At 36.0% G+C, this 54983-nt stretch overlaps 1 protein-coding gene across 2 annotated transcripts; it reads left to right on the top strand.

Annotated features, from left to right (window-relative positions):
* The first annotated feature begins 5655 nt into the window (after nucleotides 1-5655).
* DSC1 (desmocollin 1) lies at nucleotides 5656-34940 on the top strand. 2 transcript variants are annotated; one of them, XM_010335471.3, is made up of 17 exons: nucleotides 5656-5966; nucleotides 8939-9023; nucleotides 10563-10765; nucleotides 11960-12079; nucleotides 13183-13338; nucleotides 17562-17706; nucleotides 18717-18883; nucleotides 20037-20171; nucleotides 21179-21364; nucleotides 23031-23290; nucleotides 23441-23583; nucleotides 28532-28744; nucleotides 29168-29407; nucleotides 30591-30712; nucleotides 31438-31686; nucleotides 32441-32486; nucleotides 32568-32630. In XM_010335471.3, the coding sequence occupies exons 1-16, from the start codon at nucleotides 5904-5906 to the stop codon at nucleotides 32474-32476; spliced, it is 2523 nt and encodes an 840-aa protein (XP_010333773.1). In that variant the 5' UTR covers nucleotides 5656-5903; the 3' UTR covers nucleotides 32477-32486; nucleotides 32568-32630. The 2 variants fall into 2 exon arrangements, with proteins under 2 accessions (XP_010333773.1, XP_074239750.1); XM_074383649.1 differs by lacking the exon at nucleotides 32441-32486 and having other exon boundaries at nucleotides 32568-34940.
* Nucleotides 34941-54983: the final 20043 nt, after the last annotated feature.

Below are 54983 nucleotides of genomic sequence, written 5' to 3' on the forward strand. Positions count from 1 at the left end.
AAGATTAGATTTTCAACCAACTTATAAAACATAAATACTATTTCACTGTCATTAGAGTCAATCACAAACATATAATAAAAAGCTAAGTATTAAAAAGAGTAACAACTTTCTCATCTAAAAGAAAGCCCCATTTAAGAGAGAGATTTACTTATTAACTTCTTTGGTTTATTTTAAATGTGATAATTTTCTCACAGTTTCAAATACCTGCTGAGATATTAAAAGTGCATATAGACCGGGTGCAGTGGCTCACGCCTGTAATCCTAACACTGTGGGATGCTGAAGCGAGTGGATCACCTTGAGGTCAGGAGCTTAAAACCAGCCTGGTCAACATGGTAAAACCCTATCTCCACTAAAAATTCAAAAATTAGCTGGACATGGTGGAGGGTGCCTGTAATCTCAGCTACTCACGAGTTTGAGGCATGAGAAACGCTTAAAGTGTTGGGGGTGGTCGGAGGTTACAGTGAACTGAGATCCCACCACTTCACTCCAGCCTGGGTGAAAGAGAGAAACTATGTCAAAAAAAAAAAAAAAAAAAAGTACATATGCATCATAAGAGAAAATGAAACCGCTTGGAGTCATGGAAAAGTACTCAACATTATGAATAGGCAAATAATTTAAATCCAAATCATGTCTATAATTTCTTTCTCATTAACACAGCAGGATTTTTAAAAATGAAATGATAATATTCAGTTCTTACTAAGTCATTTATTGTTGTATTCATTGACAGTAAGAAGGTATATTGGTACTCTGCTTTTGTGATTCAAGTTTGATTTATATACCAAAAACCATTACATTTCTTGTATTTTGTGGGACTCCATCTTAATAGATAATCCTGAGCTCAGAAAAAAAAGCTTTATGTATTAGGCTAGTCTTTATAGTAATGAAAAATTAGAAATAACTTAAATGCTCAGTATTATGAATTGGTTAAATCAGTTGTGATATAGTTATTTGAAGGAATTGATTAGTCATTAACATGGTATCTATATAGAGTTGTCATGACATGGGACAGATTTTATATTATAACTAGGAGAAAGCATCCTACAAACTTAACATTCACATTGCAAGTATAACGATGTTAAAAATTCTATCTGCAGAAACCAGATTGGAAACACGTATATAAAAAGATTATCTTTAGTGAGTATATATTACCATACTTAAAATCAACATTTAATAACCATCATAGAAACTACTTTAACTAGTTGTTAAAACATATAGTAAAGTGTAAGCTCCATGAGGGCAGATATCATGTGTTCTTCAGCTTTGTATCATCAGCAGCACTGGTAGTACTCAGCATAGAGACGGTGTTAATAAATGCTGGACAACTAACTAGTATTACTGAAATAACAATCTGAAACAGTAAGTTTAGTGGACATCTGTTGATCTGCTTGTCTAGTTACATTTTTTCTGTCTAGCCTCACATTATCTTTGGGCAATTACTTCTCCACTATTTTTTGCCCATGTGGTCAGGTCCACCCCTTGAATTTAGGTTTATATGTAAGATTCAGGCCAGAAGGATTGTGGGTTTTTTCACACTATTGGGGGAAATACATGTTCTTTCAACAACAACTTGCTAAACCAGTCATTGTTGAAATCCTGGAGCTTCTGGTGGTCATCTTTGCCTCCACACTGGGAAAACTTAAATAATGAAACCAACACAAAGAAAGGTAGAGCTGAGAGATGGAGAGAATTTATGCCTAAACCCTAGGCTATCCTTGGCCTTCCAGTTACATGACCTAGCAAATCCTTCTGTGCTCAACAACTTTGTTTTGTTTTCTCTTAAGCCAGTTTGAGTTACGTGTGTGGGCTGAATAGAAAGAGTTCTGAACTACCCAGAGATGTGTGCTAATATTTCTTTTCATAGGTTTGTCAACAGTTTTGCTAATAATGGGGAGTGATCATTTTATATAAAATTAATCCCTATTCTATACAAACAGCCTTGAGAAATCATCATTAGTAATTATCAGTGCACGTGAGTTATTTCTAATTTTTAATAATCCAGGTAAAAGACTGCGAGTCTAGTGAGATTGAGGGAGTTTCCACTGCAGTACACTGAACTCATGGGAGCCAAGTTTTTATTTTTTAATAGCTAATGCTTCTTTTTCTTTGTTCATACACTTCGCCCATACGAAACTCACAAACCTTGTTTTTACACCTGGTTTTATCCTGGTTTTACACCTGGTTTCTAGTTATTTAGTCATTTGTATTTAACCCAAAGTGACTTGTTATGGCTTCATCACTGTGTACAGCATTCCTACCAGTCTAGGATTCTTTTAGAATAAATTGAATCGTCTTACAGAGATAATTATTCTATCTGTAAATGGTTTTCTTGAGGCCCTGAATTTATTCATAATGAGCCCCTTTCTGAAAGTTGGTCATATATAAGCATCTCTAAAACTTGTCACTGTGATTCTATAAAATACATTATTTAAATTTATAAAAAAGGTATATTTCCTTGATGTACCTTCAACCAAAAAGAGAAAAAACTAAATAAATGCGAGAGTCATGAAAGATTTACATTTAAATCTTTCTCTGTATGACCATAAATGTGTGGCAGAAAACAGATTATGCAGTATTTACATATTTAAAATAAAATTTATTTTTTTCTAGAGGGGTTTCTTGACATTTAATCATTGTTCTTAATCATTGTTCTTGACATTTAATCATTGTTCTCTTCTACAGTGCCTCTTTTCATCCTGTCTTTTGAACTGGAAACAGAACTGTATGTTCTTTACCATAAGGTGTCCCGGTAGTTTAACATCATAATATTTCTGTCTTCTTTTTTTCTCTCTATGTGATGCTTCTCTCTAGCAAAGGCCAGACCCCAATATATAAACCCTTAGCTATGTGTTCAATGAGTAAACCTATTCATGTATCTTTAGGTAGACTTTACATAAGCAACCTTGAATTTGCAATAATTTTGTGTTTGTTTCATTTGAAGTTCAGTCCCTTCAATTTTTTATTGCATGCCTAGGCAATTATGTAGTGTAAAATATTAGTGCTTGCTCTGAGCCAGACATTGTTGGAAGTATTTTCTTTATAATATCACATTTAATCTTCATAATAACCTATGAATTAGCAGCTATTACTGTCTCCATGTTATAGATAAAGAGACTGAGGCACAGAAGAATTAACTGACTTGCCTAGGGGTTTAATTGCTAATAAGTAGTAAAGCCAGGATTTTGAACCCAGGCATTCTAGCTTCTAAGTCCAAGTTCTTAACCACCACACAACATTAACAATCTTTTACTTAAACCTATTAATTTAGACATAGATTAAAACAAACAAACGTACAGGTAGAACTAAAAATAAAATAGATCTTATAGTGGTTTGAATGTTCCTGCCAAAACTCATATTGAAATTTGGCTGCCATTATAATGATGTTAAGAGGTGAGATCTTTAAAAGTTGATTATGCCATGAAGTCTCCACCCTCAGGAATGGGTTAGTTATCATGAGAGTGGACTTCTGATAACTGGTAAGTTAGGCCACTTCCCTGTCTTGTCTTGTGCATTGGCTCTGTCTTCTGCCTTCTATCATGGGACTACCCTCATCAGATGCCCATGCCATGCTCTTGGACTTTGCAGTGTCCTGAACCATGAGCCAAACAAACTTCTCTCTCTCTCTCTCTCTCTCTGTGTGTGTGTGTGTGTGTGTGTGTGTGTGTGTGTGTGTGTGTTTTAAATTACCCAGTCTGCAGTGTTTCTTGATGGCAATAGAAAACAGATTAAGAGTTCTTACTGAATAATCTGATGGCAGAAAATTAGAAGAAATAAATCTTGTTTTCATTTAATTTTAAGGCAGAGTCAATTTTAAGTAAGTCGATAATTTGTAATAATGAATTTTTCCCTATAAGGTGCTTATATTTTATTTTTAGAAAAATTTTGTGTGCAAATACAAAATATGGGAGCAATATTAATGTAAGAGATTTGCAAACAAATGATTTAGCGACAGCTTTTACACAAGCTTTTCTATTACCTTTGAGAATGATAGATAATGGGAAAAGAGCATGCAGAAGGTAGGCTACGAGAACTAGGATCAGGACATCAATTTTGCAGAACTGTGGAGAGTATTCTGGATGCACTTGAATTTAGCAGTGCCTGGAATCTCTTCATCCAACAAATATACGCCATTTTTTTTCAGTAACACCAATTTAATTTTGCTTTTTAATATTTTCCTAGTTCGGTGGAGAATATCGTATTATAGAAAGAGGTAATGATAACTTCATTAGCTGAAAAATGTCTTTCTACTTTGTAGGGTCAGAGAATTTGTCTTTGAATCATTTAAGCTATGTGACTATCTATTTATCTATATGACTATCTATATATCTGTATATCTATCTATCTAAATATATACTTAGATGATTATGCTTAAACATGCACAGAATTACACTTGGCTCCATACATACACATCTAAGTAATTTTTCTATTTCTATATTCCCACTCTTTTCTCCGAAAACGCTAGATGTAAAAATATTCCATTAAAGTGAATGTATTTTCTGATTGAGAAATCAAATTCCAATGCAATCACAAAATATGTTTATTACTGGGTAGACCACTAGCAATAAAATACTACAAGATATCTTCTGAATTTTTTCTCATGGGTTATTATTTTCCAAATCTTCCTAGCTTCTAATTCTAATGAAGCAGTTACATCATTATTTGTCTCAACATAAAGAAGCAACTATTCCCATTGTCAAATAAGCTGAAGAAAATCTGTCATTCCTCCTTTCTCAGCACCCTGGGTGTTGGGCTCTATCTTAACATCTGAAAATATGTATCTTCCTCTCCTAACTTCCATCACTGCCATTGAGTGCAATTGATATCACTGAACTCACTAAGTTGCGATAGGAATAATGATGCTAAAGCTCTTATTAGAATAATCATTAGGGTTTAAAAACACCTACATTTGATAGCCTTATTGTACCATTAGGCTAGGATATCCTATATGTAATGTACAAATAATTAGGGTGAATGGAGTGATTTTAGAGAGACTTGGTCTCAAAGATGGTAGTTGTCCTTGAAAAATTATAAGGGTAAAAAGCAATGGCTTCATGTATAACAAAAGGAAAGCTGGAAGAAAGATTATATGCTAGGTATTTCTTTATTCTCTTACTTTCATGAAGTCTTTACACTCTTGATAAGTTCCTTGTGACATCTAGAGGACCAACCAGAGTGAATAGTCGATAACAGGAAGTACACACAATGCCTTTATGAAGTCGCTGCTTTAAACTGGAATGCCAGCTCTCTGGCAGAACTACAATGCTCTACAGGACCGACAACACCTAAATGCTTAGATGGGAGATATCTTCTGATAAGTGTGATTACACATGCTTAGGTCCTCCGATTTGCCAGTGGCAGTCGAGGAGGCATCACTTCCTTGCATGGCGTTTGTGCACAATTTATGTTTATACCCAGGGGCAAGACAGGTTAATAAGGCCAAGAAGGAGGGGAGGCTTTGGGAGTGGGTAATAACTGGGGAGGACTTCACAGCATCAACCTGGCGGGGGAAAGGGAGGAGGGCTGAGGACGAAGGGTGTTCCCTCCTGCCTCTGTCTATATGTTAAGTGGCAAGAGAAATTTTGAAAGCTGCTGTGAGGAGGAGCTACTGACTGGGTTTTGGGGTGTTTTGTACCCCACCCTCCTCACTTGTGGGAAAACCTCTTTGCATTTAGAGGTAATTGAACTGGAAGGAAGGAGACTGGCCAGGGAATAGGGGGAAAGCAATTCTTCGGTTGCTCCTCCTCCTGTTTATCACTTACCTCCTGACTCTCTTCCAAACCAAGCTCAGCTGCATCAAGGTGGCGGCAGAATATCCTGCCGAAGTGCCAGCGTCTGCTTAGCTGCCCTGTGCATCCCAGGCTGCCTTGTTATCTGGCCATTGTCCCTGGCCATTGGGACTGCTTCTGATGGCTGTGGCCTCCGCTGCCCCAGGGAGCATCTTCTGTAAGCAGCTCCTTTTCTCTCTCCTGGTGAGTAACAACCAAAGGATTAGAGAATTCAAACACGTTACTACCTGCTTCCTCTCTGCAATTTGCGCTTGAAAGAGACTAGGAGTGGGGATGGGAGGCAGAGAAGAGAGATTGGGGAAAACAAAAACAGATCTGAGGACGATTCAGGGAAGAGTGGACAGACTTGGGATCCAGGATGAAAAGTGTTTCTCTTACTTCTCAAGCACCCACTGCCAGGGTATTAAAATTTTTCAAGGGAATCCCTCTTACATCTTGCTGTGGTGTTTTTCTAAGCAGTGGAGAAATGAATTCATTCCTTAGGCACTTGGCTCAGAAGGTTCTGAGGTTTACTTTTGCTACCAGTGATTACTTAAACTCATGTTATCTAACATGCTGCGTTCTACTGAGCTACAAAAAAGGAGAAAGGATTCTGGTGACCATGGAAATTATCCAGGACTTTTTGAATTTTACCCATGAAGCAGTTTAAGCAAAGAATAGTTTAAGAAAAATAACAAAAATGTGACAGCCATTGAAAATATCCTTAACTTGGCTTCCACTTGGTTTTTAATAGCTTTGTAACTGTGTATAAGGTGCTATTTCTTTTTTGGTGGTGAGGGAAGAGAGGGGGTTTATTTCACACATCCATCCATCATTTCTGAGCTGTGAATTTCCTTTTTGTTTATTTTAGCAAAATATTTTAGTTTCAAATTATATTTTTAGAAATGGCATGTATGGGGACAAACATTTCCTCCATGTAAATAATATACAATGCAGGATTGTTGGTCACCTTCTCATTCTGGAACTGCTTGAGAAGATAACTCAGATACCATCTTGAGTTAATACAAGTTTGGTAAAATGTAAAAATTTTCCAAAGGATTCTACCCACATTTCTTTTGCTTCTGATCCCTGTACTATCTGATGTCTCTTGGATAATTCATCTCCTGTTCATTTATTTCTGACCCTGAAACTGTCTAAAAGGGTGTCACTAAGACACTTAGTCATTGATTTAACCTGAAGACTGGAATAGTATTTAATGAATGGAAACCCTCAGTGGCTCTGCCTGCAGAGGGAGGACCATCAGCATGGACTCCTAGGACTGGAAGAAAAGAAGATGGCGGTGGGAGTAGAAGTGTGGATATAACCTATGAGAATGTCTCATATATTTATATATCTGCATGTACACCTGGATATATACGCACACATACATATACAGTCATATGCTGCATAACAATGCTTCAGTCAATGATGGACTACGTATATGACTGGTCCCATAGATTATCCTGGAGCTGCCTTGTATAGGTGAACCATTTATTACCTTTTATGTTATATTTTAATATTCTGTTTCTGTATCTAAAAATGTTTAGTTACACAAATGCTTATAATTGCCTACAGTATTCAGTAGAGGAACATGCTGTACAGGTTTGTAGCTTAGGAACAACAGACTGGACTATATGCTATACACCTAGGCTGTACCATGATGTATACCATGGGTTATGCATGTATATACCATGGCATATACCATGTAGGTAAAGCCTGGGTGTGTAGTAGACTATATATTCTAGGTGTATGTAAATATACTCTATGATGTCTGCAAAATGATGAAATCACTTAATGCTGCATTTCTTAGAATGTAAGAAATATGTGACTGTGTGTATATTTACACACATACACACATATACTTATATAGGTATATGTGTATATATATGTTTATGTGTTTATATGTATGTACACATGTATACCCTAATTACAAAATGCTCTTTCAACATTATATATTTAGACCACTACTAATAGTATGGTCTATGCTCAGAAAGTTATTTGAGTATAATTTAGTATGTTCCTTGGCATTAGGGATGAACATATTAAAAAAATTAAATACATATGAATGCCTCATGTTTTAAAAAGTAGTTTTTAAATTAGAACTAAATAAAATGTGGTCTTTTAAATTTTAGATTTCTGCCTAACAGAGATTAATAAAATTACAAACTATTTAATTAGACTGCTACAATCTATCTTATAGACTTGATCTGAGCTGGAAAAAAAGTGCACATCCTTAATATGGATGTTAATCCATTCTCTTTCCTCCTCACAAATAATGGGTTCCATCATTCTAGAAATATATCTTCAGAGAAAAGCTGCTCATAAAATTGACCTACATGTTTCTGGGAAATCTAGCTCTACTCTGTCTTCTATTTAAATAATAAAAAAGCAGTTATTTTGATAATGAGAAACAAATGGAAAATGCCAAGAAAAGGAAACAAAATATGTTGTGAACTTGTAGACATTTTTGAAATGATAGTTTTTCTTTTGTTTTTCCGACAGCATCTTTGTCTTTGAACTGCCTAGCTTTTAAAAACAATAGCTAGGTCTTTAATTTCATTAAAAATCTTTACCTATTTGAAAGATACTCTCCATATTTTGACCTATATTTGTTTTTAGACTAGTCATGTGATCTGAGATCATTTAGACTTTCAAGTTTTGGCCAAGTCTGTCTGAAAATTGATTTGAGAACAATAATTTTAGTGGGGGTGGCATTTTTCTGTGAGGTAAAAAAATTCTTAACTATTTTCTAGACTCTATCAACTATACTTTCAAACTAGAAATAATGATTGGAGAATTCGTACAGATACATAATTATGCATTTCAGAGTTAAGTATGTTCTTCACGCTAAAAATCAGACAGGCATTTATGAATGGTCTTAGAGATGTGTAACTTCTATATAAAGTAAATGGTTTGTGAAATATTTTCTTGCATTGATACAAGTTAGGTTCTAAGAACTACTATTCTCTTATGTTTTTCATTGATACTAAATGACAGCGTTATCCCTAAAGCTATTCTCTTTGCTGGTTTCTTTTAAAGTGAATATTAAAAATTTAAATCATTAAATGATTAATTTGTTTCCAAAATTGGCAATAGTTTTATTCATAAGAAAAAGCTGTAACGTGAAAATTTGTGATCAAATGTAATTCCTGATTTTTTTCTTTTTTTTTTTTGAGGTTTTAATATTACTTTGTGATGCTTGTCAGAAAATTTCTCTTCGAGTTCCTTCTCATCTTCAGGCTGAAACACTTGTAGGCAAAGGTGAGAAACTCTACTAAAAATTTCATAGTTGTAACTTGCCACATTTAGATTCAGGCTGCCCTTATAAAGTTTGGGATAAAAGCCATGTAGTAGCTACTTGATGTTAAAATTGGACATACAATAAATGATAGGCTACTTGTTTTTTGGTAGTGGTTAGAAATAATTAAAATACCAAAGTTAGTTGTATACTTCTCTTGCCAAAAAATTAGCAAACATCAGAAGGCTAAATTATCTTGGATTACGTTAAACAAAGCAAGGCACCAAAACCAGGAGCATATTCTAATTTGTAGAAATGAATCTGCTGCCAAAATTTCAAAGCCAAGATTCTTTTAATTGATTAGACATGAAATGGATGTCTCAAAATTTAAATGCCTCCAATAAATTTGTACTCAAGACTGATTACAATGAACAAGTATCCATCAAGAATAAATAGTGACATATTTCACAGAATAGCTTGTAAAAATCAAAGTTTTGGTGGGTCTTGGTACCATAGACATCTCTGAAGTATAAACTGATTGTTCTTGAGTACAAAGGCAACATTTTTTCATCAAGGTTTTTCACTGGCTTTGAGTTCACATGTAAAAAATTACAAACTGAATAGAGAAATGGTACCCTTTTCAAGCCAGATGCTGTTTTTCTCAGTGTTTTTAATGTTTTAAATTATTAAATACACTGAATGTGTTAAATATGAATCTGTAAAGGAAGTAATTTGATAATGACCACAGTGCATTGAGCTTACTAAACCTCAAAAGGTATTACAGAAAGATTATTTGCAATTTTACTAGGAAATATTACTTAAGAATAGACTATTTTTCTTCTTACTTATATATTTACTTTTTTTGAGACAAAGTCTTGCTCTGTTGTCCAGGCTGGAATGCCGTGATGCTATCTCTGCTCACTGCAACCTCCACCTCCCATGTTCAAGCAATTCTCCTGATTCAGCCTCTCGAGTAGCTGGGATTGCAGGTGCCCACCACCATGCTCAGCTAATTTTTGTATTTTTAGTAGAGACGGAGTTTCATCATGTTGGCCAGGCTAGTCTTGAACTCCTGACCTCAGGTGATCCACCTCCCTAAGCCTCCCATAATGCTGGGATTATAGGTGTGAGCCACCTAGTTTTCTTATTTTTGGCAAGGTAGTTTTAACTATTAAACTATTTCAAAAAGTTCAAATCTACTGACATCATACAGTTATACCACTTATTACATAAAAAGTCAAGTTTGTGTACAGAGATACAAGTTTACACACACACACAAGATGATTAAGAATTCAAAGAAAAGAGAATAAAACCAGTGACACCAGGAAAATATTTTACTTCTTAAATTAACTTATGGTGAAAGTAATGGAAAATGTGACTCCATTAATTTAATTATTCAATCTTCATGGCCCCCACACTTTAGAATAGCAGGTGCTGAGCACATTCCAAATGTAACCTCCCTTTCTCTGCTTCTCATGCACTAACTCATGGTTGTCATTCCTGTAAAACTTGTTCTACTCCTTTTTCATCTGACAAATTGCTGTGACATTTCTTCCCCGCAGTGAATCTGGAGGAGTGTCTCAGGTCGGCCAGCCTAATCCTGTCCAGTGACCCTACCTTCAGAATTCTAGAAGATGGCTCCATTTATACAACACATGACCTCATTTTGTCTTCTGAAAGGAAAAGTTTTTCCATTTTCCTTTCAGACCATCAGAGACAGGAACAAAAAACAATAGAAGTCATACTGTCAGCAAGAGAAAACAAGGTATAAGGCAAGGGCATAAGCAACCTTGCACAGTAATCTGCTTATGGGCGTCCTTCGTGTTATATACTCCTTCCACATTAAAACCCGTGCTACTGAATGATAAATTTGTCTTTTCCATTACAATTAATGTAAATAAAAACTAGACTTTTAAGGAGTGGCAGAACTATTTACAAACTTGTATAAAGATAAATGACTCTGTAGACAGGAAGCAAAGTAAGAATATCAAAGTTTTCTGATAGTAATTTCAGGTTTGGCAATAAGAACAAACCAACCTGAGGAGCAAGGGCAAGACAGCGGTGGGTCTAAAACTCAGTGAAATGTGATTCAGGCTGGAGATGTGGGCTCCACCCTGAGCGGCTCTCTTCCCACTGATTGCAGGTTTGAGTCTCTCTTTAAAGAGGAGAAGAGATTGTCTAAAGCTTACTTCCATCTTACTCAAAAATTCTATGAAGGAGTCCCTCTCTTCAGAGAGTGGAAGTGTAGCCAGCCCACAGGATGGGTTTGAACGTTTGACTGTAGGCTCATTTTCTTGCAGTGAGTGGTAGAGCTCAGTTCAGTAAGCAGGAAGGAAAAAGATGCTGGAATTCCCATCCCATTTTTAGGAAACTCACCCTAATGAATTTCATCTTATAAAATCATTTGTTAATAACTGATTCCGTTTATGAGCAGATTTCCCAACTAAATTCCATTTGATTACAAGAACTCCTCTTAATATGCCTAAGGCTTACAAAATGTTACTATATATCCACATTATAGAGTCCCCACATTGCATAAAATCAAATATACTTGAGCAAATGCCGACTCTTTACAGAGATGTATAAATGATTGTACTATAGCAAGGGTTTTAACAGATTTTGGTTGTACCATTCCTAGTGGAACAAAGTGATTCCTCAATATGTATTAATTATCTACTTGGGGTGGGGGGTGGGGAGTCTATACATTCTCAAAGTGACATCTTTCCAGATGCTCTATACAGTTCCTGGTGGTTAACTGCGTAAACAGAGAAACAAGTAGAACAGTGGAACATAACGCAGTCTGAGGTGTGTGTGCCTGTTATCAATAGAAATACCTTGACGACTATCCATGATACTCTAATGTATAATCCTTACATCTGCTTGTTGATGTACGTGTCAAAAATCACAGTTCCAAAAATGATAAGCAATACTACATTCCTTTGTTTCTTGTCAAATGTAGGTTCCTAAGAAGAGACATGCCAAAGACACAGCCCTCAAGCGCAGCAAGAGACGATGGGGTCCTATTCCATGTTCATTGATGGAGAACTCATTGGGGCCATTTCCACAACACATTCAGCAGGTGCATTTCACCTTATTTGCTTTTATATACATCAGAGTTTTTCGTTGTTAAACTTTTCATTTGAATTGCGCAGCATAGTGAATCAGAGCCTTAAACTAATGGTACAAATCATGATCATCCATTCACCAGGACTAGGATCCCATAGAAGTGACCCAGTATATCTTATCACTTTCTTACAGATATATTTAGAAATTTAGAAATAAGTTTTGTATTTGGAGTTTCTGATCTCTTAAGTCTACATGTAAATTCACCCAAATATTATGCTAGACTTGTTAACACTAATGTACAGAAGGCACACCTACATGTTTTGCATAGTTCAACTCTCGCTTAAACTAACACTTGTTTTTTATAAATATGGCCTGTATTTCTGCTTGCTAAGTAAGCCTCACTGCCACATAGCTGGAATGCAAACATAGAACAGTTTTGAAATTTTAGAGTGCAGTGGCATGAACTCGGCTCACTGCAACCTTCACCTCCTTGGTTCAAGCAGTTCTCTTGCTCACCCTCCCAAGTAGCTGGGATTACAGGCACCCACCACCATGCCCGACTAATTTTTGCATGTTTGGTAGAGATGGGGTTGCATCATGTTGGCTAGACTGGTCTTGAACTCCTGACCTCAGGTGATTTGCCTGCCTAGGCCTCCCAAAGTGTTGGGATTACAAGCGTGAGCCACTGCGCCCAGCCAAAATTTTGTAATTTTTGAAGAATTAATTGTGGAAGAAACGTTGCATTATTTCTAGTTTTATTTATCACATAATATTTATTTCCAAAGAATTTAAAATCACTGAAACTGTTACTGTTATTTACATGAAGATAAGAATAAGTAAATAAGAATTGAAAAGGTGTATTACTCTACAGATGTCATAGATATGCAAATGATAAAAACCTTGAGATCAAATAAGTGGCACAATTTGTGACTTTGCACAATGCAAAATGCAAATAAAAATTTGGAAAACATGGGAGATAATGGACACATAAGCAGAAGAAAGAAAGAATAGGAGAGTAGGAAAGAGGACTAGTGATCAAGAATGAATCATCACAAGAGGTTAGGTTGAAAATATTTATCATGACATATTTGTTCTATTCCTGAATTATTACTGCAGATCCAATCTGACACTGCGCAGAATTACACCATCTTTTATTCCATAAGTGGACCAGGCGTGGACAAAGAACCGTACAACTTGTTTTACATAGAGAGAGACACTGGGGATATCTTTTGTACGAGAAGCATTGACCGTGAGCAATATCAACAGTTTGCGGTAGGATTATTAAAATATTTCTTCAGAATTATACCTTTATTACTGGCTTATTAACATTTTCAATTATGCTTGTTCACATATTATAATAAATTATTTGATTTAATATTTAAGATATTAATACACAATATAAACTTTAAATTTCTGTTTATCATTGATGAGGAAAAACAGTAGATATAATAAGAGAAGTAGAGTGGGAGGAGGTATAGAAAATATAATGATAGAATTTTAAAGGACATATTTCAGTCTGTAATCCCAGAGAAATGACAAAGAGTTTCACTGAGTTTAAAGTTATCTATAATGAAAGAGCTTAATTATTCTCAAGCCTGGCTGTACATTTTAAGTCACGTGAGAACTTGAGAAAAAATACTGATGCTTGGACGCATGCCCAGATATTCTGATTTAATTGGTCTGGGATGGGACCCAGTCATCCAAGGTGATCTTAAATGTGTAAGTGTTGCATCCACTTCTTTAGCCCCTTACATAGCTTTGTGTGTATGTGTGTGTGTGTGTGTGTGTGTGTGTGTGTGTGTTCTTCTTTTCTTTCACTATTCTTCAGCACTGAGATCCCTTAGTACCCATTTTACTTTGTTGGTAACCCAGAACAAATTTACCTGCTCATTTGATTCTATCTTATCCTACCCAAAGACAAGACAATTCTAATTCTTCTGATAATTAAATTATTTTGTTTCTGTTAATTTTATATAATTCTTTGGTGTTCTTGTGTTTCATCTGATGAAACATGAAATTTATAGTGGGCTTTTGGAATGGTGGTGAATAAAATTAATTAAACACTCACTGTCTTGAATTGTAAAAGAATATAACAAAGTTCTTTGCTAAAGGAGCATATTAAAAAAAAAAACAAACCTTATCTCATACCTGTGCAGTTCAGAGAGTAATATCTTAGCAGACATCTGGAGAATGAGTAGTAGCTGGTGGCCACCTCAAGGCAGCTATGAAAGAAGTTAACAATTGTGGGGAGGGGAAGTGGTAGATGCGTGTTCCAGGCGGATTCATCAGCAATGGAAATATTTACTAGTTAAAAAGAAATCAAAAACAACATCAAACCCTGGTTGGAGTGTAGTTTGAAGCTAAGGAAGAATGTGAAATATGAAGCTAGGGATGTAAATAAAAACCAGAGAGGGAAAGACCTTAGAATTCATCCTAAAGAGATTAGATTCCAGTCTAAGGACATTCTCCAAGCACTCTATAAGATAGTCAAAATTTTGAAACTATATATATATATATATATATATATATGTATATACACACACATACATATGTACATATTGTATATATATATACACGTGTGTGTGTGTATATATATATATACATATACATATATATATATATATATAAATGTTCCACTTTAGATGTTTCATTATTAAATACAAAATTAATTAATGGTGGGATTATAATGGCATATTTTCTTTATAATTTTATGTTATCTTCCAATTTCTCTAGAATAAACATACTTCACTTATAATAATGTGACACATTTTTACTTTTAAAAATAGTGTATGCAAGTTCTTACAAGAGCAGTAAGCTAAGCATCATTGCAGTCATTTTGAACTTTCTACTCATTAACAAATGAATAATTGATAGAAAGTATCTAAGTTCTCTGCCATTTTTGCAGTTTCTTATTAGAGAAAAGATCTTACACTAGAAGTCACTCTTGAGGAGAAATAAAAAGCTACCTACTCTGTATGTTGCAATGTCCACTTCATTTTCAATTTTGCTGAGGAATTATTTGATAGGATTCTGTTTGCCAACCTGCTTTCTATCTTTGCTTCTTACTGTGGTCATTGCCAGAGGAAAAAGGAGAGCATAGTTTATAATTAAAAATAAGTTACAACTTTATAGTTTTATCCAGCCAATATCACAAAATGGCAGCATTTTAAGGAATAAAAATTCACATCATCTATATGAAGAGAAAGGAAAGGATTGTTAGGAAGGGTGAGTAGTGTTGACATCTGGATGTGCTGGTTGTGATGATGATGATGGTGGTGATAATAGTGGTAGTGGTAGTGCTGATGATGGTAGTGGTGATGGCAGTGGTGGTGATGATGATGGCAGTGGTGGTTATGTTGATGTGGTGGTAATGGTGATGGTGGTGGTGGTAATGGTGATAGTGGTAGTGGTGATGATGGTGCTGGTGGTGGTGATGGTGGTGGTAGTGGTAGTGGTGATGATAATGATGATGATGGTGATGGTAGCAGGAGTGGTGATGATGATGGTGGTGGTGATGATAATAATGGTAATAGTGGCAGTGGTGATGATGGTGGTGGTGGTGATGGTGGTGGTGGTGGTGGTAGTAGTGATAATGATGATGGTAATGATGGTAGTGTGGTGATGGTATTGTTGCTGCTTATGGTGGTGGTCATGGTGGTGGTGGTGGTGATGGTAGTAACAGTGACAATGATGGTGGTGATGGTAATAGTAGTGATGACGATGGTGGTGGTGGTAGTGGTGAGGATCATGATAATGGTGGGAACGGTGGTGATGGTAGTGTGGTGATGATGATGGTGATGATGGTGGTGGTAGTGGTAGTGGTGATAATGATGATGATGGTGGTGGGGTAGTGAAGGTAGTGTGGTGATGATGTTGCTGCTTCTGATGGTGGTAGTAATGATGGTAGTGGTGGTGGTGGTGGTGATGGTAATAGTATTGATAATGATGATGGTGGTGGTGGTGGCGGTGGTGGCAGTGGTAGTGGTGATGATCATGATGATAATGGTGGCGATGGTAGTGTGGTGATGATGGTGGTGCTTGTGGTGGTGGTGGTGCTTGTGGTGGTGGTAGTAGTGGTGGTGGTGGTGATGCTGGTGGTAGTGGTGATGATGATGGTGGTGGTCGTGGTGATATGGTGAGGTGGTAATGATATATTACTGCATTCCTCCCCTGAATTTAGAATTAATAATAAAAAAAGATATAGAAATCAGACTGATGGAAGTCATAATATAAGTTTTATTACTGAAAAATACCACCTGGAAGTTATTTGGGGAAAAGTGATTAAGAGGGCAGAGAGAACACAGATGACTATTTTAATACATTCTATTCCAGAGTTTGGAGTGTAAATTCTTTCCTCTCCAGGTTAGCATGATCAGTGAACATGAAATGTTGCCTTTTAACACAATGATTAGGATTTTGTGGTTACTTTAGCAGCCAGTGGGTAAGTCATAGATGAGTCTGATTAAGGAGTATCATAATTAAAATTGTGCTTTATGAAAATAAAATTAGACTTCTGAGGCTACATAAGTAGGAACAGGGAATGTCAGAATAACTGCAGCAAAGTTAGTGAGTCAACATGTAGACTGCATTTGGAGTCACATGAAGATGAGAGCAGTGAGAATAGAAAAGAGAACATGCATGAGAGATACACAAATGCCATAATCTCTAGAACTCAGCAACTGACTGCTAAGGCTCATGAGAGGGAGAGAAGAATTTAATGCCTGGAATTTTAATCCTATTTCATTTAGAAATGGTTACAGTAGAGAAAATTAGAAGAGTTGTGGTAAAGAACGTGTTAATACAGAATTTACTGTGAGTGGGTTTAGTTGGTCCCATGAGTGATGAAAATCCATTCAACAACTATTTACTGAACATTTACTATGCACAAACCACATGAGGAGGGTGCAGGAATAATTTGGAGTTTAAAGGGAAAGGAGATTAAATACTGGCTGTTGGGAACAAGGTGTTCATTTTGAAATGGAGTTTTTCATATGTATATGCTTTTATTAACATTTTTATTGTGAAGAAATACATGCTTACTATAGAAAAATGAGAAAATATAGGTAAAGTACTTAGAACTGAATTATCCTGAAAGAGTTGTGATGTGTTTTTATTTGCATATATATGTGTACATAAATCTAGACATAAATAGAATTGTATTTTTAGGAACTTTAAAAATACTTGTTGATAACATAACTGGGGGAAACCCACATGCATTCTAACAAGTGAAACGGTGTACAGTTAATTCAGAGAACACCTGGAGTACATGGTGCTTAGACTGTGGGAATAATGAGAAATAGCAACGAGAGGGGATTGAAACCACATGGCAGGCAGAGAGACTGCATCTGTGTGTTCTCTCTCCATTGCATCACTTCTTATTTACGGATCTTTGGGGATGATTTTTTTCAATGTTACATTTCCCCCCACTGCTAGGCTTACTTTTGTGCATAATTTGTCATTTGAGAATACATTGAGAGTACTTTTCTTTCTTTCAGCTATATGGCTATGCAACGACCGCAGATGGCTATGCACCAGAATATCCACTGCCCTTGATCATCAAAATTGAAGATGATAATGATAATGCCCCATATTTTGAAAACAAATTGACTGTCTTTACTATACCTGAAAATTGCCGAACCGGTAAGTTCACATTTTATAGTAGCATGATAAAGAAGATTATTTGACACGTCATAAGTATAAAAGATGTTTACCTTTTATCATTGCATTTTATCCTTTTTCTGGTATTTCTGATTACACAAACTTTTTTTCCCCATTAGGAATTGATGTTACATGACATTGCTGTTAAGGGTCATAAATGACTGAGCAAATTTTCTTAAATGTAAGCATATTCATAAGATAAAATATCACACATTTTTTCCCTTTTCTATCACGATTTTATAATTCTGGCAGCATTTATTTCACTCAGTTCTCCTCAAGGTGGAGTTTTTGCTGAAGCTGGTGTTTGGTTTACGAATGCATACTTGGAAAGTCTGGAGTGAAGGAACTGTTGCTCAGTTTTGTCCTTGGGAAACGTCATTGTTCAGTGTGAAACAGACTGTACCCAGAAATCCATACAGAATATTACAGGGGAGTTATGAGTGAACCAGGGATCATTTTTTTTTTCCAGCAAAATAAGATGTTATTTTTTTCATCATTCATTCAGTGTTTTTTTGAATTGTCATTATTCTATGGATATGGAGAAACCTAAATATAGGAAAAATCCCACTTTTTCTTTGAAGCAAGGAAAATACTCCAAAAAGAGTGATGTAACAATATATACAGGAATGTCTATTTTATGGTGCCAAGGAATATTTTTTAATAGACAAACCTGCATATGTATCCTCAAATCTAAAATTAAATTAAGTTAAATTTAAAAATAGTTCATGAACGTAGAAAGAAAGAATTTCAGAACTACTGTTTCTAAAGGTAGTGTGGGAACTGTTTTCACATATGTAGAATACAAATCAGGTTATTCACAGGAGCCAACTAATTGAAGTTCCCGAGTAAGGGAGATTTGAAGACATTTTCGAGAACAGTTTCACCTTTCTCAACTTGGGGAGAATTTGCTACAGCAATGCCTTGATTTTATTTTGTTTATATTTCCATTTTATAAGTAGAATTTTTTGACAGTTTTGAATTTATCTTAACAGGAACTTCAGTGGGACAAGTGACCGCCATAGACCTTGACGAACCTGACACTCTCCATACTCGTCTGAAATATAAAATCTTACAACAAATCCCAGATCATCCAAAGCATTTCTCCATACATCCAGACACCGGTGTCATCACCACAACTACACCTTTACTGGATAGAGAAGTAATGATGATTAATTAACTTTCCAGTCATTAAACTACACTTAGACTGAGAACTCCCAAGAGAAGTTGCAATATGGCCGCTCTGGCCTCCTTTCTCAGCATGCTGCTGTAGGCTGTGGTTAGGGCTTCCCTGGAGACATTCTCTGTCCTTCGCAGAGATGCTGGGAAATTACCATACCTTAGATAGGGTCTCACTTCAGATCATTAACCTGATTTGATCTGTTGATGATTAAATTGTTTTACATTTATTTTATTTTTGTTTTAAAAAAATATTTTTATCTGACTCCAGTATGCTTAACTTTTTAAATTAATAAACTTCCATATAGCATCTTTGGGTTCACAGCAAAATTTAATAGAAAGTACAGACGGTTCCCATCTACTCCCTGTCCCCCACCCCCACACACTTAACCTTTCCTGCTATCAACATCCAGCCACACAGTCATATGTTTGATGCATTCGATAAACTTATGTTCACACATCATTATTACCCAAATTCCATCGTTTGCACATTGTGGTTCATTCTTGATGCTATATAGTTTATGAGTTTGACCAAATGTATAAAGACATGCATCCACCATTATTGTATCATCCAGAGTTGTTTCACTACCCTAAAAATCCTCCTATTGAGGATTATTGTGCTTTTCCTATTGATGTCTTCTTCCCTCTTAACTCCTGGCAACCACTGGTATTTTTACTGTCTCTATAGTTTTGCCATTTTCAGGAATATTAGTTAGAATTATATAGTATATAGCCTTTTCAGATTGGCTTCTTTCATTTAGTAATACGCATTTATTTTTTTTTCATGTCTTTTTAAGTCATGATAGCTCATTTCTTTTTAGCATGAAGTAATATTCCATTGTCTGGATGTACCAATTTATTTATCCATTTATCTACTGAAGGACATATTGGTTGCTTTCAAGTTTTGGCAATTATAAATAAAGCAGCTTTAAATTTTGAAATGTTATATTAAACATATCGTCTTCCCATTGTACTGATCAGCTCATGTCTTATTCTGTGCTTGCATTTATGATTTTTAAAATAAAACTTCATACAAAAAGAATATTTGTACAATAATCATGACTGAACAGTTGTTGCGAGATTGCAAGTTATAGTAAATAAAAGTATTCATTAATGAGCTTATTCCTTTTTTTCAGAAATGTGATACTTACCAATTAATAATGGAAGTGCGAGACATGGGTGGTCAACCTTTCGGTTTATTTAATACAGGAACAATTACTATTTCACTTGAGGATGAGAATGACAATCCACCATCTTTCACAGAAACTTCTGTGAGTATACCTCTCTATTCATTCATCTGGATTCATCCACTTTTTCAAAAAACGTATCTAGAATTTGATAGCTCTGTGAGATCACATAGTTTAATTTAAATGATTACTACTTACAAATAACATAGGGAGAAAAATATGATTTCTGTAAAAATCATTGAATTACCAATTATTTCTGGATGCTAGGAAAATAACCATGTTCTTGGCTACGAAACAGCTTAGCCTTAGATGTAGCTCATGTGTTCAACCTTTTTTTTTTTTTTTTTTTGGTGTTAAGTTCCAGTACAGATTCCCTGTCGTTAAATTGTTTTTATAGGGTGAAGGAGAAGAGGCACTCTCTCTGGTGTCTTTTACATTTCAGCTTCTTAAGATGAATAAGGAGCTAGCCTATGGAGACAGTAGTAGAGCCTGGCTCACAACTCCAAACAAGCTCTTCCTGTATCATCAGCAAGCTTTTCCTTAGGCAGTAAATAATATGAGATGTGTGTGTGTGTGTGTGTGTGTGTGTGTGTGTGTGTGTATACATATGTATATTTATACTTTTATGATGATAGTTTCAGGAAATGGTTCTCCTTTCCTGAACTTTTGATACATAACCTTTCATTTTTTTTCATTAATCTATACCAGAGTACAAGTAAAGGAAGGAAAAACTTGCAAGTACAGTGATAGGCATCTTCATATATTTTACATTAATCCTTACAATGTATGAGGATATATTTGACCTCATATTTCATATTTCACATTCTGAAGTCTAGAATGATTCGGAAAATTATCTTAGAGACGTTCAGAAGGTAAGACTTTTGATAACGTTTGAAGAATGGAAACGATATGGAAAGGCAATTTAGGAGTAAAGAACTAAGCTATGCATTAAATTTGTAAAATGTTTCCCGATATATTGAGTGCACCTTTTCACATCACCTTATTTATTTTTTCTTTAAATATGTGTTTTCGAATATAAAACCACATCATTAAAGCTGTAAATTGGTAATAATAAGAGGAAGCTCTTTCAGTATGTTACAGAAGTAGAAGAAAACAGAATTGACGTCGAGATTTTACGAATGAAGGTACAGGATCAGGATTTGGCAAACACTCCTCACTCAAGAGCTGTTTACACAATCCTACAAGGAAATGAAAATGGAAACTTCAAAATTAGCACAGATCCAAATACAAATGAAGGAGTATTGTGTGTTGTCAAGGTAAACAAATAAAAATAATCAGGCTATGCCTTAAAACATCCTAACTCATGCACTGATTTTAAGAGATCATTCTTCTATGTATATGGCTAGAATGCTGCTATGCAAGGCCAAATGATTTATATAAACTTTTTTTTCTTATTCTCTTACCCTAATTTCTCTCTCAGGGGAAAGTCATGTCAGGTACAAAACTCATTGTTCTCTGTATGAAGAAAACCAAGACAAAGAAATACTGAATATTGAACCAGATAGTTGCTTTAGAAGAGGTCTTAGACACTCAGTTGTCCAAATTTCTATTTTATAAGAACACAGAAAAGACAAAAATGGAAGAAGCACTATTTGAAATCAAATCTCAACTTTTCAACTCCTTTCATGTTCATATTATATTTTTACGTCTCTATGATGTATTCAGTAAGAGAAACGATTTCACTAAATATTCAGCAGCTTTCCCCACTAATCCCCCTATATGCCAGGTAGCCATTGCTTTGGATTTTTTTAAAATTTAAATGCAATTACTGGTTTCTATGATGATTACTTTAATTTTTGTTTTTTAGTCCATCTATCCATAGTTCTCTCTAACTTCTTACATAGCTTCCTTCATTCATTTCTTGGAGAGAATGTAAGTCCTCAGAAGGTTTATGCAGACATTGTGTCCTCTTGATAAGATTTTTAGAAAATATTCTTTAATTTTTGTACTGTCTATTCTTGCTTTTTTCTTTTCTTGTTCCTAGGGTTTTTCCCCCTCGATTTTTCTTCATCATTTAAATGTTGTTTTAGAATTCTTTCTAATTATTCAGTTTAGGGCTATATTAGTTTGTTTTCCCATGGCTGATAAAGACATACCCCAAACTGGGAACAAAAGAGGTTTAATTGGACTCACAGTGTCACATGGCTGAGAGGCCTCAGAATCATGGCAGGAGGTGAAAGGCACTTCTTACCTGGCAGTGGCAAGAGAAAAATGAGGCAGAAGCAGAAGTGGAAACCCCTGATAAACCCGTTAGATCTCATGAGACTGATTCACTATCATGAGAATAGTACAGTAAAGACTGGCCCCCATGATGCAATTAGTTTTCTCTAGGTCCCTCCCACAACAGGTGGGAATTCTGGGAGATAAAATTCAAGTTGGGATTTAGGTGGAGAACACAGCCAAACCATACCAAGGGTCTAATACATTCATCAGGAACTAAACAGCCTGAAATCTAACGTGCTTTGAAAAGGTGCCGTTAAATATCATTCAATCTTTTGACTCAGGCTCAGAGTAACTGCTCTATTACAGCCAAATTTCTATCTAATTATTTTATATACTTAGTTTGCAGGCACTTTAGTTGTCACTGTTATCCCATATAATAAGCAATGAAATAATTTGATTTTTTTCACACACTTATCTTGCATTTCTATTAATATTCAAGCTTAAAATGAAAAAGGCTGAAGGCAAGATCTTCCAAAAGAAAAACGAGAAGAAAAATGGGTTGAGTCTGAGAATCAACGATTTTGCATTTGGCAATGTTTGTCACTTTAAGAAGCTAATTATTAGTCTTTAACTGTGTTAGCCCTAACTTTAGGTTACATTTTAAATGTAAAAATGATATTCCTTTGTAGAAAAATTTGAAATTAGAAGTCTTATATATAGTGTTACATGTTGACTTATTAAAGTATGCTCATTTAACAGCCATTGAACTATGAAGTCAATCGGCAAGTCATTTTGCAAGTTGGTGTAGTTAACGAAGCACAATTCTCTAAAGCATCAAACTCACAAACTCCTACAATGTGCACTACAACTGTCACTGTCAAAATTAAAGACAGAGATGAGGGCCCGGAATGCCACCCTCCAGTGAAAGTTATCCAGAGTGAGGATGGCTTCCCAGCTGGCCAAGAACTCCTTGGATACAAAGCATTAGACCCAGAAACACGAAGTGGTGAAGGCTTAAGGTGATGTACTTTTCAAAAAGCTCCTTAATTTTAATTGTGATGTAAATTGATTTTAAAGTTAGGAATGTTTTATGTATTTTTCAAAAGACAGATTTTAAGATGATGTCCCTTTTCTGATTTGACCATTTATATTTGATTTCTAAAAATTAGGTACAGGAAGTTAGGGGATGAAGATAACTGGTTTGAAATTAATGAACACACTGGTGACTTGAGAACTGTAAAAGTACTAGACAGAGAATCCAAATTTGTAAAAAACGACCAATACAATATTTCAGTTGTGGCAGTGGATGCAGGTAAGTGCCATTTTCTGCAAATAAAATATAAATATAGGATACGTTTTTAAGGAAATCTTGGGGTGAAATCTGTTTATTTCTAGACAAAATATAATTCAAACAATGTTTGCATTATTATTGTTGATGTTATTGGAAAACACCCAGTTTAAACTCCAGTGCATCTGTAATGCAAAACTATGTGGTAGGGAATGGCCAAAGTCTAAGGCTTAATTATATCATAGTAAATTTAAATGTAATTACATCACAATTAAAATCTAAGCTTTCAAAGACAATCTATATTATTAATTTCTGCTAAGGCAGTGGTGGCATACTAGGATCACCTTTTTTTTTTTTTTTTTCAGAAGTGCAGGTTTAGATACATTATGATTTGAACTTGCTGATAGGGTTCAACACACCTCAAACAGTTGCGTTCAAACTAAATTTCTTCTGAGCTTCTCTTAATGGAGAACAAATAAGTTATCTGTTTTATGGAGGAATAGTCAAATAATGACTTAAGTCTTTTGTGGTGGTTTGCAGTCTTTTACCAAGGTCAATTTTGGAATCAATTCTGTAAAGAATGTCCTCCAAATATAGTAAAGTCGTGACCTAGAAATTCTTTTGAACATACAAATTTCTGTCAGTAAACCACTTGTTAGTATGTTTAAATATATATTTATAAATGTTTTTAAGTGTTTGCTGTCATATATATTATATACATGTACTACTGTGCTAATGTATACATCATAAAAATACACAAAAGATATTAAAAGAGGATGATAAGAATGTAAGTATCAGTTACACTATTTCATTTTATCACATTGATGACAAATTTACCATAAATTTTGGCAAACTGCCATAAATAATAAAGATAAATTAACTTGGGCTTCTATAACATAGCCTATTCTTTTGACTACCTGCCTAATCCCAGAAAGTTTCCACTTTTTTAATCCGCATATGCTGGATGTTTGAAACAAGCTAGCTGATACAGCAATGCTATAGGCTTTTTTTCTGTGTCTATTGCATTTCTTTAGAAGGAATGGGTGAACGTATTAATAAATACATATCCAATTTCATGGTAATTAACACAAGTTGGCAGTAGTGAAAATGTTCATGCCTGTTTATTTGTTTTGATTTTTTATAACAAAATGCAAACAATGCATTCTCAGATATTATACCCCTACTTTTTTCTATGCTGGCAAAGGAGAGCTTATATTTACTCATTTATTTCCCAACTGTTGGTTTGTCTGTTAAGTTCAAAGTATTAGACATGTTGCCATGGAAATTAAGAATGTTAAGATAAGACCAAATTCTCACATGATATCAATTATAGAATTATTATATTTTCACAAGAGATTCTATGGTGTGAGAACTTTCCTCATAAAGAATGTATGGATATTATCAGAAGTGGAGATCAGTTAAGAGCTGTTCAGGTTAAAGGATGAAAGAGAAGAGATTACAGAAATGCAGAGGCCTAATTTTTTAAAAATAAAATACTATTTAGAGAGGAGAAAATAATGGAGAATGAAATATTTAAAAATTAACTTTGTCTTTTGGTGCTAAAAGACCACGTCCGCGGGCACAGCGATCATAGCGTAAGAAAATAAAAGGCAAACTTGAACAAATCTATGTTCCAGAGCCATAGGTATCTGGGGTGTGCTTAAGAAAAAGTATAGATAAGGCTGTTACAAACTTTAATGAAAAACCGTAGAGTGATGTGAAGGATTTTGTTTCTTCAAACTTTAAGACACACACGCACGCGCACACACACACATTTTGCTCTGATGCTCACGAATATTTCTGGATGATGATCTAGGTATTCTAGCTTTCTTAGACTCCAACGTACTTTCTCGTGTCAATCCTTTGTCAGTCAGGCTGATGTCCCTGCTCAGTCTAGACAGCGCTTTTACATACCTTCCATCTAGAGTAGCATTGCTCCTCCTGTCTGAAATTCAGGTCCCATAATTTGTTCAAATAAATGACAATGACAGCTTTTATTATTGTTTCCATTAGTCTTGATTCAGTTCTTCTCTAAATACCCTTTGAACTGGGAATAACAGTTATCGCATATGGCGTAACTTCTGTAGAAAAGGCTGCTTTCATTGTTTCTCATGTATATTCTGTTCCCCTAACTAGATTAATTATGAGTTCGGTTTTGTATAAGGACCCTTTTTCTTTGGTAAACCATCTGTTTTTAAGTGTCTGGCAGAAAATTTGGCACACATATACACAATGCAGGTGCTGATATTTGTCATTCCTTTGTTGTTCGAGAGGTCTATGAATCTCCAGATTATAAATTTCACTACAAAGAGCTTTGCAATTCTAGGGGCATAGTTAGCACTTGGAAAAACTGGTTTTAATGTAGAAAATTGAGATCAAACATTTACTAAATGCTCCTTTATTTTTTGCTTCTGTAAAAAGGATTTTCTTAAGAGAACAAATATATTAAGTTGTCATGTAGAAGTGGTAAACATTTTGCATGTAAGAACACGAACAAATTGTCCAAAAAGAACATGAACAAATTGCAGGAAATTATTAGGGGGCTATATTGTAGCTTAATAAGAAAAAATTTAAATATTTTAACCATTAATTTTAAATTTTATGGAGTAGGCTGATTTATAATGCAGTGATTCTAGTGATTGAAACATTTGAGTAGCAGTAAAAAACTACTGCTTTTCAGCATTGCCGTTGACATGTTATGAAGATTTTTAGTTAATCCAATGCGTACTTTCTAGCTCTGTGATTGCAATGTTTCTTACTCATTTACACTAGACATTTGCTTATATGCTTAATTTAAAGTAAGGTTTAGAAGTAGATAAACATACCCAATGATCTTTCACCATGCTCAGCTGTTATCAGTATTTGCTTATTTTTGGCTGTTTACCTCTTCCCAGGGGTAAAATAAAAGCTTACCATTAACCTCTTGTAATTTTTGATGTCTTCTAAGACAAGTTTGTCCAACCTGTGGCCTGCAGGCAGCATGCAGCACAGCAGGGCTTTGAATGAGGCCCAACAAAAATTCACAAACATTCTTAAAACATTATGAGATTTGCTTGCAATAAATCTTTTTTTAGCTCATCAGTTATCATTGGTGGTTGTGTATTTTATATGTGGCCCAAGACAATTCTCCTTTTTTCAGTGTAGCCCAGGGAAGCCAAAAGATTGGACACCCCTGTTCTAAGACCTTCTCAGCTTTGGCTTTGATTGCCTTCCATGTAAATAATTTCAGACATCTTTCATTCTATTTTTATCAACATGCTTAAAACAGAGACTGGAATGGAAAATAATAAGTTATGGGATAAATGTTGGTTGAATGTGTGATTAAATGATGCTTAATTTTCATTCCCATAATTACCACATTTTTATTGGATTTTTAAAGTGTGGTTTCTCACTATTTTTCCATAAAGAGAAAGGTTTTCTGCTTAAATTTTAAAAGTGAAATTATAGTACATACGTCAACTCGTGTGTAGTGTATGTAACTAAATTTTTTACTTTATAAAGACCTCTTTTCCACGTTATAGTTTGCTGATTTTAAAGTTGTTACTTATATTCAACTTTATTTGCTATTTTCTGGCAGTCTTAAAGTATTTATATGCTATTGCACATTTATTCTTCTTATAGCTACATCTCTTTTTTATTTCTAAATATTTTTAAACATGTTCAGATAGTTTTAAAATAGGCATAAATAGTGATTACTTTACATAAACAGTTAGTTTAAAAGTCACTGAATAAGTTAATTATGTAGTTATTCAACAGAAAACAATTTTCCTGAAATATACTACATGATATGACTTAGAGTATTTAAAACTAAAAAGAAAAATGAATTATATTTGCACAGGAGTTATAGTAGTCTTTCTGAGAAATTCAACATACATGTTTCAAAGTGTGGACCAGTATTTAAAACAAAAACATGAAAAACTGAATCAATTATCTTTCTGTTTATTTCAATTTTGATATCTTATCATTTGGTGTAGTTTATTGTTCTTTTGCAAATGGTGAAATTTGGCATGTTTCTGAACTGCATTATCTCTTAAGCACAAATAATGGGCACTATTTTCACTAAAAATACTATGTGTGAAGTCTTAGTGGCAATCAGCAGATGAGTACAAGACGAGTACAAGACAGTTCCTATTGTCAAGAACATATGAATTGCATTAGGGCAGAGATGAAAACTTACTTTTCTGGCGTATTCAATTAAATGTTTTCAAGTATAAAACTAGGAACTGCATTATGTTCAGTGTGTTAGGATAAAGTTATAGTGAGCTGGGAAATACTGGGCTAATCCCCAGGCTCTCAAGGTGAATACAACTTACTGTGTTATTAACATGTTTGCAGTTTAGTGTGTGAACCAAGGTATTAGCAAAGAGTTCTGAGAAAATACTGGAATATGGCTACCATTGTCTGTGGAAGTCACAGATTTTATGAGGAGGTGACATTTGAGTAGATTCTTGAAGATAATAGTATTTTACCTGGCAAAGAAGAGGAGAAAAGTATTCCTAGGAGTGGCAACCAAATGCTACAAAGCAGACAGGAAAGAGAACACCTAGTGCGTTTCTAGAGAAGTTTTCAAGGTTTGGGCAAAAAGTATATGATATGACGGAGAAGCTGAGAAAGTGATTGATAACCAAACATAAAGTGTTTGTATTCTAAGGATGAATAGATGCTCCTCACAAAGAAGGATGTAAGACATCAATTTTATTTTCAACAGGTTATTTTTTGGTGACCTTCCTCATAATCCCATACCATTTAGTTTTGAAAAGCACCTGAAGAAATTATCTGATCCAGCCCTGGTCTTCAAGGAGCAGTGACATGTCCCTATTTTGTAGTCTTGGTGTCTGTTATCCAGGAAGCATGTGTGCAAACTCAAGCTCAGACAGCTAGTAGAAAGCAGATGTCAACTGTGTGTTTTATAAATTGTTTAATATAAACGCATTTTCATGTGAAGAAATAACCTATTTTTAATTTGTCTTAGTTGGCCGATCTTGCACTGGAACATTAGTAGTTTATTTGACTGATAAAAATGATCATCCACCACAAATTAATAAAGAAGTGACCATTTGTCAGAATAATGAGGATTTCGCTGTTCTGGCACCTGTAGATCCAGATTGGCCTGAAAATGGACCACCTTTTCAATTCCGTCTGGTTAATTCTGCAAGCAAAAACTGGGTTATAGAAGAAAAGGATGGTATGTAATTATGCTAAATTTTATAATCAACAGGGATTTCAGATGGGTAATGGTCCTTTCACCTTAGTTTATCATAACAAATACATATTCATTTTAGGAAATTATTTTATTGATCCTGAAAACAACAATAATTTGTTTATTAAAAAAAATTAATGTCATTATGGTAAGCTTAGACTCTTGTTCTGAATGTCTTTTAAGAAATCATATAAGTCCCATTTAAATTAACATTTGAGTAATATGGTAAGTGTAGGTTAGTTTAATATCAGCATAAAGCTACATCAATTATTTTTCTGGCTCTTCTGGGAAATCAAAATTTTTTTAAGAAAATGAAAAATTAGAGTTTTTATTCTAAATTGATTCCTGCCCACTAAGAATATCAAGTAGAATAATATTGTATATATTTTCTGTTTTTTTTTCCCCTAGGTAAAACTGCCATTCTTCGTCAACGGCAAAATCTAGATTATAACAGTTATGTTGTGCCTATCGAGATAAAAGACAGACATGGTTTACTTGCAACACATATGTTATCAGTGAGAGTATGTGACTGTTCAGTTTCATCTGAGTGTAACCTGCCTGCTAAAAATCTAAGAGACGTTAGACCAAATGTAATACTTGGAAGATGGGCTATTCTTGCTATGGTGTTGGGTTCTGTATTGTTATTATGTAAGTATATTAAGTATCATTATCTAGAATGTGTTAGCTGAAATTTTACCTAATATTTTTTAAACATGGCTGTTTTTTATATTAATAAATAGCTTTTGGCAAGTGTGTTCTTTTAAAAATATTGTATCTATTTTATGTCTTGGGGCTCCGAGTGATAGAAGAAACACATCAATAACAGCAGATTAAATTTAAAGTAAGTTTCAGAGGTGGTAGCCTTAGTCCTTCAATAGTTATCTGTGAGACATTGGGTACATTATTTCCTCTTTCTTGAACTCATTTTTCTGTATGTAAAAGGAAGAGGCTGGATAAAAGTATTAAGATTCTCTCCATACAAAATAATATAGTCCTTCAACCAGCCAAGTTTATTTAGGGGATACATACATACAAAAATAATTTGTGAAAGCAGAGGTATTCCAAAATTTGCTCTGATAGTTTTATTCCATAATGAAGTGATTTAGCATCATCATAAGACTTCCATGAGTACAAAATGGTCATATGAGGCACTGAGGAAATGTAATACATGCAAAGATGCTAACAACAGTTTGCATTCTGCAAACTGTTATTTGGAGGTGCAAAAGTAATAGAAACACTGCCCACACATAATTAAGCCTGCCCTTTTCACTCTCTCTTTCTTTCTTTCCTTTTCTTTTTCTTTCTCTGTCTCTCTCTGACTCCAAAGAACCCATTTGAATATACAAATAATCTATAATCTTTACAGTATCCTAATTCATTGATCTGAGTTTCAGATTAAACTGGATATTCCGTTTAGCACTGTATTAGTTGGCACACACTTTCAAAACTGGACATCGATTTTATGTGCTTGCCTTTCTTGTTTGTATTTATGCCTCATGTTCTTTGTTTTGTTATTCTAAGTATGTTCTGTATGGTTTTAACTACTAATGATGCCATCTTAAATTTCAGTTAGATAAAGTTACCATTTCAATGTTGAGGAAATTAAAAATACATGTAAGTTAATTTTGGCCATGGGAAGAGAGCTATTATTCATCTTTCTAAGCTACAAGTAGTATAAATATATTTTAAAATACTCTGTTTTTAAATCTTGTGACCCAAAGAGCTCGATTTGTGTAATGAATTTTTTAAAAACATATGCAAGAGAACTTTAAAAAGTCGTGTAATCAAATGACTTAATGTCTGTGTTTTATTTTAATTTTTTTTTTTTTAGGTATTCTGTTTACATGTTTCTGTGTCACTGCTAAGAGAACAGTTAAGAAATGTTTTCCAGAAGACATAGCCCAGCAAAATTTAATCGTATCAAATACTGAAGGACCTGGAGAAGAAGTAACGGTAAATCAGATTTAATTCCTTTGAATTGTATGGTGAATCAGTAATGATAGATTATAACACAACAATGTCAATGATAATATCACTTATGTTTATTGAGCACTTACTAAGCTAAGCAGAATTTCAAGTGGCCTCAATGTTTTTAAATCATTGAAAACTCCCAATTCTACAGGGCTACGGCTGTCACAACAAACGGAATGACTTAAACAATAGAAAAGTATTGTTTCACAGATCTGGAGACTAGAAATCAGAGATCAAGGTGTTGGCAGGTCCATGCTCCCTCTGAAGGAACTGCGAATGGGATCTGTTCCGGGATTGTCTCCTAGCTTCTGGCAATTTCCTGGGTTATGACAGCGTAAATCAAATCTTTACATGGCATTCTTCCTGTGTGCATGTCTGCATCCAAATTCCTCCCCTTTATAAGGATATTGGTCATATTAGCTTAGGGACGCACCCTAATCCCATAAAACCTCATCTTAACTAATTATATCTACAATGACCCTATTTCCAAATAAGTTCACATTCTGAGTTACTGAGGGTTAGGACATATGAATTTTTAGGGGACTCAGTGCAACTCATCACACCTATGATACTCTTCTTCTGATTTTATGTATGAGGAACAGAGAGGCACAGCAGGCAAGTGATTTGCTTATGGTGGAAAAAAAATGAAAACGAATTGTGAGATTCCATTTTTAAAATTCACTTTATCACTTTAACTTTTCTTTTAGGAAGCAAATATTAGACTCCCCATGCAGACCGCCAACATTTGTGACACAAGCATGTCTGTCGGTACTGTTGGTGGCCAGGGAATCAAAACACAGCAAAGTTTTGAGATGGTCAAAGGAGGTTACACTTTGGATTCCAACAAAGGAGGTGGACATCAGACTTTGGAGTCCGTCAAGGGAGTGGGGCAGGGAGATGCGGGCAGATACACGTACACGGACTGGCAGAGTTTCACCCAACCTCGACTTGGTGAAGTAAGTTCCACTGTCTTCGAGGTCCTATTAAATGGAAGTTAAATGCTAGTTATAAATCAGAATTTCCCAAAAGTTTTACCCTCATCTGCGTGAAATTCAACATGTTTTAAAGGTTGAATTATCATAGATGTGAATGTCTGGTTTAAACCCAAAGGAAAAAAAAAATTATCTTTGAAAATTCACCTTTTAAAATACAGTTCACAAAACTTTATCTAAAAGTGTCATATGTAGATGTGTTTACAAAGGATAAAATGTTGATAGCCTCTTCCCTAAAAATTAAAAGAAAAACTACCTGGAATGAATTATTTATTACAGATGAATGAATGGATCATAAATTATAAACATTTCTCAGTGTGCTTGAGTTCTTTGTGTGGTTATAAAGTCCTGGCTATCAAAATCAACCAGAGACATTGTTGAGCTTTTGAGTCTTAGTTCCTTGTTTTGTTTTATATTCAAATTAATCAGTATAGGTTTGATATTAGCCAGTTTACTGTATTACACGATTACAGTTATATAGTAGTGTATAAACATAAGAATCATAGCCTATATTCGTTTTCCTCAAATATGTGAAGAAGCTACAAAGGAAAATTTCAAATATACATGTCTTATGTGCAAATGGGAAATAATAAATTAGTTGTGTAATATATGCGTAGTCTTAATTTTTATAAATGTACTCACTAGAAGCATTTATTTATTTGCTATATTTGAAGAGTGAATATAATACAGACCAATCCTGTGCATTTTTTATATATAGGAATCCATTAGAGGACACACTCTGATTAAAAATTAAACAGTAAAAGGTAAATCAAAGACATCATTTTTCTGCTAATATATTTAGGTGTTTTTTAAAAAATAATAAAATGTGCTCTTTTTTGATACAGAAGGTGTATTTGTGTGGACAAGACGAGGAGCATAAACATTGTGAAGACTACGTTCGTTCGTATAACTATGAAGGCAAAGGTTCTCTGGCCGGCTCAGTAGGCTGCTGCAGCGATCGTCAGGAAGAAGAGGGACTGGAGTTTCTAGATCACCTGGAACCCAAATTTAGGACATTAGCAAAGACATGTGTCAAGAAATAAATGTGCCTTTTAGTAGCATAACATCCACAGCTGAATAAGTAGGAGTTTATTGCATGCAGAATGATAGCAGCATCTGCTAATGTTTTTTGTTTATGGAGGTAAACTTCATCGTGTATAGGTAAGGGTACTATAAATATGAGACTTCCCTAAATTCTCCTTGTCTGGTATAACGTCTATGTTCTCTAGAAATCAAGCTTGTGTTTGCTAATTTTCTTTTATATGCATGTGCATATTGCCCCTTTCAGGACTGTACTGTACACTTTCTTGCACCTTGTATTTGAAAACTGATGTTACTTTTTGTGCTATGGAAGAGCATTTGGGAGAGCTGGGTGCTACAGAGGCCAGTGAAAGATGAATTTGCATTGTAGATGTACGAATTAAATATTTTCTTCAGAATCTTGGGAAGAATTATGTTCTTAGAAAATATTTGCTTTGGTGTCAGATAATTACATTCTCTCCACCTGTGTGGTTTGAAAAGGACTTTTAAGTATTCTTCAGTGCGGTCGTCAGTTTGGTGAATAAGCTCATTTCTCTTTTACACTATTGTACTCCTCAGAGCAGTGCTCCCAGCATTGTTTTTTTTTTTTTTTCAGGATCCTTCAGAGCTCATTCCTTAGACCTCTGCCCATGTGGATGTGTTATGAGGTTCCTCCAACTTCTAGGCTTATTGGAAAGATAAGGACCAGAACAAGCTCACAGCAAAAGTGAAGGGCAGAGATTTTATAAAGATTACATGAGAAGATTTCCGTGAAAGAATTGCAACCCTGAGGTCCATGGGTTAGACTCACAGATATATTTTGTTTGCTCATTATGGTTTACTAGTAACATTTAAAAGATATAAATACCTTGGCAAAAACATTCACTCTTGAATTTGAAATAGGCTTGCCATATCTGTGGCTGTCACCTGCCATTTCCAAGCATCTGGACAACTAGCCCTGATGGCATTAGGCTGCAACTCTGATATACAGAGATTAACACCTTGAATATGTCCAAAGTTGAATTACCATCTGTATTAAAACTTAAGACTTAGTCTAAATTTATAGTTACTTTAAGAAAATAGACAGTCAGAAATAGGGACTAGAAGATATATGTTACAAAACTGAAATCTATTACAGCAACACTTACCAAAGATTTGTGGAATGCTGAATAAATGAATACACACATTCATAAATCATTTTGAAGGTATAACATTTTAATAGGATAGCATATTTTATTAATCTAAAAAGAAACTGAATATTTAAATAGTATTTTTGTAGTCATTTGTGGCAAACGATATAAATCTATAAACAATAAGGGTATGGAAATTTATCATCCAGGAAAAAAAAAAAACACAACCACATCTATTAACTAGTTAACTATTTTTAAAAATGAGTGGCTTTTTTTAAAAAAAATGTTGTGACTAGTCTTCTTATTCTCAGTTCCAAATTAAAGGCACTTCTTGTGAAATTGAATATGGGATCAGAAGAAAGAAGTAATTTTAATAAGTCAGATTTTATTTTATAAGGTGTCCATAATATGTAATTTTTATAACCATTATAAAATATTTCTGTGGTCATGCAATTTTTGTTTTCTGATGTACGGGTTGCTCTGATAATAATATAAATTCTAAAATTTTAAAATATAAATTTGGACATTTATCATAATAAGTTATATTCTTGAATGTATGTATATAATATCCTTGGAGCAATTAAAAATCATTAACTGAACCTTAACTTTAATTGTACTTTTATGTTCAGATATAAATTTTCTTTTCTATAATTAAGCAAGTATAAAAGAAACATGAAGACAAACAAACATATGTAAGTTAAATTTCAGCTAATGATTTGTAATTGCTCCAAGAACAATTTGTACCTACATTCAAAAATGTAACAATTAATATGCAGAGGTAGATACCTCAGTCAGCAAGAGAAGATACTCTAAAAACATTAGAAAAAATATTAGAAAGTATGGGAAATAAATATGCATTAAACAGTTTTAGCTATGTAAAATATTTTCAGAATATCATTGAAGTTTATCTGAGAGAAACTTTGACTGTCTTTTGGTTTACTTAGGCAATTCGAATCATTCTCTGTTTACTCCCAAAATTAAATGTTAATTGTATGATTGATAAAATGTGTGAAACCCTATCAGACTGCTTACAAATTTCATTTGTTAATAAAAGATTTATTTCATTGATTTATTTTATATAACTTAATTGTCAGTTAATTGTCAATAAGTTAATAGTTACGAATGGCTTTTCTAGAATTAAATTGGTATTGAGGAAGATATACAATTAAATTTTTCTTATCTTGTTTCAGATCTCAAATAATTCATGTGAAAAAGTCTCATGAGAACACCCAGCATATGTGAAAATCAATGTAATTTCATAAGTGAGCTTCATTATGCATTTTCTAATCTTACTGAACTTCTGCTTTCTCCTGCGTTTATTAAAAGTATTTCATAAAACTTGACATCTATGCATATGTTTACTGTCAAAATGTCATATGCTCTGTTATTGAGAAAATGCTCAAAATAGATGTCTTAGAGCCAAATACTTCCATTATCACAAAAAAGCTAACTCCCTTTTCATTGTATGCTAGTCAGGAAAGTTCTGTACAAGTTGAAAAACCTAAATGAAATTAGAGTAATGAAACAAACAATGTACATTGCTGCATTTTTCTACTCTCTTTTATTTGCTTTTCTAATAAATCCTAAGGAGCGTTGCATTTGACTAGACACTGCATTTGTCTTTCTATGTTTGTAGGAAAAAAGAAAATAAAGAATTCTAGCAGGAGAAAACATTACTAAGAATGGATAGATTCTTGCATATTTTACAGGGTCCAATAAAATTAAGTTAGCATACTTTTTCAAAACTTTTCGTAAGAATAATGTTTACATAAAAAATAAAAATCACATATATATTACCTCAAATCCTTACTACCAAAGCCAAAATACTACTTTTAAATAGACAAATTTAAGTGTATTCGAAGCATTATTAAAAGAAATTTGTGAAGTACCTTTATAATATATATTTTATAAAGCTAAGTCTTTTATTATTTTAAGATATTCACTTCTTAAAGTAAATTTTTTGATTATGGAAATAAAATATCCTTTAATAAAGCAATCTACGGAGTTAGCAGTTGTTTATTCCCTAACTTCAGAGAAAAAAAAACAATGAAAGACAAGTGTGGTTTTCCTGTGGTCTGCATTTGCCTGAGAATACATAGGATTTCAAAATTTTAAAAATGTGATTGTCAGTGTGCAACAAGTTGATACCTGTAACTGTGGAATTCTATTTGTCTGTATCTAGAGACTTTTAAATGTTAAACCATGGGATTATTAATACTAAAAAAAATCTCAAGGCTTCATTTGAGATATGTGAAGTTTTAATTTACCTAAAATTAATGTCATTTTCTACCAGGTAAAGTTTAAGAAAAACTAAAAGAAGCCCTCTAATGAAAAGCGGAAATGAAAGGGTTTTCTTACTTGGCTTTGCCTCCCCTAAAAGATACAGAATATTTGGCACTGAGTGGTTAATGAGATTTGCATAGTTCAAAATCTCTCTTAAAATCCAAGTTTCTAAAGATCTTCCATCCATAGTAGCTATCCTGCAAAAGGGATGTGCTATTGTCCTATACCCAAGATATTTCCCACCTCTTTGAGATCTATACTAAAACTCAAGGGCACTGGTTCTTGAAGCATAATTCCTGGACTAGCTGGCTCAGCTGTAAGGTCTTTTAGACCATATGGCCCCATGGACGCCATGTTAGCCTCTGTGACCTGCATGGATGCTCCATATGAGTTCCTGGAAAATCTAGAGTAACTGGAAGACCATGAAAAGAGGAAGAAATGATCAACCCCTGTGTCTGCTTAACTTTAAGACATTCTCTATTGTTCCTTATTCCTGCCCCAACTGATAAGGCCATTGGACTTGGTAACCGACCTTGGTCAAACTCATGACTCCACACCCTATGACCCTCTCCCAGCTTGCAAAACATCACCCTAAAGTTACTTCTGTAACTTTCCATTCTTCTATCCCTCTGCCCTCCACTGACTCTCTTTTCAGGCTCGGCTTGCCCACACCCAGGTGAATAAACAACCATGTTCCTCACACGAAGCATGTTTGGAGGGGTCTCTTCATTCAGCTCACGTTTTAACATTTGGTGCTGAAACCCAGGACGAGGGAACTCCTACGGGAGACCAAACTCCCTGGTCCTGTTCTCCTTGTGCTGCCTCCATGAAGAGAACTACCTATGACGTGGGTTCATCAGACCAGCCACAGACCCACTCACCATCCTCAAATTGGGTAAGCAGTTTGCCTCAACCCTTCTCTTTAGCCCTTCTCGCTACCTGCCAGCTTCCTTCTCCTATCAGTTTCATTTTTCTCTTCCTTTCAGCAGAGACAAGAAAGACAGGACTGTTCGTGAGGATCATGATTGGAAAAAATCCTGTGTAGGTCACAGAACTTGAAAGACAGACTGATCATTGTGGAGACATCTACTTCGGTCACTGGCACTCACAGGTGATGAATCAGACCAAAGTTTAGTCTGGGACGCCTGCTAAGCTGCTTAGTCATGCAGTCACTTTCTTTGTATCCGCCACTCTTCTTAAACTGTGGGCAATCTCCCGCCCTCCACGCCTCCCTCCTGTCCCTTACTCTGCATTCTGAAAAACCTCAAGCCTCTCCAGCTATTACGTGAACTAAAACATAAGTATCTTATTTTCTTTTGCAGTACTGGTTGGCCACAATATAAATTGGGCAATGGCTCTAAATGGCCAGAAAATGGTACCTTCGATTTTTTTGTGCTGTAGGATCTAGACAACTTATTTGGTAAAATGGGCAAATGGTCTCAAATTCCCTAGTCCAGGCATTTTTATTACACTCCAATACCTCCCTAATCTCTGCTCCTTCTCTCTCTTTTGTCTGTCCCTCCTGCCTCTGCTGGTGACCCAAAATCCTCCTGTCCATTGACCCGTCCAACCTTTCTCCTCCCCGGCTGCCCAAACCAGGCCCTAATCCAGGATCTAACCCACCCCCTCAGCCTTCCTCCTCTTCCTCTGCCCACAACCCACCTCCTTATGCCCCTCCTGTCACCTCCCCACCTCAAAAGCGATCAGACTTACAGTTTAGTCCCGTGACTACCTCCTCTGTCCCTGCCCAACAACTCTCCCTTTGAGAGGTGGCTGGAGCCAAAGGCACAGTTAGGGTACACTTTCCTTTCTCTTTATCCAATCTTTCCCAATCGGCCAACAGTTAGGCTCCTTTTTATCAGATCCTCCAACACTTAACCCAGTCCTATAGTCTCACCTGGAGTGACTTACTTAAATGTCACCTTTACTTCTACTCTCACCCCTGAGAACACTTAATATGCACTTCATTACCCAATCTGCCCCCTATATTAGGGAAAAACTTCAAAAACTAGAATCTGGCCCTCAAACCCCACACCAGGAAGTAATCAACCTCAACTTTAAGATATTTAATAAACAAGAAGAAGCTGCCAAGCTGTAATGAATTTCAGAATTACAAATGCTTGCCTCCAGCTGTAAGACAGAGCCCAGCCTCTCCTTCAGCTCACAGAAGTTTCAGACTGCCAAACCCACAGAGTCCAGCCTTCTCTTCAGGACCTCCTCCCCGAAAGCCTTGCTTCAGATGCCGAAAACTGGGCTACTGGGCCAAGGAAAGCCCACAGCCCAGGTTCCTCCTGAGCCCTGATCCATCTGTCCGGGCCCCCAAGGAAAGTTGGCCTGTCTGACTCACGTCGTGGCTCCTCGGCGTGGTGGCTGAAGACTAATGCCGCCTGAACATCTCAGAGGCCCCCTGGACTGTCACGGATGCCGAGCTTTGGGGTAACTCTTACAGTGGAAGGTAAGTAATCCCCTTCTTAATCAACACAGGGGCCACCCGCCCCACGCTGTCTTCTTTTCAATGACCTGTCTCCTTGGCCTCCATCACTGTTGTGGGAATTGACGGCAAGGCCTCCAGGCCTCTTCGAAGTCCCCAAGTCTGGTGTCAATTAGGCCAGCACTCCTTTCCACATTCTTTCCTAATCATACGCACTTGTCCAGTTCCCCTGTTAGGCCGAGATACCCTAACAAAATTGTCTGTCTTCTTAATTATTCCTGGGTTACAGCCACACCTCACTGCCGCCCTCCTCCCCAAACCCATACCTCCCTCAATGGCTCCCCTTACACCCCCCATCATCATCCCCTTAAAACCTGACCACCCTTACCTCACCCGGCGCCCGTACCCCATCCCACAACAGGCTTTAAAAGGCCGAAAGCCTGTCATCAGTCATCTACTGCAACACGGCCTTATAATTCCTACAAGCTCTCCTTACAGTTCCCCTTTCCTACCTGTCCAAAAAACCAGACAAATTCTACAGACTAGTCCAAAGACCCCCGCCTCATCAATCAGATAGTACTTCCCAGCCAGTTGGTTGTACCAAACCCCTATAGCCTACTGTCTTCCTTACTCCCTTCCACACTCACTATTCTGTTCTTGACCTCAAAAATGCTTTTTTTCTAAAGCCCTCCCTTATTACTAGCAGCCTTAAAAAATGTCAATAGCAGGTTTTGCCTAGATAGGCACTTACTCTGTCTCTCCATTTACCCCCGCACCTTGCTCCTCAGACTCACCTCCAGACCTCTAGGCCTGTCTGCTCATACCAAATCTTGTTAATGAAAGTGAGTGGATATTTATAGATACCACCTGCTTCCACATACACCATGAAAACAAGAGCTCTCCCTCCACACAGTTACCCTACCAAACCGCGCTACAACGTTAATAGCCGCAGCCCTTGCTGGTTCCCTTGGCTTTTGGGTCCAAAGCCCCAGCCCCCTCAGAACACTTTCTCATCTTGTCAGTTTACACTTTCAGTTCTTTCTAAGCCAAGGACCGTTTTTTCTCTGTGGTTCTTCTTACCTCCGCCTTCCTACCAACTGGACAGGCACTTGTAGCCTGGTTTGCTTATTCCCAAAATTCAGTTTGCCAACAGGGACACAAGCCTCCCTGTTCCTCTTGTGGCCCCTACACGACATAAGCGGGTCATTTCATTGGTCCCCTTACTTGTAGGGATAGGAATTACCACTGCTCTTGGTACAGGCATAGCAGTGAGCTGTGATTGTACCACTGCACTCCAGCCTGGGTGACAGAATGAGACCCTATCTCAACTAAAAATCAAAAACATTAAAGTCAGAAGCCTGACTTTGTAGGAAGCCATTATTAGGAGTGAGGAGACTGGGATTCTTCTGTTAACTTGCTGTGTGATCTTTGTTAAGTCATTGAACCTCATTTACCCCAATTCTTCAACTCTAAAAAGAATTTGTTATTTTATAAACCAAACTATGGTGTTCTTTGAGGTAGAAATAATGTTGTATTCATCATTGTATTCTCCCTTATAACTGTGCTCGACAGGTGTTTTGTTTATTATGGCATTTAATATTTAATTGTTGCACTAATTAAATTTTTAAATAAAATACCTTCCCTAAATATACACATTTTTAAATTAAGCACACCATTTTCATCACTTTTGTTTCACGTTTCTACACAAAAATGATCTAGTAGATGTGATTCTTTAAGTCTGAGAGAGTTAATATTTGGTTGTATTCTTCTGTCCTGAGGTATGTTCTCATTTTACAGCTAATGAAAATAAAGGTAAATAAAAATAAATAAAACTTTTTTCCCATTAATTAATTCAATGATGTTCATCACAATTCAAAACTGTCTTAATGCCTACTTCAACAGAGTATAGAATGCCTACTTCAGTAGACTTCAGCATGAGTAAAGGTGAGTTTAAACAGAACATCACAGAGCGTTCAGTATGAACAAAGATAATTTTATGGTTTTGCTGTATATGAAAAATGGTGATTCCATATTCAAATTGACTGAGGTGAAATTCTGCTGCTCCATGTTGTAGGCTACATAAAAAGTTGATTTTTTGTTTGTTTGCTTGTTTGTTCTTAGGGATCTCAATGAATCAGCCAGGACTTGCATTAGTCTGCTGATAACAGAAATGGGTGGCTTAAGGTAAAAGTTCATTTTTATTTAATGTTAAACAAGTTCAGAGTCTTTGATTGTTATTAAGGCTTATTCATGGCAACAATATCTCAGGAGGCTTCTCTTTTTCTGCCCAACTATCTTTTTTAAATTAAATTTAATTAATTAATTAATTAATTAATTTTGAGACTGAGTCTTGCTCTGTCGCTAGGCACTAGGCTAGAGTGCAATGGTATGATCTCAGCTCACTGCAACTTCCATCTCCTGGGTTCAAGCAATTCTCCTACCTCACCTTCCAAGTAGTTGGGACTACAGGCGCGCACCACCACGCCCAGCTAATTTTTGTATTTTAGTAGAGACCGGGTTTCACCATGTTGGCCAGGATGGTTTCAATCTCTTAACCTTGTGATTCGCCTGCCTTGGCCTCCCAAAGTGCTGGGATTTCAGGCGTGAGCCATCGCACCCGGCTCTGCCCAACTACCTTTTGTACCAATTGTTTCATAGTCTCAAGATGGCTAATGCAAGTCCAACCATTGTATCTGTATCTAAAACAGAAAGAGGCCAGGTATGGTGACTCACACCTTAATCCCAGGACTTTGGGAGGCTGAGGGGGGTGGATCACCTGAGGTTGGGAGTTCAAGACCAGCCTGGCCAACATGGTGAAACCCCATCTCTAATAAAAATACAAAAAATTAGCTGGGCATGGTGACAGGTGCCTATAATCCCAGCTTTACTCAGGAGGCTAAGTCAGGAGAATCACTTGAACTTGGGAGGCGGAGGTTGCAGTGAGCCGAGATCACACCATTGCATTCCAGTCTGGGCAACAAGAGCGAAACTCCATCTCAAAAATAAATAAATAAATAAATAAATAAATAAATAAATAGAAAAATAAAATAAAATAAAAATATTAAAAAAATCAGAGAAAGGAGGAACCCTTATTCTCAGAGCAGTCTTCCAGAAACTCCCCTCAACAACTTCTGCCCAGTATATACCTTTGGGAGCGCTGAGTAACTCATCCATTCCTATTTGCAAGGGAGAGTGAGAAATGCAGTGTTACAGCTGAGTTACAGCATAGTTATGACACAGCATGGTTACAGCATAGTTACAATAACTTGATTACAAAATCGAAGTATTATAACCTTGATTTTACAAAATTATACAAAATCAAACTATGGAAGATATTTAATAATGATGTCAGGTAATCTAGGCTAAATACTGTAAATATTCCTAACTGGTGTTACCCTGCCCCAGGTCTATGTTATTTGTAGCCAAATATTTATTCCTTATATAGTAGTTAAAGACTATGTGCTTAGAGTGGAGAAACACATGTTTTAATTGCCAAGTTTTATTAAATATAATAGAACAAAACCTTACTTTAACAATCACATAGGTCAGGCAAGTGTGGCTCATGCCAGTAATCTCAGCAGTCTGGGAGGCCGAGACCGGCGAATCATGAGATTAGGAGCTCGAGACCAGCCTAGCCAACAAGATGAAACCCCGTCTCTACTAAAAACACAAAAATCAGCAGGCCATTGTGGTGGGCACTTGTAATCCCAGCTACTTGGGAGGCTGAGGCAGGAGAATCACTTGAACCCAGGAGGCAGTAGTTGCAGTGAGCTGAGATTGCACCACTGCACTTCAGCCTGAGCGACAGAGCAAGCCTCTGTCTCAAAACAAAAACAAAAACGAAAACAAAAAGTCACATAAATTAAACCTTAGTTTTCTTCAGAGATTAAAACCTTATTACCAGGCCAGATATATCCTAAATTTGTAGTGGGGAGTGGTGGGGGTGATATGGGGAAGGTCATGGCTTTTACAATGGAAAGAATTTATGAATACATTGCTACATTAAAATCAGGACATTCCATCCCAAATACAAATTTGTGACTTATCTTGAAAAACTGAAAAGTCTGGTGACACTGAATCCATATTTTTGAAGGCCACCAGTTAGCTAGAGGTGACAGGAGGCTTTCCTTAGTGCCCTCTTCAGCTTGCCATTCATGTCACAGACAGCAAGGCTGTCAATTGCCGTTTTATCATGACACTTGTATAATGGTTTTCTGAAGGTAGATTTAAGAAGAAAAAAAGAGACATGTTTTCAGTACTATTATTATCTTTTCTGAAAAGTAGAATAATAAAAAAGGGCTGCTCTTTTCAATCAACCTGATGTATATTTTGATTACTTTCCTGTCCCTGAGGGCATTGAAGTTTGTGATTACATGAACGATGTGCATTTTCAATGTAAAATGAATTATGCTACCATTTGGGATATAATTTGCTTCTTTTTGTGTTCATTGTTTATGGTTTCCAACCCTTCCCTGCATCAGAGTATTAGTTCCATGTGAGTGGGGATCTTTGTGCCTGGAACTGTAAATGCTGTAAATGCCACATGGAGGGAACTCAATAAATGCTTGCTAATAAAATTTATTGAGCACCTACTATGGGCAAGCAGTAAGTAGTGCTTTCACAAATGTTATCTCTTTTAAAATATTAATAACAGGCCAGGTGCTATGGCTCATGCTTGTAATCCCAGCACTTTGGGAGGCCAAGGAAGGTCGATCACTTAAGTTTAAGAATTTGAGACCAGCTTGGCCAACATCATGAAATCCCATCTCTACTAAAAATACAAAGAAAAAAAAAGCCGAGTGTGGTGGCAGGTGCCTGTAATCCCAGCTACTTGGGAGGCTGAGGCGAAAGAATCACTGAAGCCTGGGGGGCAGAGGTTGCAATGAGTTGAGATCACATCTCTACACTCCAGCCTGGCAACAGAGTGAGACTCCGTTTCAAAAAAAAAACATTAATAACATACTTCCAAGGTTAGCTGCTATTATTTCTATTTAACAATAAGAAAATTGAGGCCAAGACACACTTAAACAAGATCAGACTTCCAGGTTTTCATACAAATTTAAATGCAAATCTAACCTATGATTACCACCATACCATCCCTTTGAATGACCTTCTCATTTTCACAACACAATAAAAGAAGATGTTTGTAGCTACTTAATCATTAAAAAATGTTTCCTATAAATTTGTGTTAAATATTTCACATATTCACATTCTTCTACAATATTCATTTTGATCATTAGCTGATAAAATTTCTTTGAGAAGGAAAATACAACAGTCTTCCACCCAATCTCAAAACTCTAAGAATGTAAATTGGTACAGCTCTTATAGAATACAGTGTGATGTTTCTCCAAAAAATTAGAAATAGAACTACCATGCAACCCAGCAATTCCTATGCTGGATATACATACAAAAGAAATTAAATTAGCACCTTGTAGAGGTAACTGCACTCCCACGTTCACTGCAGCATGATTCACAATAGCCAAGATATGAAAACAAGCTAAGTGGCCACTGATGAATGAATGGATAAACTAATCATAGTGTATATACACACTCAGAGTGGAATATCATTCAGCCTTTAAAGAGAAGGAAATACTGCCATTTGCTGCAACATTAGTGAACCCAGAGTACATTATGCTAAGTGAAATTAGCCAGACACAGGCAGAAAAATAGTGTAGGAGCTCACTTCCATGTGGAACCTAAAACAAAAGTCAAACACACAGAAACAGAGAGCAGAGCAGTGGTTACAGGTTGGGGAGGAGGAGGAAACGGGAAGAAGGAGACTAAGTGGTACAGATTCGCAGCTAGGTGGGATTTAGAAGTCTAGAGATCTGGTATGCAGCACAAGGATTTTAGTTAATGATATAGTATTGTTAAAACTTTGCAAAGAGAGTAAGTTTTAGGTGCTCTTACACACACACACACACACACACACATACACAGCAACTATGGAAAATGATGAATAAGTTAATTTACTTGACTGTAATAATCATTTATGTATGTCAAAGCATCACGTTGTATACCTTAATTACATACAATAAACAAACAAAATGAATCAAAATAATTAATAGATTAACACTACGAATAACTTATAACTATCTGAGATGATGGATATGTTAGTCTGGTTTGATCGTTCCACAATGCATACATGTATCATACATCACATTGCACCCCACAAATATATACAATCATTATTTGTCAACTAAAAATAAAAAGTTTTAAAAAAGAATCAATGGGTTAAACAGATGGATTGCTTTCATTTGGAATTGCTCTATCCACATACTAATAATAATCAAGTTTGCTTGTGCAGACCAATGCCTCTTTCGAATTCCATGCTCATATTGCTTACTTATTATTTCCAGTTGGATTGCCCACAGAAATATCAAACTCAGTATTTTCAAAATAAATTTATTTAACTACCTCACAAACTAGCACTTTCCTGTTATCCCTGTCTTTGTTACTAACAATATCATCTGTGAACTCTCTAACCATGTATCCATTCCAGAATTCTGCAATTCTCTGCACATATGAAGAATAAGAAATTAATGCACTCTAGAATAGACAGTTTTATCAATTAATGAATGACAATGCTTTGGTTATTTTCAGTAACAGAGGCACATAGCAAAGACTGTGTGCACACGAGAGGTTCAAGTGATTTTTCCTACATTGGAAAGTCGGGGGCAGCACCCTGAGCAAGGTGGAAGGGGGCATTTAAGTTGAAGTAGAGGAAAGGACTCTCGAATCAAACAGAAACAAAAAATAATGCAAAGAGAAACAAAATGAGTCAACATACAAGGACCGTGAGAGTCCAAAAACTACAGGTGGAAAACCAGTATTTTAGAGGTAGCGTTGGAAGAGGCAGCATCTTTTGTAGAGCAGGGAGACCGATTAAGATGGTGCAGATGAGAGGTGAGGGACTGCAGACAGCAGTAACCTGTAGACTGAGGGTTGTGAGGTGGAGGCAGAGAGAGGGTCTAGGATGACTCCCTAGTTCCCTTCCTGAGTAAGTGGGAGAATCATGAAATCATTAACTACAATGCAGTTTCTGTTATGGAAAAGTAATGGTGCCAGTTTGGGATATTTTGACCTTGAAGTATTTGTGAGAGTTTCAGGCAGATACTTTCTGTCTCTAAGTTGGAAATAAGAGACATACCAAATGCCTCCCACCTTGTAATTACCGAATATCCATTTAATCCTTCCCCAAATACTAAAAGCTCCTTTAGGGCAGGACTGCTTTTTATTTAGTTTTCTACTTAAAAAAAAAAAAAAAAGAAAAGAAAAGCATTTGAAGCTACTGAACATGGGCTGGAAGCTGAGAATTCAGGCTCAGCCAAAGCGGAAGGCCATGGCTAGGGAAGAGAGAAAGTAGCAGAATGTTTAGCAATTGTGTGGGGCTGCAGTGGCAAAGTCAGGGGCTTGAGGGATTTCGTGTACTTCTGGTTTTCCCTTCAAGGCATGTATTGTGTTCTAAAGCTTTATGAAGTAGGAAGCTGACACTCTAAGCCAAATCACTGTGATAAGCAGAAAAGAGTTTCCCGTCTGTGGAGGAAATAAAGACCTACCAGGGGAAGGGATCAAAACAAAGTCACCAGGCTCTTGGCTAAAAGCTTTGAAAAGTAATCAGAGGTCTGCAATTTCAATGAGGGTGCTCAGAGAAGATCTCACTGAGAAGTAGACATAAGGATCAAAACCTGAAGAAGGTGAGGGAAAAAGCAGCGTGGCTATCCGAAGGAAGGTCATCTCACGTGGAAATGAAACGCCCAAGCAGGAGCATGACAGTGTCTTCACCAATCCGCAAAGAGCCCAAGGTGACTGGAGCATGGGTCATGATGGGACTGTAGAAGAGACCCATGATGGATTGTCTGGTCCCATAGACCACTGAAAATACTTTGGATTTCATCTAAAAAGATGAGAAACTTCTGGGCAGATGTTTAAAAATATTTTTATTTTGGAATAATTCCAGAAGTGTTTGAGTAGAGAAATGTCTTGATCCAACTTATTTATTAACAAGGACAGTCTGGCTGCTGGTTTGAAAATAGACCCAAGTGAGGAGTACTGGCAGCAGAAAGACCAATGAGGGATTCTTTTGAATAATCCAGGTGAGAGAAACAGTGGTTTGGACCAGGATAGTACTGATGGAGAGGGTGAGGACTGGGTGGATTCCAGGGATATTTTAAAGGTAAATTTGCTAAGATTTACTGACAGATTTGATTTAGAATATAAGAGGGGCCAAAGAAATCTGCAGAGATTTTGTCCTAAACAACATGAAGAATGGAGTTGCCATTAATTGAAAGGGAAAAAGATACTGAGGTGGAGAAGAAGATCAGGAACTCAGAACTGGAAACATAACTTTTGAAATTCCTACAAGGCATCCAAGTTAAGAATTTTTATGGGAAGTAGAAAGTTCAAGGGAGAAATCTGGGAGAGCATTTTGGAATTTCTGGCCATCAGCCTAGAGACAGTTTTTAAAATCAGAAACTGAATGAGATCAACAAAAAGTAAATGTAGATAAAAACATAACAAAGGTCCAACTTCTGAGTCCCGGGGAACTGTAATATTAAGAGATTAAGGAGAGAAAAAAGAATAAATAAGGTAGAGAAGGAAAAACAGAAGCCACATGAAGAGTGAGTTTTAATGATGGATGTACCAACTTTCTTTTGTTAGGACAATAAGATAAAGCTGAAAAATGACCATCAGATTTAACAATATGAAAGTCTCTGTCATCTTTGTAAGAACAATTTTGGTAAGAGATAGGGGTGAAAACCTGATTGGAAGTGGTTCAGAAGATGAGAGGAAAATAATTGAGGATAGTACATATAAAGCAGCTTTCCCCAGCATTTTTTTTTTTCTGTAAAACTGGGTAGAGGAATGGGGTGTGTTAGCTAGAGGAATAAATGAGATACAGAAAGGCAGATATTTATGCTGGTTTGGTTCACATGCTGCTGGAAAGACAGAGATGGATTCAACTCATGATTTAGGAGAGGAGGAGTGGAATTGCCAGGCAGTGTGCCTAAGCAGGTGGAAGCAGGTGAGAGTGAATGCACAAGTGAAGAAGGTGACCTTAGCTATGAACAGGGTGGTTCTTCCATAATATAGAGGAAAAAACCATATAGACAGCACAGAGGCAGGCAAGTGGGTAGATGTGGAGAAGCTTATAGAAGTTCTCCTTGATCATTTCCATTTTCTCTGTGAAACAGAAAGTGAGGTTAGTAATGGAAACTGAGGACAGAAGAAGATAAATAAGCAGTTTGAGTAGAGAGAAGATGGTATGAAAGTATTGTCAAGAAGAAAGGGGAAGCTAGTGGACTAGACAAGTAGAATAAGACTGCAGGGCAGTACGAAGGCTTATTTGAGGTACTAAGGATGAGCTTAACGTGAAACTACTCGGCCTGGATGTGAATTTATCTCTAGCCACTTTCAGCCATGCGTAGCAGCGAGCTAAGTGGAGAGTTAGATTGATCAGGGAGTAACTTTGACAAGAGAGAACAATGAAGCTATAAAGGACAGTAATAGAGTAGAGGTATATGCAAAGAGTGATTACTAGACATGCTATAATGGTTATCAGGAAACTTAAGCTGGATGAAGAGTGAAATGGGGCCATAAAAGGGGTGAGAGAAAGTAAAATGATAGAGTCTGTAGTTACTAGAGCAGTCTAAGATTTGTCGAAATTGAGATAATAGGAGGAGGGAGCTGTGAAAGTAGAAGTTGGTTGTCATGGGGTGGAATGCTTGAAATTGAGATTTCTGGAATTAGTTACAGTGCTTAGCAATAGTTAAGATCTAGAGTAGGATCATGGAGAAAATAGCTAAGGCAGTAATGGAGGATGACATTGAGTGGGAGGAACTCAAGGGACTGAGGGATGAGAGTGTGTGAGTTTTCTGTTGCTACTGTGATAAATTACGATAACACTTAGTGGCATAATATTTACTGTTTGTAACCAGATGTCTTCCCCATAATATTGTTCTTCACGTACCTCACATAGATGTCATACCTCACATAATGACAAAACTCATTAACTCATCATTATAAATCTATTGATTTGGTTGGTAACATAACGTAAAGCTTGCCTTCTCATTAGCTTCCATTATAATTATAGGCTACCAAAAATATTCATCTCCTGTTAATAGATGATGAGGGACTGAATCTGTATAGTTACCACTGCTCCTGAGACTATTTGGTTCATTTATCATCTTGGAATATACTTCAAACTGTCTTTTATTTGATGATTGTGTGTGACAAACTGAATAATAGCCATAGATGTTTACTATTGTTTATTATCTGGCTATATGTGACCATTAGGTTTCATAGCCCTTCCTGTTTTTGGAACAATGTTAATTTCTCTACCCATTTGGTCTATTAATAATTCCTTGCATTATTGCTTTCTGATTATAAGATAGAAACAGGTATTATATATACTAATACTTTATAAACATATAACTAATATGAAAAAAGAATATAGCATCAAATTTTTTCCTCTTCTATTTACTAAAATAAATGAGATTTAAACATCTTGTGATATATTAATTATTTTCTCCTTATTAACCCCTCACAACCTTAGCTTCTCATACTCATTTATCTTTACCTCCACAAAAAATTAGTTGAATGTGTTTAGAATGTGTATTTCTGTTTATATACTTTCTATTAAAATGCAGTAAATGATTTTTTTGTCTATTTAAATTTATATTGAACGTAGAAATAGTCTATTTTTAGTTATTTCACTGGGTTCTGCGTTTTTAAGATCCATTTATATTGCCATATGTAGGCAGTCTATGGGTTCTAACTTTGCACAGTGATCCAAGGGGTGGATCTGCCACCATAATTTATCTGCTCTCCAAGGATGGTAACCCAGATTGCTCCCAACTCCCTCTATGACAAACCATCCCTTCATAGATTCCAGCCAGAATTTCTCAATTTCTCAATTTCTTGGTTAGATAGCCAAGAGATAAATTGCTAGGCTACAGGCTATTCATATATTACCTTGAACAATCACTGTTAGGTTACTCTCCTGAACAATTTTATCAAGTTTATAATACTACCAAGAACGTACCAGGGTTCCCAGACACCCATAGTCCTATCAACATTTGCTATTAGCTTCCTGATTTTTGCCAAACGGGCATAGAAGGATATTTTATGACTTTAACGTGCCTTTTTTTCTGATTTCTTAAAATATACTTGATAGGCTTCAGATTCCTCTGTTGTAAGAATACGTCTAATTATACTCTTTCCCCGTCTTTTTCTGTTGAGCTTCTGTTGCTGTCCTACATGCCACATTCCGGTTGACATGTATTTTCTAGATATTTTGGCCTCATCTGTTTCAGTCATAACAAATCAAGTGTATCTGTTTTTTTATTCCTATCTGGTATATGCTCTGTAGGTTTTATTTCAAAAATCTTTTCCTACCTCTGTGTAACATTAATGTTCTCCTGTATTATTTTTCATTAACTTTATGTGTTTACCACTACAGTATACATAGAAATATAAAATTGGTTGTATGTGGTGTTAAGCAGGGGACCAATTTTATTTTTCTCCAATAGTGAATCTGTTTTCACAATGCCACCATTAAATAATTCCTTATTTTCTTCATGGTGTCTGGTGCCACTTTTATCAGATAGTGAGTATCTGTTTATATACTGGTCTCTCTGGAGTTCTAAGTTAAAAGTTATAAGCATATTTGTCTGTTCTTGTGCAAAAGCCATACTAGAAATTTTTGGCAGGCCCATCTCATATTTTATTAATATGCTACTATAATACAAGTCCAGCATATTTGAGATTAGACTAGGAACTCCCACCTTATTAAATGTGATCCAAGACATCACTTTAATATGCCAATAAATACTAGAATAGAAAAAGAAAAGCAAAGAATTGCTTGTCAGAAATGCTCAGTAGTCATTTATTTATTCATTTGCTCACTCATTCAGCAAATATTTATTAAGTATCTACTATGAATCAGGAATCATGGCAGTGCTGGGAATACGAGAGTGAACAAAAAAAGGTTACTGTAATCACAGAAATGTAGTCTTTGTTGAGAAGCAAACATTAATCAAATAATTATTTGAGCAAATTTTACATTGTAAGTGTGTCAAGTGCTCTAAGTGAGAGGCAGTGGTTTAATGGGGAAGGTCTGACCAGGTAGGGAAGAAAATAAAAGCTAAGATTTGTAGGATGGACAGGAGTTAACCAGGCCAGAGAGACAGAAGAAGGTTCTAGAAAAGAAGAAACGACATGTACAAAGCACTTATAGCAGAAAGAGGTTTGGGAGTGCAAGGGTTTGAAACAATGCAGATGCATTTGTATACAGCGATATTTGGAGGCAGGCCGGGTGCCGTGGCTCACGCCTGTAATCCCAGCAGTTTGGGAGCCAAGGCAGGCAGATCACCTGAGGTCAGAAATTTGAGACCAGCCTGGTCAATATGGCGAAACCCCATCTCTACTAAAAGTACACACACAAAAAAAATTAGCCAGGTGTGGTGGCAGAATGTATGTCCTGGTGGTTTGCTGAACTGCAGTAACTCTTAGTTTTCTTCTGCCCTTTCTGGCCGTATTTACGCATTCTCCTTGGCTGGTTCCTTCTGCTCTGACCTCTAAATATTATCGTGCCTCTAAATATTTTTTTTTTCTTGAGATGGAGTCTCACTCTTTCACCTAGGCTGGAATGCAGTAGCACAATCTTGGCTCACTGCAACCTCCACCTCCCTGGTTCAAGTGATTTTTCTGCCTCAGCCTCCTGAGTAACTGAGACTACAGGTGCTTGCCACTAGAACTGCCTAATTTTTTTTTTTCTTTTTTTTTTTTTTTTTTTAGTAGAAATGGGGGTTTCACCGTGCTGGCCAGGCTGGTCTCAAACTTCTGACCTCAGGTGATCTGCCTGCCTTGGCTCCCAAACTGCTGGGATTACAGGCATGAGCCACTGTGCCTGGCCTGCCTCCAAATATTGCTGTATACAAATACATCTGCATTGTTTCAAACCCTTGCACTGGCAAGGCAGCCAAGAGGCTATATGTTCTAGATTAGGTTAGGTTATCTCACAAAATGGTGAGTTTCTTATCTCTAGGTCCATTTAAGAAAAGTTACATTTCATAATCAATGAAATGATATTAACAAGTTTTATATTGATAATTTTTTATCCTTATAGAACACTCTGTATTTCATTTTGAAATTAATTTATGATTAATCTTCTCTTTTTTTTTTCCAAAGAAGTCGACATGATATAAATGTCAAATGAAGAGTATTTTTTATCCAATCTAGTTATTTTGTAATTCTCCAGGTGTTTTCCTTGAGGAAGTGTCCTTTCTGTCTTGTTCACCACTGCATTCCCTGTGCCCAGAACAATGCCTTAGACATACTAGATGCTCAATAAATACTTGCTGAATTAATTAGTAAAGCAAACAAATGAAAATTTAGTAGTTTTAAGGATACATTATTTCATTTCCCCGCTGGGGAAGAGGGAGGTTCATGTCAACTGCGTCTATTAAAGGCAGATCAGACATCGTGAACTGTCTCCAGTCACGTTCAATGAAATTGCCTCAGAATTCATTCATTGGCTTGTTTTAATTGAGTGTCTGCTAAATGAAAACTAGTCATAAGAACTGATTTATAATTTATTTCATATTCTACCTTGAATTTTTATAAACTACTTTGAAATGTAATAGAAATTGTACTTGATTAGTACACTATGTTTCACTGAGATCAATTTTGAAAAGCGAAGTTCAAAAAAATATACGAGGCATTAAAAAGTAAATATTGCATTTGTTGGAAAATGCACAATTTTAGATTTTTTTCTCAGATTGAGAAGGATTTTTTTTTTTTTTAAGAATCGGTTGAAATTTTCAGAAACTAAACAATTGACACAAACTTCACATCTCATCTTAGTGTTATGTTGTTCACTCATTTGTGCCAGACAAGCTCCGGAGCAAATGTTGAAGAGAGGGGGTTGAAGGTGAAAGAATTAGCATTAGCATTCAGCCTTAGACCAAGACAGATCACTCTCTCAGAAGAGGTACTGGAAGGACAGGAAACAGGGAGTGTCATGAGGAAGAGGTGAATGGATCAGAGATATGGCAGTACAATGGCGGGGAAGACGGAAGTCCATAATAACTGACATTGAGAAAGCACTTAGAATGTGCCAGGCTTTGTTCTGAGTGCCTGGATATCACTTTATCATACAACCACTCTGAGAAGTGAAAAACCATGCTCATTTTATTGTGATTAGGAGATGTTTCCCTTTCTACTCCAACCTATGAAGCAACTAGACAATGCCCTTTAATCTTGCTTTTTTTCCCTGGTAGGTCTGTGTTTCCCTTGTTTTTGAATATTATTCTTTGTCATATGCCATGCGGAGATGGTTTTGCCCTGAAGATGACATCTGTCCCTGTGCATCACTCATCTTCTGGTGCTGTCAGAGGAGGAACTGGCAGGTTTGACACAGCTCACAGAGAGTTGTCTCTATTTGCTCATCAGTGAGTACCTGGGATTTTTGTTGTTGTTGCTGCCCTTAATATCTTTGGTTTCTGGCCTCTAAAATTAGAAAACTGTGAAACTAAGCTGGATAGATTTGGATTTGGCTTTCGATTGCAAATTGTTCACTTCTTTAAGGATTGCTCTAGCCCTGATTTTCTGTTATCTCTGAAATGAACACCCATTTCCAATCAAACTTCTCAAACATCTGTCATAAGCAGTCTAAATAATTTAATTTTAGATGTAGAAAGTACTGTAGTCTCCAGTATTACCTTATTATTCTTGATTATTTTACTTAACAGATGGACAAATGGAGTGTTTAGACCTGAGAGGTTACTCAAGCAACATAAAAGAAGTTGCTTGTTACATTTGGTCTGGTGTACTTTTTACTATACAGCATTGGAAAATTAGTTCATACAGCAGAATCATATCTTTAAGCAAAAGTTATTCTTTAAAAGAAATCACATCTACTCACATTCCATGTGTCTTTAAATTTATGCTCTTTGTTTCAAACCTATGTTTTAGAGGAATGTATTTCAGTAACCATACAGCCTAACCTAAATACGTTAAATAAATTGGACAATTGTTCAGAGAAAGTACTTTATATTCCATTCTTTTTTAAGTTTCTTTTTGTGATGCAACAAACAAATCACCATTTTAATAGCCTCTATTAATTAATGCGAAAGAGGAAAATAAATATCTAAGATGAATTCTGGTCAAATTGCTCTTCCGCCCTTTACTGGAATGAGGAAAAACATGAGCCATCCTTAAAGCATCAGAGGTTAAAGAGTAGGCAAGAGTTTGGAAATGCCTTATAGTCAAAGGCTATGATGATGGTCTGAGTAGTTCTCAGGAACCTGAAACTAGCTTTCTTTTTGTCCTCCGAAAAGCTTCATGCTAGAGATGATGATGTCATCATTAGTAGGATGAGATGTGCTTATGGTACCATTGATGGAAAAACATGAGTGTTAAAAAATATCGAAAAGGAAGGATGTCAACTGGTCTCATGCCGATGACTCGGGCTTATTTTACTAGCAAAGGGTCAATGACAATTTTATAGATATGGAGACAGAACAGCTCATTAGTGGCATCCACTAATAAAATAGAGCATGGGACAGACACAGAGAATGTAAGGCATGCGCTGTTTGACATGAATTTTTAATTTACATACACGCTCAGTATTGCAATAATTCTAGCTCGGCGTATAAAGGTATTACGATGGTGAATGTTTTCAAGAATTGAAATGGTGTGAGTGTCACAGTTGGCTTCTCAAACAGGATTCTTAGGACACCCGTGAGGAGCCTTAAACCAAACAAAAGGGAACAGACGTGTTTCTCTTTTGTGGTCAGACTTAACGTGGTTTAAGTCAGTAATTGAGAAGAGGTGCAGGAGGATGGATGAGTCAGATGCCCTGTCTTTGCCTTCTGAAGAGCTAAAAGCACACAGCATTTATATCTTAATCTTCCAGATTATGTGCTGCCAGAATTCATTTAGTTCAAGTGCACTTCAAATAGAAATGTAAATTACCCCATTCTTACTAATTCCTCACCATCAACTCTGGTTTTGATGACAGTAAAGAAGGTGAGAACTCTCCACTAGATGTTCAGGAGTCCATTTTAGGAAATACGTTATACCTTTATTTGTGACAATGGTTGTTTGTTCTTGGAGAAAATCAGTAACCCACGTGTAGCCCACGCCTAGAACCTCAATGGATGCGTTTCCCACAGTAATTCACACTCGACTGTATTATTTTGCAGTATCCTTGATTCTCCAACTTTACGTACGTATGTATGTATATATGTATTTTTGTCCCTAAATTATGGCGATTGTCATGTATCATTGTCATGCCAGTAAATTCCTAACAACACAAGACCCCAAAGAATGGTGCCACAGATGACTATCCTGTCTGAACTGCTTTTGGGTCTGTGTAGGAAATTCACTCCAGT

This window comes from Saimiri boliviensis, chromosome 13 (genome assembly GCF_048565385.1).
Source record: "Saimiri boliviensis isolate mSaiBol1 chromosome 13, mSaiBol1.pri, whole genome shotgun sequence".
NCBI classification, from domain to species: domain Eukaryota; kingdom Metazoa; phylum Chordata; class Mammalia; order Primates; family Cebidae; genus Saimiri; species Saimiri boliviensis.

Coding starts and splice junctions, on each gene's coding strand:
- DSC1 (XM_074383649.1), top strand. CDS start 5,904: ATGGCTGTGGCCTCCGCTGCCCCAGGGAGCATCTTCTGTAAGCAGCTC. Junction 10,766..11,959: donor TGTCAGCAAGAGAAAACAAG/GTATAAGGCAAG, acceptor TGTCAAATGTAG/GTTCCTAAGAAGAGACATGC. Junction 30,713..31,437: donor GACCTGGAGAAGAAGTAACG/GTAAATCAGATT, acceptor CTTTTCTTTTAG/GAAGCAAATATTAGACTCCC.